Genomic DNA, 69831 nt, shown 5'->3' with positions numbered 1-69831 from the left:
GCCGGAACCTGAGGATTCCTCTCCAGTGCTGACATGGATCTTGGGGTTCTTCTGGAGTCTCCCCAGGGGAGTCAGTCCTCGTCTCGAATGCGGGCATGCACTTGCGCTTTCCTTCAGAGCGGTAGCAGCAGTGTCACGCAGTCCGCCGCGTGGATCAAAGGATATATGGTTTTCCCTCGAGTCTTTCCCACGTGGCTTTCCCACGTGGCTTTCCCACAGGGCTGTCCCACGTGCACACATGGTGGGAGTCGATCCTCGGCTTGAACGTCAAGGCAGTGCAGGGAAAACAGGTTCCTCTGGAATGGACTGACACATCTGGGGGACTCTTGGAATGGTGGCACGACCCTGGAGTTCCTCTCGCCTTTCCTGTGGAGAGCGCCTCCTCTTGAGATGCGACGGGAACGCCGGGAATTCTTTCCCTACGAAACAGGGAAAGGATCCCTCATCTCGAGCTAGGAGGCGGAAACGGGGCTCCCCTGGATGTGTGCGGGACCCCACGTGCTTCCTCTCGAGTGGAGACGGGCATGTCGGGGAACTTCTTGAGTTGCAGCAATGGTGTGAAGGACCCTTTGGAAGTTCCAGTGGTTAGATGTGATTGGCCTCGAGAAGCCTCAGCGGAAATGGGCCTCTTCTCGCCTGGAGGGCAAAACCTCCTGGATTTTCTCGAGTTGCGGCAGGTGCTATCGACTTACGACGGGGACCTCAGGGAACCGCTCTGGTGGCCTCAGGAAAGGCCAGTCCCCATGCGAGTTCCACGGGGGCCTCTCGGGATTCCTCTCCCGTCGATGCCGGGGCCTAAGACCTTGTGTGGAGTCGGGGCCGGAACCTGAGGATTCCTCTCCAGTGCTGACATGGATCTTGGGGTACTTCTGGAGTCTCCCCAGGGGAGTCAGTCCTCGTCTCGAATGCGGGCATGCACTTGCGCTTTCCTCCAGAGCGGTAGCAGCAGTGTCACGCAGTCCGCCGCGTGGATCAAAGGATCTATGGTTTTCCCTCGAGTCTTTCCCACGAGGCTTTCCCACGAGGCTTTCCCACAGGGCTGTCCCACGTGCACACGTGGTGGGAGTCGATCCTCGGCTTGAACGTCAAGGCAGTGCAGGGAAAACAGGTTCCTCTGGAATGGACTGACACATCTGGGGGACTCTTGGAATGGTGGCACGACCCTGGAGTTCCTCTCGCCTTTCCTGTGGAGAGCGCCTCCTCTTGAGATGCGACGGGAACGCCAGGAATTCTTTCCCTACGAAACAGGGAAAGGATCCCTCATCTCGAGCTAGGAGGCGGAAACGGGACTCCTTTGGATGTGTGCGGGACACCACGTGCTTCCTCTCGAGTGCAGACGGGTATGTCGGGGAAGTTCTTAAGTTGCAGCAAGGGTGTGAAGGACCCTTTGGAAGTTCCAGTGGTTAGATGTGATTGGCCTCGAGAAGCCTCAGCGGAAATGGGCCTCATCTCGCCTGGAGGGCAAAACCTCCTGGATTTTCTCGAGTTGCGGCAGGTGCTCTCGACTTACGACGGGGACCTCAGGGACCCGCTCTGGTGGACTCAGGAAAGGCCAGTCCCCATGCGAGTTCCTCGGGGGCCTCTCGGGATTCCTCTCCCGTCGATGCCGGGGCCTAAGACCTTGTGTGGAGTCGGGGCCGGAACCTGAGGATTCCTCTCCAGTGCTGACATGGATCTTGGGGTACTTCTGGAGTCTCCCCAGGGGAGTCAGTCCTCGTCTCGAATGCGGGCATGCACTTGCGCTTTCCTCCAGAGCGGTAGCAGCGGTGTCACGCAGTCCGCCACGTGGATCAAAGGATCTATGTTTTTCCCTCGAGTCTTTCCCACGAGGCTTTCCAACAGGGCTGTCCCACGTGCACACGTGGTGGGATTCGATGCTCGGCTTGAACGTCAAGGCAGTGCAGGGAAAACAGTTTCCTCTGGAATGGACTGACACATCTGGGGGACTCTTGGAATGGTGGCACGACCCTGGAGTTCCTCTCCCCTTTCCTGTGGAGAGCGCCTCCTCTTGAGATGCGACGGGAACGCCGGGAATTCTTTCCCTACGAAACAGGGAAAGGATCCCTCATCTCGAGCTAGGAGGCGGAAACGGGGCTCCCCTGGATGTGTGCGGGACCCCGCGTGCTTCCTCTCGAGTGGAGACGGGTATGTGGGGAACTTCTTGAGTTGAGGCAAGGGTGTGAAGGACCCTTTGGAAGTTCCAGGGGTTAGATGTGATTGGCCTCGAGAAGCCTCAGCGGAAATGGGCCTCATCTCGCCTGGAGGGCAAAACCTCCTGGATTTTCTCGAGTTGCGGCAGGTGCTCTCGACTTACGACGGGGACCTCAGGGACCCGCTCTGGTGGCCTCAGGAAAGGCCAGTCCCCATGCGAGTTCCTCGGGGGCGTCTCGGGATACCTCTCCCGTCGATGCCGGGGCCTAAGACCTTGTGTGGAGTCGGGGCCGGAACCTGAGGATTCCTCTCCAGTGCTGACATGGATCTTGGGGTACTTCTGGAGTCTCCCCAGGGGAGTCAGTCCTCGTCTCGAATGCGGGCATGCACTTGCGCTTTCCTCCAGAGCGGTAGCAGCGGTGTCACGCAGTCCGCCGCGTGGATCAAAGGATCTATGGTTTTCCCTCGAGTCTTTCCCACGAGGCTTTCCCACAGGGCTGTCCCACGTGCACACGTGGTGGGAGTCGATGCTCGGCTTGAACGTCAAGGCAGTGCAGGGAAAACAGGTTCCTCTGGAATGGACTGACACATCTGGGGGACTCTTGGAATGGTGGCACGACCCTGGAGTTCCTCTCGCCTTTCCTGTGGAGAGCGCCTCCTCTTGAGATGCGACGGGAACGCCGGGAATTCTTTCCCTACGAAACAGGGAAAGGATCCCTCATCTCGAGCTAGGAGGCGGAAACGGGGCGCCCCTGGATGTGTGCGGGACACCACGTGCTTCCTCTCGAGTGGAGACGGGTATGTCGGGGAACTTCTTGAGTTGCAGCAAGGGTGTGAAGGACCCTTTGGAAGTTCCAGTGGTTAGATGTGATTGGCCTCGAGAAGCCTCAGCGGAAATGGGCCTCATCTCGCCTGGAGGGCAAAACCTCCTGGATTTTCCCGAGTTGCGGCAGGTGCTCTCGACTTACGACGGGGACCTCAGGGAACCGCTCTGGTGGCCTCAGGAAAGGCCAGTCCCCATGCGAGTTCCTCAGGGGCGTCTCGGGATTTCTCTCCCGTCGATGCCGGGGCCTAAGACCTTGTGTGGAGTCGGGGCCGGAACCTGAGGATTCCTCTCCAGTGCTGACATGGATCTTGGGGTACTTCTGGAGTCTCCCCAGGGGAGTCAGTCCTCGTCTCGAATGCGGGCATGCACTTGCGCTTTCCTCCAGAGCGGTAGCAGCGGTGTCACGCAGTCCGCCGCGTGGATCAAAGGATCTATGGTTTTCCCTCGAGTCTTTCCCACGAGGCTTTCCCACAGGGCTGTCCCACGTGCACACGTGGTGGGAGTCGATGCTCGGCTTGAACGTCAAGGCAGTGCAGGGAAAACAGGTTCCTCTGGAATGGACTGACACATCTGGGGGACTCTTGGAATGGTGGCACGACCCTGGAGTTCCTCTCGCCTTTCCTGTGGAGAGCGCCTCCTCTTGAGATGCGACGGGAACGCCGGGAATTCTTTCCCTACGAAACAGGGAAAGGATCCCTCATCTCGAGCTAGGAGGCGGAAACGGGGCTCCCCTGGATGTGTGCGGGACACCACATGCTTCCTCTCGAGTGGAGACGGGTATGTCGGGGAACTTCTTGAGTTGCAGCAAGGGTGTGAAGGGCCCTTTGGAAGTTCCAGTGGTTAGACGTGATTGGCCTCGAGAAGCCTCAGCGGAAATGGGCCTCATCTCGCCTGGAGGGCAAAACCTCCTGGATTTTCTCGAGTTGCGGCAGGTGCTCTCGACTTACGACGGGGACCTCAGGGACCCGCTCTGGTGGCCTCAGGAAAGGCCAGTCCCCATGCGAGTTCCTCGGGGGCCTCTGGGGATTCCTCTCCCGTCTATGCCGGGGCCTAAGACCTTGTGTGGAGTCGGGGCCGGAACCTGAGGATTCCTCTCCAGTGATGACATGGATCTTGGGGTATTTCTGGAGTCTCCCCAGGGGAGTCAGTCCTCGTCTCGAATGCGGGCATGCACTTGCGCTTTCCTCCAGAGCGGTAGCAGCAGTGTCACGCAGTCCGCCGCGTGGATCAAAGGATCTATGGTTTTCCCTCGAGTCTTTCCCACGAGGCTTTCCCACGAGGCTTTCCCACAGGGCTGTCCCACGTGCACACGTGGTGGGAGTCGATCCTCGGCTTGAACGTCAAGGCAGTGCAGGGAAAACAGGTTCCTCTGGAATGGACTGACACATCTGGGGGACTCTTGGAATGGTGGCACGACCCTGGAGTTCCTCTCGCCTTTCCTGTGGAGAGCGCCTCCTCTTGAGATGCGACGGGAACGCCGGGAATTCTTTCCCTACGAAACAGGGAAAGGATCCCTCATCTTGAGCTAGGAGGCGGAAACGGGGCTCCCCTGGATGTGTGCGGGACACCACGTGCTTCCTCTCGAGTGGAGACGGGTATGTCGGGGAACTTCTTGAGTTGCAGCAAGGGTGTGAAGGACCCTTTGGAAGTTCCAGTGGTTAGATGTGATTGGCCTCGAGAAGCCTCAGCGGAAATGGGCCTCATCTCGCCTGGAGGGCAAAACCTCCTGGATTTTCTCGAGTTGCGGCAGGTGCTCTCGACTTACGACGGGGACCTCAGGGACCCGCTCTGGTGGCCTCAGGAAAGGCCAGTCCCCATGCGAGTTCCTCGGGGGCCTCTCGGGATTCCTCTCCCGTCTATGCCGGGGCCTAAGACCTTGTGTGGAGTCGGGGCCGGAACCTGAGGATTCCTCTCCAGTGCTGACATGGATCTTGGGGTACTTCTGGAGTCTCCCCAGGGGAGTCAGTCCTCGTCTCGAATGCGGGCATGCACTTGCGCTTTCCTCCAGAGCGGTAGCAGCAGTGTCACGCAGTCCGCCGCGTGGATCAAAGGATCTATGGTTTTCCCTCGAGTCTTTCCCACGAGGCTTTCCCACGAGGCTTTCCCACAGGGCTGTCCCACGTGCACACGTGTTGGGAGTCGATCCTCGGCTTGAACGTCAAGGCAGTGCAGGGAAAACAGGTTCCTCTGGAATGGACTGACACATCTGGGGGACTCTTGGAATGGTGTCACGACCCTGGAGTTCCTCTCGCCTTTCCTGTGGAGAGTGCCTCCTCTTGAGATGCGACGGGAACGCCGGGAATTCTTTCCCTACGAAACAGGGAAAGGATCCCTCAACTCGAGCTAGGAGGCGGAAACGGGGCTCCCCTGGATGTGTGCGGGACACCACGTGCTTCCTCTCGAGTGCAGACGGGTATGTCGGGGAACTTCTTGAGTTGCAGCAATGGTGTGAAGGACCCTTTGGAAGTTCCAGTGGTTAGATGTGATTGGCCTCGAGAAGCCTCAGCGGAAATGGGCCTCATCTCGCCTGGAGGGCAAAACCTCCTGGATTTTCTCGAGTTGCGGCAGGTGCTATCGACTTACGACGGGGACCTCAGGGAACCGCTCTGGTGGCCTCAGGAAAGGCCAGTCCCCATGCGAGTTCCTCGGGGGCCTCTCGGGATTCATCTCCCGTCGATACCAGGGCCTAAGACCTTGTGTGGAGTCGGGGCCGGAACCTGAGGATTCCTCTCCAGTGCTGACATGGATCTTGGGGTACTTCTGGAGTCTCCCCAGGGGAGTCAGTCCTCGTCTCGAATGCGGGCATGCACTTGCGCTTTCCTCCAGAGCGGTAGCAGCAGTGTCACGCAGTCCGCCGCGTGGATCAAAGGATCTATGGTTTTCCCTCGAGTCTTTCCCACGAGGCTTTCCCACGAGGCTTTCCCACAGGGCTGTCCCACGTGCACACGTGGTGTGAGTCGATACTCGGCTTGAACGTCATGGCAGTTCAGGGAAAACAGGTTCCTCTGGAATGGACTGACACATCTGGGGGACTCTTGGAATGGTGGCACGACCCTGGAGTTCCTCTCGCCTTTCCTGTGGAGAGCGCCTCCTCTTGAGATGCGACGGGAACGCCGGGAATTCTTTCCCTACGAAACAGGGAAAGGATCCCTCATCTCGAGCTAGGAGGCGGAAACGGGGCTCCCCTGGATGTGTGCGGGACCCACGTGCTTCCTCTCGAGTGGAGACGTGTATGTCGGGGAACTTCTTGAGTTGCAGCAATGGTGTGAAGGACCCTTTGGAAGTTCCAGTGGTTAGACGTGATTAGCCTCGAGAAGCCTCAGCGGAAATGGGCCTCATCTCGCCTGGAGGGCAAAACCTCCTGGATTTTCTCGAGTTGCGGCAGGTGCTCTCGACTTACGACGGGGACCTCAGGGCACCGCTCTGGTGGCCTCAGGAAAGGCCAGTCCCCATGCGAGTTCCTCTGGGGATTCCTCTCCCGTCAATGCCGGGGCTTAAGACCTTGTGTGGAGTCGGGGCCGGAACCTGAGGATTCCTCTCCAGTGCTGACATGGATCTTGGGGTACTTCTGGAGTCTCCCCAGGGGAGTCAGTCCTCGTCTCGAATGCGGGCATGCACTTGCGCTTTCCTCCAGAGCGGTAGCAGCAGTGTCACGCATTCCACCGCGTGGATCAAAGGATCTATGGTTTTCCCTCGAGTCTTTCCCACGAGGCTTTCCCACGAGGCTTTCCCACAGGGCTGTCCCACGTGCACACGTGGTGGGAGTCGATCTTCGGTTTGAACGTCAAGGCAGTGCAGGGAAAACAGGTTCCTCTTTCATGGACTGACACATCTGGGGTCTCTTGGAATGGTGTCACGACCCTGGAGTTCCTCTCGCCTTTCCTGTGGAGAGCGCCTCCTCTTGAGATGCGACGGGAACGCCGGGAATTCTTTCCCTACGAAACAGGGAAAGGATCCCTCATCTCGAGATAGGAGGCGGAAACGGGGCTCCCCTGGATGTGTGAGGGACACCACGTGCTTCCTCTCGAGTGCAGACGGGTATGTCGGGGAACTTCTTGAGTTGCAGCAAGGGTGTGAAGGACCCTTTGGCAGTTCCTGTGGTTAGATGTGATTGGCCTCGAGAAGCCTCAGCGGAAATGGGCCTCATCTCTCCTGGACGGCAAAACCTCCTGGATTTTCTCGAGTTGCGGCAGGTGCTCTCGACTTACGACGGGGACCTCAGGGACCCGCTCTGGTGGCCTCAGGAAAGGCCAGTCCCCATGCGAGTTCCTCGGGGGCCTCTCGGGATTCCTCTCCCGTCGATGCCGGGGCCTAAGACCTTGTGTGGAGTCAGGGCCGGAACCTGAGGATTCCTCTCCAGTGCTGACATGGATCTTGGGGTACTTCTGGAGTCTCCTCAGGGGAGTCAGTCCTCGTCTCGAATGCGGGCATGCACTTGCGCTTTCCTCCAGAGCGGTAGCAGCGGTGTCACGCAGTCCGCCGCGTGGATCAAAGGATCTATGGTTTTCCCTCGAGTCTTTCCCACGAGGCTTTCCCACAGGGCTGTCCCACGTGCACACGTGGTGGGAGTCGATGCTCGGCTTGAACGTCAAGGCAGTGCAGGGAAAACAGGTTCCTCTGGAATGGACTGACACATCTGGGGGACTCTTGGAATGGTGGCACGACCCTGGAGTTCCTCTCGCCTTTTCTGTGGAGAGCGCCTCCTCTTGAGATGCGACGGGAACGCCGGGAATTCTTTCCCTACGAAACAGGGAAAGGATCCCTCATCTCGAGCTAGGAGGCGGAAACGGGGCTCCCCTGGATGTGTGCGGGACACCACGTGCTTCCTCTCGAGTGGAGACGGGTATGTCGGGGAACTTCTTGAGTTGCAGCAAGGGTGTGAAGGACCCTTTGGAAGTTCCCGTGGTTAGATGTGATTGGCCTCGAGAAGCCTCAGCGGAAATGGGCCTCATCTCGCCTGGAGGGCAAAACCTCCTGGATTTTCCCGAGTTGCGGCAGGTGCTCTCGACTTACGACGGGGACCTCAGGGAACCGCTCTGGTGGCCTCAGGAAAGGCCAGTCCCCATGCGAGTTCCTCATGGGCGTCTCTGGATTCCTCTCCCATCGATGCCGGGGCCTAAGACCTTGTGTGGAGTCGGGGCCGGAACCTGAGGATTCCTCTCCAGTGCTGACATGGATCTTGGGGTACTTCTGGATCTCCCCAGGGGAGTCAGTCCTCGTCTCGAATGCGGGCATGCACTTGCGCTTTCCTCCAGAGCGGTAGCAGCAGTGTCACGCAGTCCGCCGCGTGGATCAAAGGATCTATGGTTTTCCCTCGAGTCTTTCCCACGAGGCTTTCCCACGAGGCTTTCCCACAGGGCTGCCCCACGTTCACACGTGGTGGGAGTCGATCCTCGGCTTGAACGTCAAGGCAGTGCAGGGAAAATAGGTTCCTCTGGAATGGACTGACACATCTGGGGGACTCTTGGAATGGTGGCACGACCCTGGAGTTCCTCTCGCCTTTCCTGTGGAGAGCGCCTCCTCTTGAGATGCGACGGGAACGCCGGGAATTCTTTCCCTACGAAACAGGGAAAGGTTCCCTCATCTCGAGCTAGGAGGCGGAAACGGGGCTCCCCTGGATGTGTGCGGGACACCACGTGCTTCCTCTCGAGTGGATACGGGTATGTCGGGGAACTTCTTGAGTTGCAGCAAGGGTGTGAAGGACCCTTTGGAAGTTCCAGTGGTTAGATGTGATTGGCCTCGAGAAGCCTCAGCGGAAATGGGCCTCATCTCGCCTGGAGGGCAAAACCTCCTGGATTTTCTCGAGTTGCGGCAGGTGCTCTCGACTTACGACGGGGACCTCAGGGACCCGCTCTGGTGGCCTCAGGAAAGGCCAGTCCCCATGCGAGTTCCTCGGGGGCCTCTCGGGATTCCTCTCCCGTCGATACCGGGGCCTAAGACCTTGTGTGGAGTCGGGGCGGGAACCTGAGGATTCCTCTCCAGTGCTGACATGGACCTTGGGGTACTTCTGGAGTCTCCCCAGGGGAGTCAGTCCTGGTCTCGAATGCGGGCATGCACTTGCGCTTTCCTCCAGAGCGGTAGCAGCAGTGTCACGCATTCCGCCGCGTGGATCAAAGGATCTATGGTTTTCCCTCGAGTCTTTCCCACGAGGCTTTCCCACGAGGCTTTCCCACAGGGCTGTCCCACGTGCACACGTGGTGGGAGTCGATCCTCGGCTTGAACGTCAAGGCAGTGCAGGGAAAACAGGTTCCTCTGGAATGGACTGACACATCTGGGGGACTCTTGGAATGGTGGCACGACCCTGGAGTTCCTCTCGCCTTTCCTGTGGAGAGCGCCTCCTCTTGAGATGCGACGGGAACGCCGGGAATTCTTTCCCTACGAAACAGGGAAAGGATCCCTCATCTCGAGCTAGGAGGCGGAAACGGGGCTCCCCTGGATGTGTGCGGGACACCACCTGCTTCCTCTCGAGTGGATACGGGTATGTCGGGGAACTTCTTGAGTTTCAGCAAGGGTGTGAAGGACCCTTTGGAAGTTCCAGTGGTTAGATGTGATTGGCCTCCAGAAGCCTCAGCGGAAATGGGCCTCATCTCGCCTGGAGGGCAAAACCTCCTGGATTTTCTCGAGTTGCGGCAGGTGCTCTCGACTTACGACGGGGACCTCAGGGACCCGCTCTGGTGGCCTCAGGAAAGGCCAGTCCCCATGCGAGTTCCTCAGGGTCCTCTCGGGATTCCTCTCCCGTCGATACCGGGGCCTAAGACCTTGTGTGGAGTCGGGGCCGGAACCTGAGGATTCCTCTCCAGTGCTGACATGGACCTTGGGGTACTTCTGGAGTCTCCCCAGGGGAGTCAGTCCTCGTCTCGAATGCGGGCATGCACTTGCGCTTTCCTCCAGAGCGGTAGCAGCAGTGTCACGCAGTCCGCCGCGTGGATCAAAGGATCTATGGTTTTCCCTCGAGTCTTTCCCACGAGGCTTTCCCACGAGGCTTTCCCACACGGCTGTCCCACGTGCACACGTGGTGGGAGTCGATCCTCGGCTTGAACGTCAAGGCAGTGCAGGGAAAACAGGTTCCTCTGGAATGGACTGACACATCTGGGGGACTCTTGGAATGGTGGCACGACCCTTCAGTTCCTCTCGCCTTTCCTGTGGAGAGCGCCTCCTCTTGAGATGCGACGGGAACGCCGGGAATTCTTTCCCTACGAAACAGGGAAAGGATCCCTCATCTCGAGCTAGGAGGCGGAAACGGGGCTCCCCTGGATGTGTGCGGGACCCCACGTGCTTCCTCTCGAGTGGAGACGGGTATGTGGGGAACTTCTTGAGTTGAGGCAAGGGTGTGAAGGACCCTTTGGAAGTTCCAGGGGTTAGATGTGATTGGCCTCTAGAAGCCTCAGCGGAAATGGGCCTCATCTCGCCTGGAGGGCAAAACCTCCTGGATTTTCTCGAGTTGCGGCAGGTGCTCTCGACTTACGACGGGGACCTCAGGGACCCGCTCTGTTGGCCTCAGGAAAGGCCAGTCCCCATGCGAGTTCCTCGGGGGCGTCACGGGATTCCTCTCCCGTCAATGCCGGGGCCTAAGACCTTGTGTGGAGTCGGGGCCGGAACCTGAGGATTCCTCTCCAGTGCTGACATGGATCTTGGGGTACTTCTGGAGTCTCCCCAGGGGAGTCAGTCCTCGTCTCGAATGCGGGCATGCACTTGCGCTTTCCTCCAGAGCGGTAGCAGCGGTGTCACGCAGTCCGCCGCGTGGATCAAAGGATCTATGGTTTTCCCTCGAGTCTTTCCCACGAGGCTTTCCCACAGGGCTGTCCCACGTGCACACGTGGTGGGAGTCGATGCTCGGCTTGAACGTCAAGGCAGTGCAGGGAAAACAGGTTCCTCTGGAATGGACTGACACATCTGGGGGACTCTTGGAATGGTGGCACGACCCTGGAGTTCCTCTCGCCTTTCCTGTGGAGAGCTCCTCCTCTTGAGATGCGACGGGAACGCCGGGAATTCTTTCCCTACGAAACAGGGAAAGGATCCCTCATCTCGAGCTAGGAGGCGGAAACGGGGCTCCCCTGGATGTGTGCGGGACCCCACGTGCTTCCTCTCGAGTGGAGACGGGTATGTGGGGAACTTCTTGAGTTGAGGCAAGGGTGTGAAGGACCCTTTGGAAGTTCCAGTGGTTAGATGTGATTGGCCTCGAGAAGCCTCAGTGGAAATGGGCCTCATCTCGCCTGGAGGGCAAAACCTCCTTGATTTTCTCGAGTTGCGGCAGGTGCTCTCGACTTACGACGGGGACCTCAGGGACCCGCTCTGGTGGCCTCAGGAAAGGCCAGTCCCCATGCGAGTTCCTCGGGGGCATCTCGGGATTCCTCTCCTGTCGATGCCGGGGCCTAAGACCTTGTGTGGAGTCGCGGCCGGAACCTGAGGATTCCTCTCCAGTGCTGACATGGATCTTGGGGTACTTCTGGAGTCTCCCCAGGGGAGTCAGTCCTCGTCTCGAATGCGGGCATGCACTTGCGCTTTCCTCCAGAGCGGTAGCAGCAGTGTCACGCAGTCCGCCGCGTGGATCAAAGGATCTATGGTTTTCCCTCGAGTCTTTCCCACGAGGCTTTCCCACGAGGCTTTCCCACAGGGCTGTCCCACGTGCACACGTGGTGGGAGTCGATCCTCGGCTTGAACGTCAAGGCAGTGCAGGGAAAACAGGTTCCTCTGGAATGGACTGACACATCTGGGGGACTCTTGGAATGGTGTCACGACCCTGGAGTTCCTCTCGCCTTTCCTGTGGAGAGCGCCTCCTCTTGAGATGCGACGGGAACGCCGGGAATTCTTTCCCTACGAAACAGGGAAAGGATCCCTCATCTCGAGCTAGGAGGCGGAAACGGGGCTCCCCTGGATGTGTGCGGGACACCACGTGCTTCCTCTCGAGTGGAGACGGGTATGTCGGGGAACTTCTTGAGTTGCAGCAATGGTGTGAAGGACCCTTTGGAAGTTCCAGTGGTTAGATGTGATTGGCCTCGAGAAGCCTCAGCGGAAATGGGCCTCATTTCGCCTGGAGGGCAAAACCTCCTGGATTTTCTCGAGTTGCGGCAGGTGCTCTCGACTTACGACGGGGATCTCAGGGAACCGCTCTGGTGGCCTCAGGAAAGGCCAGTCCCCATGCGAGTTCCTCGGGGGCCTCTCGGGATTCCTCTCCCGTCGATGCCGGGGCCTAAGACCTTGTGAGGAGTCGGGGCCGGAACCTGAGGATTCCTCTCCAGTGCTGACATGGATCTTGGGGTACTTCTGTAGTCTCCCCAGGGGAGTCAGTCCTCGTCTCGAATGCGGGCATGCACTTGCGCTTTCCTCCAGATCGGTAGCAGAAGTGTCACGCAGTCCGCCGCGTGGATCAAAGGATCTATGGTTTTCCCTCGAGTCTTTCCCACGAGGCTTTCCCACGAGGCTTTCCCACAGGGCTGTCCCACGTGCACACGTGGTGGGAGTCGATCCTCGGCTTGAACGTCAAGGCAGTGCAGGGAAAACAGTTTCCTCTGGAATGGACTGACACATCTGGGGGACTCTTGGAATGGTGGCACGACCCTGGAGTTCCTCTCGCCTTTCCTGTGGAGAGCGCCTCCTCTTGAGATGCGACGGGAACGCCGGGAATTCTTTCCCTACGAAACAGGGAAAGGATCCCTCATCTCGAGCTAGGAGGCGGAAACGGGGCTCCCCTGGATGTGTGCGGGACCCCACGTGCTTCCTCTCGAGTGGAGACGGGTATGTCGGGGAACTTCTTGAGTTGCAGCAAGGGTGTGAAGGACCCTTTGGAAGTTCCAGTGGTTAGACGTGATTGGCCTCGAGAAGCCTCAGCGGAAATGGGCCTCATCTCGCCTGGAGGGCAAAACCTCCTGGATTTTCTCGAGTTGCGGCAGGTGCTCTCGACTTACGACGGGGACCTCAGGGAACCGCTCTGGTGGCCTCAGGAAAGGCCAGTCCCCATGCGAGTTCCTCGGGGGCCTCTCGGGATTCCTCTCCCGTCGATTCCGGGGCCTAAGACCTTGTGTGGAGTCGGGGCCGGAACCTGAGGATTCCTCTCCAGTGCTGACATGGATCTTGGGGTACTTCTGGAGTCTCCCCAGGGGAGTCAGTCCTCGTCTCGAATGCGGGCATGCACTTGCGCTTTCCTCCAGAGCGGTAGCACAAGTGTCACGCATTCCGCCGCGTGGATCAAAGGATCTATGGTTTTCCCTCGAGTCTTTCCCACGAGGCTTTCCCACGAGGCTTTCCCACAGGGCTGTCCCACGTGCACACGTGGTGGGAGTCGATCCTCGGCTTGAACGTCAAGGCAGTGCAGGGAAAACAGGTTCCTCTGGAATGGACTGACACATCTGGGGGACTCTTGGAATGGTGGCACGACCCTTCAGTTCCTCTCGCCTTTCCTGTGGAGAGCGCCTCCTCTTGAGATGCGACAGGAACGCCGGGAATTCTTTCCCTACGAAACAGGGAAAGGATCCCTCATCTCGAGCTAGGAGGAGGAAACGGGGCTCCCCTGGATGTGTGCGGGACACCACATGCTTCCTCTCGAGTGGAGACGGGTATGTCGGGGAACTTCTTGAGTTGCAGCAAGGGTGTGAAGGACCCTTTGGAAGTTCCAGTGGTTAGATGTGATTGGCCTCGAGAAGCCTCATCGGAAATGGGCCTCATCTCGCCTGGAGGGCAAAACCTCCTGGATTTTCTCGAGTTGCGGCAAGTGCTCTCGACTTACGACGGGGACCTCAGGGACCCGCTCTGGTGGCCTCAGGACAGGCCAGTCCCCATGCGAGTTCCTCGGGGGCCTCTCGGGATTCCTCTCCCGTCGATGCCGGGGCCTAAGACCTTGTGTGGAGTCGGGGCCGGAACTTGAGGATTCCTCTCCAGTGCTGACATGGATCTTGGGGTACTTCTGGAGTCTCCCCAGGGGAGTCAGTCCTCGTCTCGAATGCGGGGATGCACTTGCGCTTTCCTCCAGAGCGGTAGCAGCAGTGTCACGCAGTCCGCCGCGTGGATCAAAGGATCTATGGTTTTCCCTCGAGTCTTTCCCACGAGGCTTTCCCACCAGGCTTTCCCACAGGGCTGTCCCACGTGCACACGTGGTGGGACTCGATCCTCGGCTTGAACGTCAAGGCAGTGCAGGGAAAACAGGTTCCTCTGGAATGGACTGACACATCTGGGGGACTCTTGGAATGGTGGCACGACCCTGGAGTTCCTCTCGCCTTTCCTGTGGAGAGCGCCTCCTCTTGTGATGCGACGGGAACGCCGGGAATTCTTTCCCTACGAAACAGGGAAAGGATCCCTCATCTCGAGCTAGGAGGCGGAAACGGGGCTCCCCTGGATGTGTGCGGGACCCCACGTGCTTCCTCTCGAGTGGAGCCGGGTATGTCGGGGAACTTCTTGAGTTGCAGCAATGGTGTGAAGGACCCTTTGGAAGTTCTAGTGGTTAGATGTGATGGGCCTCGAGAAGCCTCAGCGGAAATGGGCCTCATCTCGCCTGGAGGGCAAAACCGCCTGGATTTTCTCGAGTTGCGGCAGGTGCTCTCGACTTACGACGGGGACCTCAGGGACCCGCTCTGGTGGCCTCAGGAAAGGCCAGTCCCCATGCGAGTTCCTCGTGGGCCTCTCGGGGTTCCTCTCCCGTCGATGCCGGCGCCTAAGACCTTGTGTGGAGTCGGGGCCGGAACCTGAGGATTCCTCTCCAGTGCTGACATGGATCTTGGGGTACTTCTGGAGTCTCCCCAGGGGAGTCAGTCCTCGTCTCGAATGCGGGCATGCACTTGCGCTTTCCTCCAGAGCGGTAGCAGCAGTGTCACGCAGTCCGCCGCGTGGATCAAAGGATCTATGGTTTTCCCTCGAGTCTTTCCCACGAGGCTTTCCCACGAGGCTTTTCCACAGGGCTGTCCCACGTGCACACGTGGTGGGAGTCGATCCTCGGCTTGAACGTCAAGGCAGTGCAGGGAAAACAGGTTCCTCTGGAATGGACTGACACATCTGGGGGACTCTTGGAATGGTGGCACGACCCTGGAGTTCCTCTCGCCTTTCCTGTGGAGAGCGCCTCCTCTTGAGATGCGACGGGAACGCCGGGAATTCTTTCCCTATGAAACAGGGAAAGGATCCCTCATCTCGAGCTAGGAGGCGGAAACCGGGCTCCCCTGGATGTGTGCGGGACACCACGTGCTTCCTCTCGAGTGGAGACGGGTATGTCGGGGAACTTCTTGAGTTGCAGCAAGGGTGTGAAGGACCCTTTGGAAGTTCCAGTGGTTAGACGTGATTGTCCTCGAGAAGCCTCAGCGGAAATGGGCCTCATATCGCCTGGAGGGCAAAACCTCCTGGATTTTCTCGAGTTGCGGCAGGTGCTCTCGACTTACGACGGGGACCTCAGGGACCCGCTCTGGTGGCCTCAGGAAAGGCCAGTCCCCATGCGAGTTCCTCGGGGGCGTCGCGGGATTCCTCTCCCGTCGATGCCGGGGCCTAAGACCTTGTGTGGAGTCGGGGCCGGAACCTGAGGATTCCTCTCCAGTGCTGACATGGATCTTGGGGTACTTCTGGAGTCTCCCCAGGGGAGTCAGTCCTCGTCTCGAATGCGGGCATGCACTTGCGCTTTCCTCCAGAGCGGTAGCAGCAGTGTCACGCAGTCCGCCGCGTGGATCAAAGGATCTATGGTTTTCCCTCGAGTCTTTCCCACGAGGCTTTCCCACGAGGCTTTCCCACAGGGCTGTCCCACGTGCACACGTGGTGGGAGTCGATCCTCGGCTTGAACGTCAAGGCAGTGCAGGGAAAACAGGTTCCTCTGGAATGGACTGACACATCTGGGGGTCTCTTGGAATGGTGGCACGACCCTGGAGTTCCTCTCGCCTTTCCTGTGGAGAGCGCCTCCTCTTGAGATGCGACGGGAACGCCGGGAATTCCTTCCCTACGAAACAGGGAAAGGATCCCTCATCTCGAGCTAGGAGGCGGAAACGGGGCTCCCCTGGATGTGTGCGGGACCCCACGTGCTTCCTCTCGAGTGGAGACGGGTATGTCGGGGAAGTTCTTGAGTTGCAGCAAGGGTGTGAAGGACCCTTTGGAAGTTCCAGTGGTTAGACGTGATTAGCCTCGAGAAGCCTCAGCGGAAATGGGCCTCATCTCGCCTGGAGGGCAAAACCTCCTGGATTTTCTCGAGTTGCAGCAGGTGCTCTCGACTTACGACGGGGACCTCAGGGACCCGCTCTGGTGGCCTCAGGAAAGGCCAGTCCCCATGCGAGTTCCTCGGGGGCCTCTGGGGATTCCTCTCCCGTCGATGCCGGGGCCTAAGTCCTAGTGTGGAGTCGGGGCCGGAACCTGAGGATTCCTCTCCAGTGCTGACATGGATCTTGGGGTACTTCTGGAGTCTCCCCAGGGGAGTCAGTCTTCGTCTCGAATGCGGGCATGCACTTGCGCTTTCCTCCAGAGCGGTAGCAGCAGTGTCACGCAGTCCGCCTCGTGGATCAAAGGATCTATGGTTTTCCCTCGAGTCTTTCCCACGAGGCTTTCCCACGAGGCTTTCCCACAGGGCTGTCCCACGTGCACACGTGGTGGGACTCGATCCTCGGCTTGAACGTCAAGGCAGTGCAGGGAAAACAGGTTCCTCTGGAATGGACTGACACATCTGGGGGACTCTTGGAATGGTGGCACGACCCTGGAGTTCCTCTCGCCTTTCCTGTGGAGAGCGCCTCCTCTTGTGATGCGACGGGAACGCCGGGAATTCTTTCCCTACGAAACAGGGAAAGGATCCCTCATCTCGAGCTAGGAGGCGGAAACGGGGCTCCCCTGGATGTGTGCGGGACCCCACGTGCTTCCTCTCGAGTGGAGCCGGGTATGTCGGGGAACCTCTTGAGTTGCAGCAATGGTGTGAAGGACCCTTTGGAAGTTCTAGTGGTTAGATGTGATGGGCCTCGAGAAGCCTCAGCGGAAATGGGCCTCATCTCGCCTGGAGGGCAAAACCGCCTGGATTTTCTCGAGTTGCGGCAGGTGCTCTCGACTTACGACGGGGACCTCAGGGACCCGCTCTGGTGGCCTCAGGAAAGGCCAGTCCCCATGCGAGTTCCTCGTGGGCCTCTCGGGGTTCCTCTCCCGTAGATGCCGGCGCCTAAGACCTTGTGTGGAGTCGGGGCCGGAACCTGAGGATTCCTCTCCAGTGCTGACATGGATCTTGGGGTACTTCTGGAGTCTCCCCAGGGGAGTCAGTCCTCGTCTCTAATGCGGGCATGCACTTGCGCTTTCCTCCAGAGGGGTAGCAGCAGTGTCACGCAGTCCACAGCGTGGATCAAAGGATCTATGGTTTTCCCTCGAGTCTTTCCCACGAGTCTTTCCCACGAGGCTTTCCCACAGGGCTGTCCCACGTGCACACGTGGTGGGAGTCGATCCTCGGCTTGAACGTCAAGGCAGTGCAGGGAAAACAGGTTCCTCTGGAATGGACTGACACATCTGGGGGACTCTTGGAATGGTGGCACGACCCTGGAGTTCCTCTCGCCTTTCCTGTGGAGAGCGCCTCCTCTTGAGATGCGACGGGAACGCCTGGAATTCTTTCCCTACGAAACAGGGAAAGGATCCCTCATCTCGAGCTAGGAGGCGCAAACGGGGCTCCCCTGGATGTGTGCGGGACCCCACGTGCTTCCTCTCGAGTTGAGACGGGTATGTTGGGGAAGTTCTTGAGTTGCAGCAAGGGTGTGAAAGACCCTTTGGAAGTTCCAGTGGTTAGACGTGATTAGCCTCGAGAAGCCTCAGCGGAAATGGGCCTCATCTCGCTTGGAGGGCAAAACCGCCTGGATTTTCTCGAGTTGCGGCAGGTGCTCTCGACTTACGACGGGGACCTCAGGGACCCGCTCTGGTGGCCTCAGGAAAGGCCAGTCCCCATGCGAGTTCCTCGTGGGCCTCTCGGGGTTCCTCTCCCGTCGATGCCGGCGCCTAAGACCTTGTGTGGAGTCGGGGCCGGAACCTGAGGATTCCTCTCCAGTGCTGACATGGATCTTGGGGTACTTCTGGAGTCTCCCCAGGGGAGTCAGTCCTCGTCTCTAATGCGGGCATGCACTTGCGCTTTCCTCCAGAGGGGTAGCAGCAGTGTCACGCAGTCCACAGCGTGGATCAAAGGATCTATGGTTTTCCCTCGAGTCTTTCCCACGAGGCTTTCCCACGAGGCTTTCCCACAGGGCTGTCCCACGTGCACACGTGGTGGGAGTCGATCCTCGGCTTGAACGTCAAGGCAGTGCAGGGAAAACAGGTTCCTCTGGAATGGACTGACACATCTGGGGGACTCTTGGAATGGTGGCACGACCCTGGAGTTCCTCTCGCCTTTCCTGTGGAGAGCGCCTCCTCTTGAGATGCGACGGGAACGCCTGGAATTCTTTCCCTACGAAACAGGGAAAGGATCCCTCATCTCGAGCTAGGAGGCGCAAACGGGGCTCCCCTGGATGTGTGCGGGACCCCACGTGCTTCCTCTCGAGTTGAGACGGGTATGTTGGGGAAGTTCTTGAGTTGCAGCAAGGGTGTGAAAGACCCTTTGGAAGTTCCAGTGGTTAGACGTGATTAGCCTCGAGAAGCCTCAGCGGAAATGGGCCTCATCTCGCTTGGAGGGCAAAACCTCCTGGATTTTCTCGAGTTCCGGCAGGTACTCTCGCCTTACGACGGGGACCTCAGGGACCCGCTCTGGTGGCCTCAGGAAAGGCCAGTCCCCATGCGAGTTCCTCGGGGACCTCTGGGGATTCCTCTCCCGTCGATGCCAGGGCCTAAGTCCTTGTGTGGAGTCGGGACCGGAACCTGAGGATTCCTCTCCAGTGCTGACATGGATCTTGGGGTACTTCTGGAGTCTCCCCAGGGGAGTCAGTCCTCGTCTCGAATGCGGGCATGCACTTGCGCTTTCCTCCAGAGCGGTAGCAGCAGTGTCACGCAGTCCGCAGCGTGGATCAAAGGATCTATGGTTTTCCCTCGAGTCTTTCCCACGAGGCTTTCCCACGAGGCTTTCCCACAGGGCTGTCCCACGTGCACACGTGGTGGGAGTCGATCCTCAGCTTGAACGTCAAGGCAGTGCAGGGAAAACAGGTTCCTCTGGAATGGACTGACACATCTGGGGGTCTCTTGGAATGGTGGCACGACCCTGGAGTTCCTCTCCCCTTTCCTGTGGAGAGCGCCTCCTCTTGAGATGCGACGGGAACGCCGGGAATTCTTTCCCTACGAAACAGGGAAAGGATCCCTCATCTCGAGCTAGGAGGCGGAAATGGGGCTCCCCTGGATGTGTGCGGGACCCCACGTGCTTCCTCTCGAGTGGAGACGGGTATGTCGGGGAAGTTCTTGAGTTGCAGCAAGGGTGTGAAGGACCCTTTGGAAGTTCCAGTGGTTAGACGTGATTAGCCTCGAGAAGCCTCAGCGGAAATGGGCCTCATCTCGCCTGGAGGGCAAAACCTCCTGGATTTTCTCGAGTTGCAGCAGGTGCTCTCGACTTACGACGGGGACCTCAGGGACCAGCTCTGGTGGCCTCAGGAAAGGCCAGTCCCCATGCGAGTTCCTCGGGGGCCTCTGGGGATTCCTCTCCCGTCGATTCCGGGGCCTAAGTCCTAGTGTGGAGACGGGGCCGGAATCTGAGGATTCCTCTCCAGTGCTGACATGGATCTTGGGGTAATTCTGGAGTCTCCCAAGGGGAGTCAGTCTTCGTCTCGAATGCGGGCATGCACTTGCGCTTTCCTCCAGAGCGGTAGCAGCAGTGTCACGCAGTCCGCCTCGTGGATCAAAGGATCTATGGTTTTCCCTCGAGTCTTTCCCACGAGGCTTTCCCACGAGGCTTTCCCACAGGGATGTCCCACGTGCACACGTGGTGGGAGTCGATCCTTGGCTTGAACGTCAAGGCAGTGCAGGGAAAATAGGTTCCTCTGAAATGGACTGACACATCTGGGGGACTCTTGGAATGGTGTCATGACCCTTGAGTTCCTCTCGCCTTTCCTGTGGAGAGCGCCTCCTCTTGAGATGCGACGGGAACGCCGGGAATTCTTTCCCTACGAAACAGGGAAAGGATCCCTCATCTCGAGCAAGGTGTCGGTAATGGAGCTCCCTTGGATGTGGGCGGGACACCACGTGCTTCCTCTCGAGTGGAGACGGGTATGTCGGGGAACTTCTTGAGTTGCAGCAAGGGTGTGAAGGACCCTTTGGAAGTTCCAGTGGTTAGACGTGATTAGCCTCGAGAAGCCTCAGCGGAAATGGGCCTCATCTCGCCTGGAGGGCAAAACCTCCTGGATTTTCTCGAGTTGCGGCAGGTGCTCTCGACTTACGACGGGGACCTCAGGGACCCGCTCTGGTGGCCTCAGGAAAGGCCAGTATCCATGCGAGTTCCTCGGGGGCCTCTGGGGATTCCTCTCCCGTCGATGCCGGGGCCTAAGACCTTGTGTGGAGTCGGGGCCGGAACCTGAGGATTCCTCTCCAGTGCTGACATGGATCTTGGGGTACTTCTGGAGTCTCCCCAGGGGAGTCAGTCTTCGTCTCGAATGCGGGCATGCACTTGCGCTTTCCTCCAGAGCGGTAGCAGCAGTGTCACGCAGTCCGCCGCGTGGATCAAAGGATCTATGGTTTTCCCTCGAGTCTTTCCCACGAGGCTTTCCCACGAAACTTTCCCACAGGGCTGTCCCACGTGCACACGTGGTGGGACTCGATCCTCGGCTTGAACGTCAAGGCAGTGCAGGGAAAACAGGTTCCTCTGGAATGGACTGACACATCTGGGGGACTCTTGGAATGGTGGCACGACCCTGGAGTTCCTCTCGCCTTTCCTGTGGAGAGCGTCTCCTCTTGAGATGCGACGGGAACGCCGGGAATTCTTTCCCTACGAAACAGGGAAAGGATCCCTCATCTCGAGCTAGGAGGCGGAAACGGGGCTCCCCTGGATGTGTGCGGGACACCACGTGCTTCCTCTCGAGTGGAGACGGGTATGTCGGGGAACTTCTTGAGTTGCAGCAAGGGTGTGAAGGACCCTTTGGAAGTTCCAGTGGTTAGACGTGATTGGCCTCGAGAAGCCTCAGCGGAAATGGGCCTCATCTCGCCTGGAGGGCAAAACCTCCTGGATTTTCTCGAGTTGCGGCAGGTGCTCTCGACTTACGACGGGGACCTCAGGGACCCGCTCTGGTGGCCTCAGGAAAGGCCAGTCCCCATGCGAGTTCCTTGGGGGCGTCTCGGGATTTCTCTCCCGTCGATGCCGGGGCCTAAGACCTTGTGTGGAGTCGGGGCCGGAACCTGAGGATTCCTCTCCAGTGCTGACATGGATCTTGGGGTACTTCTGGAGTCTCCCCAGGGGAGTCAGTCCTCGTCTCGAATGCGGGCATGCACTTGCGCTTTCCTCCAGAGCGGTAGCAGCAGTGTCACGCAGTCCGCCGCGTGGATCAAAGGATCTATGGTTTTCCCTCGAGTCTTTCCCACGAGGCTTTCCCACGAGGCTTTCCCACAGGGCTGTCCCACGTGCACACGTGGTGGGAGTCGATCCTCGGCTTGAACGTCAAGGCAGTGCAGGGAAAACAGGTTCCTCTGGAATGGACTGACACACCTGGGGGTCTCTTGGAATGGTGGCACGACCCTGGAGTTCCTCTCGCCTTTCCTGTGGAGAGCGCCTCCTCTTGAGATGCGACGGGAACGCCGGGAATTCCTTCCCTACGAAACAGGGAAAGGATCCCTCATCTCGAGCTAGGAGGCGGAAACGGGGCTCCCCTGGATGTGTGCGGGACCCCACGTGCTTCCTCTCGAGTGGAGACGGGTATGTCGGGGAAGTTCTTGAGTTGCAGCAAGGGTGTGAAGGACCCTTTGGAAGTTCCAGTGGTTAGACGTGATTAGCCTCGAGAAGCCTCAGCGGAAATGGGCCTCATCTCGCCTGGAGGGCAAAACCTCCTGGATTTTCTCGAGTTGCAGCAGGTGCTCTCGACTTACGACGGGGACCTCAGGGACCCGCTCTGGTGGCCTCAGGAAAGGCCAGTCCCCATGCGACTTCCTCGGGGGCCTCTGGGGATTCCTCTCCCGTCGATGCCGGGGCCTAAGTCCTAGTGTGGAGTCGGGGCCGGAACCTGAGGATTCCTCTCCAGTGCTGACATGGATCTTGGGGTACTTCTGGAGTCTCCCCAGGGGAGTCAGTCTTCGTCTCGAATGCGGGCATGCACTTGCGCTTTCCTCCAGAGCGGTAGCAGCAGTGTCACGCAGTCCGCCTCGTGGATCAAAGGATCTATGGTTTTCCCTCGAGTCTTTCCCACGAGGCTTTCCCACGTGGCTTTCCCACGGGAATGTCCCACGTGCACACGTGGTGGGAGTCGATCCTTGGCTTGAACGTCAAGGCAGTGCAGGGAAAATAGGTTCCTCTGAAATGGACTGACACATCTGGGGGACTCCTGGAATGGTGTCATGACCCTTGAGTTCCTCTCGCCTTTCCTGTGGAGAGCGCCTCCTCTTGAGATGCGACGGGAACGCCGGGAATTCTTTCCCTACGAAACAGTGAAAGGATCCCTCATCTCGAGCTAGGTGTCGGTAATGGAGCTCCCCTGGATGTGGGCGGGACCCCACGTGCTTCCTCTCGAGTGGAGACGGGTATGTCGGGGAACTTCTTGAGTTGCAGCAAGGGTGTGTAGGACCCTTTGGAAGTTCCAGTGGTTAGACGTGATTAGCCTCGAGAAGCCTCAGCGGAAATGGGCCTCATCTCGCCTGGAGGGCAAAACCTCCTGGATTTTCTCGAGTTGTGGCAGGTGCTCTCGACTTACGACGGGGACCTCAGGGACCCGCTCTGGTGGCCTCAGGAAAGGCCAGTATCCATGCGAGTTCTTCGGGGGCCTCTGGGGATTCCTCTCCCGTCGATGCCGGGGCCTAAGACCTTGTGTGGAGTCGGGGCCGGAACCTGAGGATTCCTCTCCAGTGCTGACATGGATCTTGGGGTACTTCTGGAGTCTCCCCAGGGGAGTCAGTCCTCGTCTCGAATGCGGGCATGCACTTGCGCTTTCCTCCAGAGCGGTAGCAGCAGTGTCACGCAGTCCGCCGCGTGGATCAAAGGATCTATGTTTTTCCCTCGAGTCTTTCCCACGAGGCTTTCCCACGAGGCATTCCCACAGGGCTGTCCCACGTGCACACGTGGTGGGAGTCGATCCTCGGCTTGAACGTCAAGGCAGTGCAGGGAAAACAGGTTCCTCTGGAATGGACTGACACATCTGGGGGACTCTTGGAATGGTGGCACGACCCTGGAGTTCCTCTCGCCTTTCCTGTGGAGAGCGCCTCCTCTTGAGATGCGACGGGAACGCCGGGAATTCTTTCCCTACGAAACAGGGAAAGGATCCCTCATCTCGAGCTAGGAGTCGGAAACGGAGCTCCCCTGGATGTGGGCGGGACCCCACGTGCTTCCTCTCGAGTGCAGACGGGTATGTCGGGGAACTTCTTGAGTTGCAGCAAGGGTGTGAAGGACCCTTTGGAAGTTCCAGTGGTTAGATGTGAGTGGCCTCGAGAAGCCTCAGCGGAAATGGGCCTCATCTCGCCTGGAGGGCAAAACCTCCTGGATTTTCTCGAGTTGCGGCAGGTGCTCTCGACTTACGACGGGGACCTCAGGGACCCGCTCTGGTTGCCTCAGGAAAGGCCAGTTCCCATGCGAGTTCCACGGGGGCCTCTGGGGATTCCTATCCCGTCGATGCCGGGGCCTAAGTCCTTGTGTGGAGTCGGGGCCGGAACCTGAGGATTCCTCTCCAGTGCTGACATGGATCTTGGGGTACTTCTGGATTCTCCCCAGGGGAGTCAGTCTTCGTCTCGAATGCGGGCATGCACTTGCGCTTTCCTCCAGAGCGGTAGCAGCAGTGTCACACAGTCCGCCGCGTGGATCAAAGGATCTATGGTTTTCCCTCGAGTCTTTCCCACGAGGCTTTCCCACGAGGCTTTCCCACAGGGCTGTCCCAAGTGCACACGTGGTGGGAGTCGATCCATGGCTTGAACGTCAAGGCAGTGCAGGGAAAATAGGTTCCTCTGAAATGGACTGACACATCTGGGGGACTCTTGGAATGGTGTCATGACCCTTGAGTTCCTCTCGCCTTTCCTGTGGAGAGCGCCTCCTCTTGAGATGCGACTGGAACGCCGGGAATTCTTTCCCTACGAAACAGGGAAAGGATCCCTCATCTCGAGCTAGGTGTCGGTAATGGAGCTCCCCTGGATGTGGGCGGGACACCACGTGCTTCCTCTCGAGTGGAGACGGGTATGTCGGGGAAGTTCTTGAGTTGCAGCAAGGGTGTGAAGGACCCTTTGGAAGTTCCAGTGGTTAGACGTGATTAGCCTCGAGAAGCCTCAGCGGAAATGGGCCTCATCTCGCCTGGAGGGCAAAACCTCCTGGATTTTCTCGAGTTGCGGCAGGTGCTCTCGACTTACGACGGGGACCTCAGGGACCCGCTCTGGTGGCCTCAGGAAAGGCCAGTATCCATGCGAGTTCCTCGGGGGCCTCTGGGGATTCCTCTCCCGTCGATGCCGGGGCCTAAGACCTTGTGTGGAGTCGGGGCCGGAACATGAGGATTCCTCTCCAGTGCTGACATGGATCTTGGGGTACTTCTGGAGTCTCCCCAGGGGAGTCAGTCCTCGTCTCGAATGCGGGCATGCACTTGCGCTTTCCTCCAGAGCGGTAGCAGCAGTGTCACGCAGTCCGCCGCGTGGATCAAAGGATCTATGGTTTTCCCTCGAGTCTTTCCCATGAGGCTTTCCCACGAGGCTTTCCCACAGGGCTGTCCCACGTGCACACGTGGTGGGAGTCGATCCTCGGCTTGAACGTCAAGGCAGTGCATTGAAAACAGGTTCCTCTGGAATGGACTGACACATCTGGGGGACTCTTGGAATGGTGGCACGACCCTGGAGTTCCTCTCGCCTTTCCTGTGGAGAGCGCCTCCTCTTGAGATGCGACGGGAACGCCGGGAATTCTTTCCCTACGAAACAGGGAAAGGATCCCTCATCTCGAGCTAGGAGGCGGAAACGGGGCTCCCCTGGATGTGTGCGGGACACCACGTGCTTCCTCTCGAGTGCAGACGGGTATGTCGGGGAACTTCTTTAGTTGCAGCAAGGGTGTGAAGGACCCTTTGGAAGTTCCAGTGGTTAGACGTGATTGGCCTCGAGAAGCCGCAGCGGAAATGGGCCTCATCTCGCCTGGAGGGCAAAACCTCCTGGATTTTCTCGAGTTGCGGCAGGTGCTCTCGACTTACGACGGGGACCTCAGGGACCCGCTCTGGTGGCCTCAGGAAAGGCCAGTCCCCATGCGAGTTCCTCGGGGGCGTCTCGGGATTCCTCTCCCGTCGATGCCGGGGCCTAAGACCTTGTGTGGAGTCGGGGCCGGAACCTGAGGATTCCTCTCCAGTGCTGACATGGATCTTGGGGTACTTCTGGAGTGTCCCCAGGGGAGTCAGTCCTCGTCTCGAATGCGGGCATGCACTTGCGCTTTCCTCCAGAGCGGTAGCAGCAGTGTCACGCAGTCCGCCGCGTGGATCAAAGGATCTATGGTTTTCCCTCGAGTCTTTCCCACGAGGCATTCCCACGAAACTTTCCCACAGGGCTGTCCCACGTGCACACGTGGTGGGAGTCGATCCTCGGCTTGAACGTCAAGGCAGTGCAGGGAAAACAGGTTCCTCTGGAATGGACTGACACACCTGGGGGTCTCTTGGAATGGTGGCACGACCCTGGAGTTCCTCTCGCCTTTCCTGTGGAGAGCGCCTCCTCTTGAGATGCGACGGGAACGCCGGGAATTCCTTCCCTACGAAACAGGGAAAGGATCCCTCATCTCGAGCTAGGAGGCGGAAACGGGGCTCCCCTGGATGTGTGCGGGACCCCACGTGCTTCCTCTCGAGTGGAGACGGGTATGTCGGGGAAGTTCTTGAGTTGCAGCAAGGGTGTGAAGGACCCTTTGGAAGTTCCAGTGGTTAGACGTGATTAGCCTCGAGAAGCCTCAGCGGAAATGGGCCTCATCTCGCCTGGAGGGCAAAACCTCCTGGATTTTCTCGAGTTGCAGCAGGTGCTCTCGACTTACGACGGGGACCTCAGGGACCCGCTCTGGTGGCCTCAGGAAAGGCCAGTCCCCATGCGAGTTCCTCGGGGGCCTCTGGGGATTCCTCTCCCGTTGATGCCGGGGCCTAAGTCCTAGTGTGGAGTCGGGGCCGGAACCTGAGGATTCCTCTCCAGTGCTGACATGGATCTTGGGGTACTTCTGGAGTCTCCCCAGGGGAGTCAGTCTTCGTCTCGAATGCGGGCATGCACTTGCGCTTTCCTCCAGAGCGGTAGCAGCAGTGTCACGCAGTCCGCAGCGTGGATCAAAGGATCTATGGTTTTCCCTCGAGTCTTTCCAACGAGGCTTTCCCACGAGGCTTTCCCACGGGGATGTCCCACGTGCACACGTGGTGGGAGTCGATCCTTGGCTTGAAAGTCAAGGCAGTGCAGGGAAAATAGGTTCCTCTGAAATGGACTGACACATCTGGGGGACTCCTGGAATGGTGTCATGACCCTTGAGTTCCTCTCGCCTTTCCTGTGGAGAGCGCCTCCTCTTGAGATGCGACGGGAACGCCGGGAATTCTTTCCCTACGAAACAGGGAAAGGATCCCTCATCTCGAGGTAGGTGTAGGTAATGGAGCTCCCCTGGATGTGGGCGGGACCCCACGTGCTTCCTCTCGAGTGGAGACGGGTATGTCGGGGAACTTCTTGAGTTGCAGCAAGGGTGTGAAGGACCCTTTGGAAGTTCCAGTGGTTAGACGTGATTAGCCTCGAGAAGCCTCAGCGGAAATGGGACTCATCTCGCCTGGAGGGCAAAACCTCCTTGATTTTCTCGAGTTGTGGCAGGTGCTCTCGACTTACGACGGGGACCTCAGGGACCCGCTCTGGTGGCCTCAGGAAAGGCCAGTATCCATGCGAGTTCTTCGGGGGCCTCTGGGGATTCCTCCCCCGTCGATGCCGGGGCCTAAGACCTTGTGTGGATTCGGGGCCGGAACCTGAGGATTCCTCTCCAGTGCTGACATGGATCTTGGGGTACTTCTGGAGTCTCCCCAGGGGAGTCAGTCCTCGTCTCGAATGCTGGCATGCACTTGCGCTTTCCTCCAGAGCGGTAGCAGCAGTGTCACGCAGTCCGCCGCGTGGATCAAAGGATCTATGTTTTTCCCTCGAGTCTTTCCCACGAGGCTTTCCCACGAGGCATTCCCTCAGGGCTGTCCCACGTGCACACGTGGTGGGATTCGATCCTCGGCTTGAACGTCAAGGCAGTGCAGGGAAAACAGGTTCCTCTGGAATGGACTGACACATCTGGGGGACTCTTGGAATGGTGGCACGACCCTGGAGTTCCTCTCGCCTTTCCTGTGGAGAGCGCCTCCTCTTGAGATGCGACGGGAACGCCGGGAATTCTTTCCCTACGAAACAGGGAAAGGATCCCTCATCTCGAGCTAGGAGTCGGAAACGGAGCTCCCCTGGATGTGGGCGGGACCCCACGTGCTTCCTCTCGAGTGCAGACGGGTATGTCGGGGAACTTCTTGAGTTGCAGCAAGGGTGTGAAGGACCCTTTGGAAGTTCCAGTGGTTAGATGTGATTGGCCTCGAGAAGCCTCAGCGGAAATGGGCCTCATCTCGCCTGGAGGGCAAAACCGCCTGGATTTTCTCGAGTTGCGGCAGGTGCTCTCGACTTACGACGGGGACCTCAGGGACCCGCTCTAGTGGCCTCAGGAAAGGCCAGTCCCCATGCGAGTTCCTCGGGGACATCTGGGGATTCCTCTCCCGTCGATGCCAGGGCCTAAGTCCTTGTGTGGAGTCGGGGCCGGAACCTGAGGATTCCTCTCCAGTGCTGACATGGATCTTGGGGTGCTTCTGGAGTCTCCCCAGGGGAGTCAGTCCTCGTCTCGAATGCGGGCATGCACTTGCGCTTTCCTCCAGAGCGGTAGCAGCAGTGTCACGCAGTCCGCAGCGTGGATCAAAGGATCTATGGTTTTCCCTCGAGTCTTTCCCACGAGGCTTTCCCACGAGGCTTTCCCACAGGGCTGTCCCACGTGCACACGTGGTGGGACTCGATCCTCGGCTTGAACGTCAAGGCAGTGCAGGGAAAACAGGTTCCTCTGGAATGGACTGACACATCTGGGGGTCTCTTGGAATGGTGGCACGACCCTGGAGTTCCTCTCCCCTTTCCTGTGGAGAGCGCCTCTTCTTGAGATGCGACGGGAACGCCGGGAATTCTTTCCCTACGAAACAGGGAAAGGATCCCTCATCTCGAGCTAGGAGGCGGAAATGGGGCTCCCCTTGATGTGTGCGGGACCCCACGTGCTTCCTCTCGAGTGGAGACGGGTATGTCGGGGAAGTTCTTGAGTTGCAGCAAGGGTGTGAAGGACCCTTTGGAAGTTCCAGTGGTTAGACGTGATTAGCCTCGAGAAGCCTCAGCGGAAATGGGCCTCATCTCGCCTGGAGGGCAAAACCTCCTGGATTTTCTCGAGTTGCAGCAGGTGCTCTCGACTTACGACGGGGACCTCAGGGACCCGCTCTGGTGGCCTCAGGAAAGGCCAGTCCCCATGCGAGTTCCTCGTGGGCCTCTCGGGGTTCCTCTCCCGTCGATGCCGGCGCCTAAGACCTTGTGTGGAGTCGGGGCCGGAACCTGAGGATTCCTCTCCAGTGCTGACATGGATCTTGGGGTACTTCTGGAGTCTCCCCAGGGGAGTCAGTCCTCGTCTCGAATGCGGGCATGCACTTGCGCTTTCCTCCAGAGCGGTAGCAGCAGTGTCACGCAGTCCGCCGCGTGGATCAAAGGATCTATGTTTTTCCCTCGAGTCTTTCCCACGAGGCTTTCCCACGAGGCTTTCCCACAGGGCTGTCCCACGTGCACACGTGGTGGGAGTCGATCCTCGGCTTGAACGTCAAGGCAGTGCAGGGAAAACAGGTTCCTCTGGAATGGACTGACACATCTGGGGGACTCTTGGAATGGTGGCACGACCCTGGAGTTCCTCTCGCCTTTCCTGTGGAGAGCGCCTCCTCTTGAGATGCGACGGTAATGCCGGGAATTCTTTCCCTACGAAACAGGGAAAGGATCCCTCATCTCGAGCTAGGAGTCGGAAACGGAGCTCCCCTGGATGTGGGCGGGACCCCACGTGCTTCCTCTCGAGTGCAGACGGGTATGTCGGGGAACTTCTTGATTTGCAGCAAGGGTGTGAAGGACCCTTTGGAAGTTCCAGTGGTTAGATGTGATTGGCCTCGAGAAGCCTCAGCGAAAATGGGCCTCATCTCGCCTGGAGGGCAAAACCTCCTGGATTTTCTCGAGTTGCGGCAGGTGCTCTCGACTTACGACGGGGACCTCAGGGACCCGCTCTGGTGGCCTCAGGAAAGGCCAGTCCCCATGCGAGTTCCACGGGGGCCTCTGGGGATTCCTCTCCCGTCGATGCCGGGGCCTAAGACCTTGTGTGGAGTCGGGGCCGGAACCTGAGGACTCCTCTCCAGTGCTGACATGGATTTTGGGGTACTTCTGGAGTCTCCCCAGGGGAGTCAGTCCTCGTCTCGAATGCGGGCATGCACTTGCGCTTTCCTCCAGAGGGGTAGCAGCAGTGTCACGCAGTCCGCCGGGTGGATCAACGGATATATGGTTTTCCCTCGAGTCTTTCCCACGAGGCTTTCCCACGAGGCTTTCCCACAGGGCTGTCCCACGTGCACACGTGGTGGGACTCGATCCTCGGCTTGAACGTCAAGGCAGTGCAGGGAAAACAGGTTCCTCTGGAATGGACTGACACATCTGGGGGACTCTTGGAATGGTGTCACGACCCTGGAGTTCCTCTCGCCTTTCCTGTGGAGAGCGCCTCCTCTTGAGATGCGACGGGAACGCCGGGAATTCTTTCCCTAAGAAACAGGGAAAGGATCACTCATCTCGAGCTAGGAGGCGGAAACGGGGCTCCCCGGGATGTGTGCGGGACCCCACGTGCTTCCTCTCGAGTGGAGAGGGGTATGTCGGGGAACTTCTTGAGTTGCAGCAATGGTGTGAAGGACCCTTTGGAAGTTCCAGTGGTTAGATGTGATTGGCCTCGAGAAGCCTCAGCGGAAATGGTCCTCATCTCGCCTGGAGGGCAAAACCTCCTGGATTTTCTCGAGTTGCGGCAGGTGCTCTCGACTTACGACGGGGACCTCAGGGACCCGCTCTGGTGGCCTCAGGAAAGGCCAGTCCCCATGCGAGTTCCTCGGGGACCTCTCGGGATTCCTCTCCCGTCGATGCCGGGGCCTAAGACCTTGTGTGGAGTCGGGGCCGGAACCTGAGGATTCCTCTCCAGTGCTGACATGGATCTTGGGGTACTTCTGGAGTCTCCCCAGGGGAGTCAGTCCTCGTCTCGAATGCGGGCATGCACTTGCGCTTTCCTCCAGAGCGGTAGCAGCAATGTCACGCAGTCCGCCGCGTGGATCAAAGGATCTATGTTTTTCCCTCGAGTCTTTCCCACGAGGCTTTCCCTCGAGGCTTTCCCACAGGGCTGTCCCACGTGCACACGTGGTGGGAGTCGATCCTCGGCTTGAACGTCAAGGCAGTGCAGGGAAAACAGATTCCTCTGGAATGGACTGACACATCTGGGGTACTCTTGGAATGGTGTCACGACCCTGGAGTTCCTCTCGCCTTTCCTGTGGAGAGTGCCTCCTCTTGAGATGCGACGGGAACGCCGGGAATTCTTTCCCTACGAAACAGGGAAAGGATCCCTCATCTCGAGATAGGAGGCGGAAACGGGGCTCCCCTGGATGTGTGCGGGACCCCACGTGCTTCCTCTCGAGTGGAGACGGGTATGTCGGGGAACTTCTTGAGTTGCAGCAATGGTGTGAAGGACCCTTTGGAAGTTCCAGTGGTTAGATGTGATTGGCCTCGAGAAGCCTCAGCAGAAATGGGCCTCATCTCGCCTGGAGGGCAAAACCTCCTGGATTTTCTCGAGTTGCGGCAGGTGCTCTCGACTTACGACGGGGACCTCAGGGAACCGCTCTGGTGGCCTCAGGAAAGGCCAGTCCCCATGCGAGTTCCTCGGGGGCGTCTCGGGATTCCTCTCCCGTCGATGCCGGGTCCTAAGACCTTGTGTGGAGTCGGGGCCGGAACCTGAGGATTCCTCTCCAGTGCTGACATGGATCTTGGGGTACTTCTGGAGTCTCCCTAGGGGAGTCAGTCCTCGTCTCGAATGCAGGCATGCACTTGCGCTTTCCTCCAGAGCGGTAGCAGCAGTGTCACGCAGTCCGCCGCGTGGATCAAAGGATCTATGGTTTCCCTCGAGTCTTTCCCACGAGGCTTTCCCACGAGGCTTTCCCACAGGGCTGTCCCACGTGCACACGTGGTGGGAGTCGATCCTCGGCTTGAACGTCAAGGCAGTGCAGGGAAAACAGGTTCCTCTGGAATGGACTGACACATCTGGGGGACTCTTGGAATGGTGGCATGACCCTGGAGTTCCTCTCGCCTTTCCTGTGGAGAGCGCCTCCTCTTGAGATGCGACGGGAACGCCGGGAATTCTTTCCCTACCAAACAGGGAAAGGATCCCTCATCTCGAGCTAGGAGGCGGAAACGGGGCTCCCCTGGATGTGTGTGGGACACCACGTGCTTCCTCTCGAGTGGAGACGGGTATGTCGGGGAACTTCTTGAGTTGCAGCAAGGGTGTGAAGGACCCTTTGGAAGTTCCAGTAGTTAGATGTGATTGGCCTCGAGAAGCCTCAGCGGAAATGGGCCTCATCTCGCCTGGAGGGCAAAACCTCCTGGATTTTCTCGAGTTGCCGCAGGTGCTCTCGACTTACAACGGGGACCTCAGGGAACCGCTCTGGTGGCCTCAGGAAAGGCCAGTCCCCATGCGAGTTCCTCAGGGGCCTCTCGGGATTCCTCTCCCGTCGATGCCGGGGCCTAAGACCTTGTGTGGAGTCGGGGCCGGAACCTGAGGATTCCTCTCCAGTGCTGACATGAATCTTGGGGTACTTCTGGAGTCTCCCCAGGGGAGTCAGTCCTCGTCTCGAATGCGGGCATGCACTTGCGCTTTCCTCCAGAGCGGTAGCAGCAGTGTCACGTAGTCCGCCGCGTGGATAAAAGGATCTATGGTTTTCCCTCGAGTCTTTCCCACGAGGCTTTCCCACGCGGCTTTCCCACAGGTCTGTCCCACGTGCACACGTGGTGGGAGTCGATCCTCGGCTTGAACGTCAAGTCGGTGCAGGGAAAACAGGTTCCTCTGTAATGGACTGACACATCTGCGGGACTCTTGGAATGGTGTCACGACCCTGGAGTTCCTCTCGCCTTTCCTGTGGAGAGCGCCTCCTCTTGAGATGCGACGGGAATGCCTGGAATTCTTTCCCTACGAAACAGGGAAAGGATCCCTCATCTCGAGCTAGGAGGCGGAAACGGGGCTCCCCTGGATGTGTGCGGGACCCCACGTGCTTCCTCTCGAGTGGAGACGGGTATGTCGGGGAACTTCTTCAGTTGCAGCAATGGTGTGAAGGACCCTTTTGAAGTTCCAGTGGTTAGATGTGATTGGCCTCGAGAAGCCTCAGCGGAAATGGGCCTCATCTCGCCTGGAGGGCAAAATCTCCTGGATTTTCTAGAGTTGCGGCAGGTGCTCTCGACTTACGACGGGGACCTCAGGGAACCGCTCTGGTGGCCTCAGGCAAGGCCAGTCCCCATGCGAGGTCCTCGGGGGCGTCTCAGGATTCCTCTCCCGTCGATGCCGGGGCCTAAGACCTTGTGTGGAGTCGGGGCCGGAACCTGAGGATTCCTCTCCAGTGCTTACATGGATCTGGGGTACTTCTGGAGTCTCCCCTGGGGAGTCAGTCCTCGTCTCGAATGCGGGCATGCATTGCGCTTTCCTCCAGAGCGGTAGCAGCAGTGTCACGCAGTCCGCCGCGTGGATCAAAGGATCTATGGTTTTCCCTCGAGTCATTCCCACGAGGTTTTCCCACGAGGCTTTCCCACAGGGCTGTCCCAAGTGCACACGTGGTGGTAGTCGATCCTTGGCTTGAACGCCAAGGCAGTGCAGGGAAAACAGTTTCCTCTGGAATGGACTGACACATCTGGGGGACTCTTGGAATGGTGGCACGACCCTGGAGTTCCTCTCGCCTTTCCTGTGGAGAGCGCCTCCTCTTGAGATGCGACGGGAACGCCGGGAATTCTTTCCCTACGAAACAGGGAAGGGATCCCTCATCTCGAGCTAGGAGGCGGAAACGGGGCTCCCCTGGATGTGTGCGGGACCCCACGTGCTTCCATTCGAGTGGAGACGGGTATGTCAGGGAACTTCTTGAGTTGCAGCAAGGGTGTGAAGGACCGTTTGGAATTTCCAGTGTTTAGACGTGATTAGCCTAGAGAAGCCTCAGCGGAAATGAGCCTCATCTCGCCTGGAGGGCAAAACCTCCTGGATTTTCTCGAGTTGCGGCAGGTGACCTCGACTTACGACGTGGACCTCAGGGACCCGCTCTGGTGGCCTCAGGAAAAGGCAGTCCCCATGCGAGTTCCTCGGGGGCCTCTCGGGATCCCTCTCCCGTCGATGCCGGGGCCTAAGTCCTTCTGTGGAGTCGGGACGGAACCTGAGGATTCCTCTCCAGTGCTGACATGGATCTTGGGGTACTTCTGGAGTCTCCCCAGGGGAGTCAGTCCTCGTCTCGAATGCGGGCATGCACTTGCGCTTTCCTCCAGAGCGGTAGCAGCAGTGTCACGCAGCCCGCCGCGTGGATCAAAGGATCGATGGTTTTCCCTCGAGTCTTTCCCACGAGGCTTTCCCACGAGGCTTTCCCACAGGGCTGTCCCACGTGCACACGTGGTGGGAGTCGATCCTCGGCTTGAACGTCAAGGCAGTGCAGGGAAAACAGGTTCCTCTGGAATGGACTGACACATCTGGGGGACTCTTGGAATGGTGGCACGACCCTGGAGTTCCTCTCGCCTTTCCTGTGGAGAGCGCCTCCTCTTGAGATGCGACGGGAACGCCGGGAATTCTTTCCCTACGAAACAGGGAAAGGATCCCTCATCTCGAGCTAGGAGGCCGAAACGGGGCTCCCCTGGATGTGTGCGGGACCCCACGTGATTCCTCTCGAGTGGAGACGGGTATGTCGGGGATCTTCTTGAGTTGCAGCAAGGGTGTGAAGGACCCTTTGGAAGTTCCAGTGGTTAGATGTGATTGGCCTCGAGAAGCCTCAGCGTAAATGGGCCTCATCTCGCCTGGAGGGCAAAAATTCCTGGATATTCTCGAGTTGCGGCAGGTGCTCTTGACTTACGACAAGGACCTCAGGGACCCGCTCTGGTGGCCTCAGGAAAGGCCAGTCCCCATGCGAGTTCCTCTGGGGATTACTCTCCCGTCGATGCCGGGGCCTAAGACCTTGTGTGGAGTCGGGGCCGGAACCTGAGGATTCCTCTCCAGTGCTGACATGGATCTTGGGGTACTTATGGAGTCTCCCCAGGGGAGTCAGTCCTCGTCTCGAATGCGGGCATGCACTTGCGCTTTCCTCCAGAGCGGTAGCAGCAGTGTCACGCAGTCCGCCGCGTGGATCAAAGGATCTATGGTTTTCCCTCGAGTCTTTCCCACGAGGCTTTCCCACGAGGCTTTCCCACAGGGCTGTCCCACGTGCACACGTGCTGGTAGTTGATCCTCGGCTTGAACGTCAAGGCAGTGCAGGGAAAACAGGTTCCTCTGGAATGGACTGACACATCTGGGGGACTGTTGGAATGGTGGCATGACCCTGGAGTTCCTCTCGCCTTTCCTGTGGAGAGCGCCTCCTCTTGAGATGCGACGGGAACGCCGGGAATTCTTTCCCTACGAAACAGGAAAAGGATCCCTCATCTCGAGCTAGGAGGCGTAAACGGGGCTCCCCTGGATGTGTGCGGGACACCACGTGCTTCCTCTCGAGTGCAGACGGGTATGTCGGGGAACTTCTTGAGTTGCAGCAAGGGTGTGAAGGACCCTTTGGAAGTTCCAGTGGTTAGATGTGATTGGCCTCGAGAAGCCTCAGCGGAAATGGGCCTCATCTGGCCTGGAGGGCAAACCTCCTGGATTTTCTCGAGTTGCGGCAGGTGCTCTCGACTTACGACGGGGACCTCAGGGACCCGCTCTGGTGGCCTCAGGACAGGCCAGTCCATATGCGAATTCCTCGGGGGCCTCTCGGGATTCCTCTCCCGTCGATGCCGGGGCCTAAGACCTTGTGTGGAGTCGGGGCCGGAACCTGAGGATTCCTCTCCAGTGCTGACATGGATCTTGGGGTACTTCTGGAGTCTCCCCAGGGGAGTCAGTCCTCGTCTCGAATGCGGGCATGCACTTGCGCTTTCCTACAGAGCGGTAGCAGCAGTGTCACGCAGTCCGCCGCATGGATCAAAGGATCTATGGTTTTCCCTCGAGGCTTTCCCACGAGGCTTTCCCACAGGGCTGTCCCACGTACACACGTGGTGGGAGTCGATCCTCGGCTTGAACGTCAAGGCAGTGCAGGGAAAACAGGTTCCTCTGGAATGGACTGACACATCTGGGGGACTCTTGGAATGGTGTCACGACCCTGGAGTTCCTCTCGCGTTTCCTGTGGAGAGCGCCTCCTCTTGAGATGCGACGGGAACGCCGGGAATTCTTTCCCTACGAAACAGGAAAAGGATCCCTCATCTCGAGCTAGGAGGCGTAAACGGGGCTCCCCTGGATGTGTGCGGGACACCACGTGCTTCCTCTCGAGTGCAGACGGGTATGTCGGGGAACTTCTTGAGTTGCAGCAATGGTGTGAAGAACCCTTTGGAAGTTCCAGTGGTTAGATGTGATTGGCCTCGAGAAGCCTCAGCGGAAATGGGCCTCATCTCGCCTGGAGGGCAAAACCTCCTGGATTTTCTCGAGTTGCGGCAGGTGCTCTCGACTTACCACGGGGACCTCAGGGACCCCCTCTGTTGGCCTCAGGAAAGGCCAGTCCCCATGCGAGTTCCTCGGGGGCCTCTCGGGATTCCTCTCCCGACGATGCCGGGGCCTAAGACCTTTTGTGGAGTCGGGGCCGGAACCTGAGGATTCCTCTCCAGTGCTGACATGGATCTTGGGGTACTTCTGGAGTCTCCCCAGGGGAGTCAGTCCTCGTCTGGAATGCGGGCATGCACTTGTGCTTTCCTCCAGAGCGGTAGCAGCAGTGTCACGCAGTCCGCCGCGTGGATCAAAGGATCTATGGTTTTCCCTCGAGTCTTTCCCACGAGGCTTTCCCACGAGGCTTTCCCACAGGGCTGTCCCACGTGCACACGTGGTGGGAGTCGATCCTCGGCTTGAACGTCAAGGCAGTGCAGGGAAAACAGGTTCCTCTGGAATGGACTGACACATCTGGGGGACTCTTGGAATGGTGGCATGACCCTGGAGTTCCTCTCGCCTTTCCTGTGGAGAGCGCCTCCTCTTGAGATGCGACGGGAACGCCGGGAATTCTTTCCCTACGAAACAGGGAAAGGATCCCTCATCTCGAGCTAGGAGGCGGAAACGGGGCTCCCCTGGATGTGTGCGGGACACCACGTGCTTCCTCTCGAGTGCAGACGGGTATGTCGGGGAACTTCTTGAGTTGCAGCAAGGGTGTGAAGGACCCTTTGGAAGTTCCAGTGGTTAGATGTGATTGGCCTCGAGAAGCCTCAGCGGAAATGGGCCTCATCTCGCCTGGAGGGCAAAACCTCCTGGATTTTCTCGAGTTGCGGAAGGTGCTCTCGACTTACGACGGGGACCTCAGGGACCCGCTCTGGTGGCCTCAGGAAAGGCCCGTCCCCATGCGAGTTCCTCGGGGGCCTCTCGGGATTCCTCTCCCGTCGATGCCGGGGCCTAAGACCTTGTGTGGAGTCGGGGCCGGAACCTGAGGATTCCTCTCCAGTGCTGACATGGATCTTGGGGTACTTCTGGAGTCTCCCCAGGGGAGTCAGTCCTCGTCTCGAATGCGGGCATGCACTTGCGCTTTCCTCCAGAGCGGTAGCAGCAGTGTCACGCAATCCGCCACGTGGATCCAAGGATCTATGGTTTTCCCTCGAGGCTTTCCCACGAGGCTTTCCCACAGGGCTGTCCCACGTGCACACGTGGTGGGAGTCGATCCTCGGCTTGAACGTCAAGGCAGTGCAGGGAAAACAGGTTCCTCTGGAATGGACTGACACATCTGGGGGACTCTTGGAATGGTGTCACAACCCTGGAGTTCCTCTCGCCTTTCCTGTGGAGAGCGCCTCCTCTTGAGATGCGACTGGAACGCCGGGAATTCTTTCCCTACGAAACAGGGAAAGGATCCCTTATCTCGAGCTAGGAGGCGGAAATGGGGCTCCCCTGGATGTGTGCGGGACACCACGTGCTTCCTCTCGAGTGCAGACGGGTATGTCGGGGAACTTCTTGAGTTGCAGCAAGGGTGTGAAGGACCCTTTGGAAGTTCCAGTGGTTAGATGTGATTGGCCTCGAGAAGCCTCAGCGGAAATGGGCCTCATCTCGCCTGGAGGGCAAAACCTCCTGGATTTTCTCGAGTTGCGGCAGGTGCTCTCGACATACGACGGGGACCTCAGGGACCAGCTCTGGTGGCCTCAGGAAAGGCCAGTCCCCATGCGAGTTCCTCGGGGCCCTCTCGTGATTCCTCTCCCGTCGATGCCGGGGCCTAAGACCTTGTGTGGAGTCGGGGCCGGAACCTGAGGATTCCTCTCCAGTTCTCACATGGATCTTGGGGTACTTCTGGAGTCTCCCCAGGGGAGTCAGTCCTCGTCTCGAATGCGGGCATGCACTTGCGCTTTCCTCCAGAGCGGTAGCAGCAGTGTCACGCAGTCCGCCGCGTGGATCAAAGGATCTATGGTTTTCCCTCGAGTCTTTCCCACGAGGCTTTCCCACGAGGCTTTCCCACAGGGCTGTCCCACGTGCACACGTGGTGGGAGTCGATCCTCGGCTTGAACGTCAAGGCAGTGCAGGGAAAACAGGTTCCTCTGGAATGGCCTGACACATCTGGGGGACTCTTGGAATGGTGGCATGACCCTGGAGTTCCTCTCGCCTTTCCTGTGGAGAGCGCCTCCTCTTGAGATGCGACGAGAACGCCGGGAATTCTTTCCCTACGAAACAGGGAAAGGATCCCTCATCTCGAGCTAGGAGGCGGAAACGGGGCTCCCCTGGATGTGTGCGGGACACCATGTGCTTCCTCTCGAGTGGAGACGGGTAAGTCGGGGAACTTCTTGAGTTGCAGCAAGGGTGTGAAGGACCCTTTGGAAGTTCCAGTGGTTAGACGTGATTGGCCTCGAGAAGCCTCAGCGGAAATGGGCCTCATCTCGCCTGGAGGGCAAAACCTCCTGGATTTTCTCGAGTTGTGGCAGGTGCTCTCGACTTACGACGGGGACCTCAGGGACCCGCTCTGGTGGCCTCAGGAAAGGCCCGTCCCATGCGAGTTTCTCGGGGGCCTCTCGGGATTCCTCTCCCGTCGATGCCGGGGCCTAAGACCTTGTGTGGAGTCGGGGCCGGAACCTGAGGATTCCTCTCCAGTGCTGACATGGATCTTGGGGTAATTCTGGAGTCTTCCCAGGGGAGTCAGTCCTCGTCTCGAATGTGGGCATGCACTTGCGCTTTCCTCCAGAGCGGTAGCAGCAGTGTCACGCAGTCCGCCGCGTGGATCAAAGGATCTATGGTTTTCCCTCGAGTCTTTCCCACGAGGCTTTCCCACGAGGCTTTCCCACAGGGCTGTCCCACGTGCACACGTGGTGGGAGTCGATCCACGGCTTGAACGTCAAGGCAGTGCAGGGAAAACAGGTTCCTCTGTAATGGACTGACACATCTGGGGGACTCTTGGAATGGTGTCTCGACCCTGGAGTTCCTCTCGCCTTTCCTGTGGAGAGCGCCTCCTCTTGAGATCCGACGGGAACGCCGGGAATTCTTTCCCTACGAAACACGGAAAGGATCCCTCATTTCGAACTAGGAGGCGGAAACGGGGCTCCCCTGGATGTGTGCGGGACCCACGTGCTTCCTCTCGAGTGGAGACGGGTATGTCGGGGAACTTCTTGAGTTGCAGCAAGGGTGTGAAGGACCCTTTGGAAGTTCCAGTGGTTAGACGTGATTAGCCTCGAGAAGCCTCAGTGGAAATGGGCCTCATCTCGCCTGGAGGGCAAAACCTCCTGGATTTTCTCGAGTTGCGGCAGGTGCTCTCGACTTACGACGGGGACATCAGGGACCCGCTCTGGTGGCCTCAGGAAAGGCCAGTCCCCATGCGAGTTCCTCGGGGGCCTCTCGGGATTCCTCTCCCGTCGATGCCGGGGCCTAAGACCTTGTGTGGAGTCGGGGCCGGAACCTGAGGATTCCTATCCAGTGCTGACATGGATCTTGGGGTACTTCTGGAGTCTCCCCAGGGGAGTCAGTCCACGTCTGGAATGTGGGCATGCACTTGCGCTTTCCTCCAGAGCGGTAGCAGCAGTGTCACGCAGTCCGCCGCGTGGATCAAAGGATCTATGGTTTTCCCTCGAGTCTTTCCCACGAGGCTTTCCCACGAGGCTTTCCCACAGGGCTGTCCCACGTGCACACGTGGTGGGAGTCGATCCACGGCTTGAACGTCAAGGCAGTGCAGGGAAAACAGGTTCCTCTGGAATGGACTGACACATCTGGGGGACTCTTGGAATGGTGTCTCGACCCTGGAGTTCCTCTCGCCTTTCCTGTGGAGAGCGCCTCCTCTTGAGATCCGACGGGAACGCCGGGAATTCTTTCCCTACGAAACACGGAAAGGATCCCTCATTTCGAACTAGGAGGCGGAAACGGGGCTCCCCTGGATGTGTGCGGGACCCACGTGCTTCCTCTCGAGTGGAGACGGGTATGTCGGGGAACTTCTTGAGTTGCAGCAAGGGTGTGAAGGACCCTTTGGAAGTTCCAGTGGTTAGACGTGATTAGCCTCGAGAAGCCTCAGCGGAAATGGGCCTCATCTCGCCTGGAGGGCAAAACCTCCTGGATTTTCTCGAGTTGCGGCAGGTGCTCTCGACTTACGACGGGGACCTCAGGGACCCGCTCTGGTGGCCTCAGGAAAGGCCAGTCCCCATGCGAGTTCCTCGGGGGCCTCTCGGGATTCCTCTCCCGTCGATGCCGGGGCCTAAGACCTTGTGTGGAGTCGGGGCCGGAACCTGAGGATTCCTCTCCAGTGCTGACATGGATCTTGGGGTACTTCTGGAGTCTCCCCAGGGGAGTCAGTCCTCGTCTCGAATGCGGGCATGCACTTGCGCTTTCCTCCAGAGCGGTAGCAGCAGTGTCACGCAGTCCGCCGCGTGGATCAAAGGATCTATGGTTTTCCCTCGAGTCTTTCCCACGAGGCTTTCCCACGAGGCTTTCCCACAGGGCTGTCCCACGTGCACACGTGGTGGGAGTCGATCCTCGGCTTGAACGTCAAGGCAGTGCAGGGAAAACAGGTTCCTCTGGAATGGACTGACACATCTGGGGGACTCTTGGAATGGTGGCACGACCCTGGAGTTCCTCTCGCCTTTCCTGTGGAGAGCGCCTCCTCTTGAGATGCGACGGGAACGCCGGGAATTCTTTCCCTACGAAACAGGGAAAGGATCCCTCATCTCGAGCTAGGAGGCGGAAACGGGGCTCCCCTGGATGTGTGCGTGACCCACGTGCTTCCTCTCGAGTGGAGACGGGTATGTCGGGGAACTTCTTGAGTTGCAGCAAGGGTGTGAAGGACCCTTTGGAAGTTCCAGTGGTTAAACGTGATTAGCCTCGAGAAGCCTCAGCGGAAATGGGCCTCATCTCGCCTGGAGGGCAAAACCTCCTGGATTTTCTCGAGTTGCGGCAGGTGCTCTCGACTTACGACGGGGACCTCAGGGACCCGCTCTGGTGGCCTCAGGAAAGGCCAGTCCCCATGCGAGTTCCTCGGGGCCTCTCGGGATTCCTCTCCCGTCGATGCCGGGGCCTAAGACCTTGTGTGGAGTCGGGGCCGGAACCTGAGGATTCCTCTCCAGTGCTGACATGGATCTTGGGGTACTTCTGGAGTCTTCCCAGGGGAGTCAGTCCTCGTCTCGAATGTGGGCATGCACTTGCGCTTTCCTCCAGAGCGGTAGCAGCAGAGTCACGCAGTCCGCCGCGTGGATCAAAGGATCTATGGTTTTCCCTCGAGTCTTTCCCAGGAGGCTTTCCCACGAGGCTTTCCCACAGGGCTGTCCCACGTGCACACGTGGTGGGATTCGATCCTCGGCTTGAACGTCAAGGCAGTGCAGGGAAAACAGGTTCCTCTGGAATGGACTGACACATCTGGGGGACTCTTGGAATGGTGTCTCGACCCTGGAGTTCCTCTCGCCTTTCCTGTGGAGAGCGCCTCCTCTTGAGATGCGACGGGAACGCCGGGAATTCTTTCCCTACGAAACAGGGAAAGGATCCCTCATCTCGAGCTAGGAGGCGGAAACGCGGCTCCCCTGGATGTGTGCGGGACGCACGTGCTTCCTCTTGAGTGGAGACGGGTATGTCGGGGAACTTCTTGAGTTGCAGCAAGGGTGTGAAGGACCCTTTGGAAGTTCCAGTGGTTAGACGTGATTAGACTCGAGAAGCCTCAGCGGAAATGCGCCTCATCTCGCCTGGAGGGCAAAACCTCCTGGATTTTCTCGAGTTGCGGCAGGTGCTCTCGACTTACGACGGGGACCTCAGGGACCCGCTCTGGTGGCCTCAGGAAAGGCCAGTCACCATGCGAGTTCCTCGGGGTCCTCTCGGGATTCCTCTCCCGTCGATGCCGGGGCCTAAGACCTTGTGTGGAGTCGGGGTCGGAACCTGAGGATTCCTCTCCAGTGCTGACATGGATCTTGGGGTCCTTCTGGAGTCTCCCCAGGGGAGTCAGTCCTCGTCTCGAATGCGGGCATGCACTTGCGCTTTCCTCCAGAGCGGTAGCAGCAGTGTCACGCAGTCCGCCACGTGGATCAAAGGATCTATGGTTTTCCCTCGAGTCTTTCCCACGAGGCTTTCCCACGAGGCTTTCCCACAGGGCTGTCCCACGTGCACACGTGGTGGGAGTCGATCCTCGGCTTGAACGTCAAGGCAGTGCAGGGAAAACAGGTTCCTCTGGAATGGACTGACACATCTGGGGGACTCTTGGAATGGTGGCATGACCCTGGAGTTCCTCTCGCCTTTCCTGTGGAGAGCGCCTCCTCTTGAGATGCGACGGGAACGCCGGGAATTCTTTCCCTATGAAACAGGGAAAGGATCCCTCATCTCGAGCTAGGAGGCGGAAACGGGGCTCCCCTGGATGTGTTCGGGACGCATGTGCTTCCTCTCGAGTGGAGACGGGTATGTCGGGGAACTTCTTGAGTTGCAGCAAGGGTGTGAAGGACCCTTTGGAAGTTCCAGTGGTTAGACGTGATTAGACTCGAGAAGCCTCAGCGGAAATGCGCCTCATCTCGCCTGGAGGGCAAAACCTCCTGGATTTTCTCGAGTTGCGGCAGGTGCTCTCGACTTAAGACGGGGACCTCAGGGACCCGCTCTGGTGGCCTCAGGAAAGGCCAGTCCCCATGCGAGTTCCTCGGGGGCCTCTCGGGATTCCTCTCCCGTCGATGCCGGGGCCTAAGACCTTTGTGGAGTCGTGGCCGGAACCTGAGGATTCCTCTCCAGTGCTGACATGGACCTTGGGGTACTTCTGGAGTCTCCCCAGGGGAGTCAGTCCTCGTCTCGAATGCGGGCATGCACTTGCGCTTTCCTCCAGAGCGGTAGCAGCAGTGTCACGCAGTCCGCCGCGTGGATCAAAGGATCTATGGTTTTCCCTCGAGTCTTTCCCACGAGGCTTTCCCACGAGGCTTTCCCACAGGGCTGTCCCACGTGCACACGTGGTGGGAGTCGATCCTCGGCTTGAACGTCAAGGCAGTGCAGGGAAAACAGGTTCCTCTGGAATGGACTGACACATCTGGGGGACTCTTGGAATGGTGGCACGACCCTTCAGTTCCTCTCGCCTTTCCTGTGGAGAGCGCCTCCTCTTGAGATGCGACGGGAACGCTGGGAATTCTTTCCCTACGAAACAGGGAAAGGATCCCTCATCTCGAGCTAGGAGGCGGAAACGGGGCTCCCCTGGATGTGTGCGGGACCCCACGTGCTTCCTCTCGAGGGCAGACGGGTATGTCGGGGAACTTCTTGAGTTGCAGCAAGGGTGTGAAGGACCCTTTGGAAGTTCCAGTGGTTAGACGTAATTAGCCTCGAGAAGCCTCAGCGGAAATGGGCCTCATCTCGCCTGGAGGGCAAAACCTCCTGGATTTTCTCGAGTTGCGGCAGGTGCTCTCGACTTACGACGGGGACCTCAGGGACCCGCTCTGGTGGCCTCAGGAAAGGCCAGTCCCCATGCGAGTTCCTCGGGGGCCTCTGGGGATTCCTCTCCCGTCGATGCCGGGGCCTAAGTCCTTGTGTGGAGTCGGGGTCGGAACCTGAGGATTCCTCTCCACTGCTGACATGGATCTTGGGGTACTTCTGGAGTCTCCCCAGGGGAGTCAGTCCTCGTCTCGAATGCGGGCATGCACTTGCGCTTTCCTCCAGAGCGGTAGCAGCAGTGTCACGCAGTCCGCCGCGTGGATCAAAGGATATATGGTTTTCCCTCGAGTCTTTCCCACGAGGCTTTCCCACGAGGCTTTCCCACAGGGCTGTTCCACGTGCACACGCGGTGGGAGTCGATTATCGGCTTGAACGTCAAGGCAGTGCAGGGAAAACATGTTCTCTGGAATGGACTGACACATCTGGGGGACTCTTGGAATGGTGTCTCGACCCTGGAGTTCCTCTCGCCTTTCCTGTGGAGAGCGCCTCCTCTTGAGATGCGACAGGAACGCCGGGAATTCTTTCCCTACGAAACAGGGAAAGGATCCCTCATCTCGAGCTAGGAGGCGGAAACGGGGCTCCCCTGGATGTGTGCGGGACCCCACGTGCTTCCATTCGAGTGGAGACGGGTATGTCGGGGAACTTCTTGAGTTGCAGCAAGGGTGTGAAGGACCCTTTGGAAGTTCCAGTGGTTAGACGTGATTAGCCTCGAGAAGCCTCAGCGGAAATGAGCCTCATCTCGCCTGCAGGGCAAAACCTCCTGGATTTTCTCGAGTTGCGGCAGGTGCTCTCGACTTACGACGGGGACCTCAGGGACCCGCTCTGGTGGCCTCAGGAAAGGCCAGTCCCCATGCGAGTTCCTCGGGGGCCTCTCGGGATTCCTCTGCCTTCGATGCCGGGGCCTAAGACCTTGTGTGGAGTCGGGGCCGGAACCTGAGGATTCCTCTCCAGTGCTGACATGGATCTTGGGGTACTTCTGGAGTCTCCCCAGGGGAGTCAGTCCTCGTCTCGAATGCGGGCATGCACTTGCGCTTTCCTCCAGAGCGGTAGCAGCAGTGTCACGCAGTCCGCCGCGTGGATCAAAGGATCTATGGTTTTCCCTCGAGTCTTTCCCACGAGGCTTTCCCACGAGGCTTTCCCACAGGGCTGTCCCACGTGCACACGTGCTGGTAGTTGATCCTCGGCTTGAACGTCAAGGCAGTGCAGGGAAAACAGGTTCCTCTGGAATGGACTGACACATCTGGGGGACTCTTGGAATGGTGGCATGACCCTGGAGTTCCTCTCGCCTTTCCTGTGGAGAGCGCCTCCTCTTGAGATGCGACGGGAACGCCGGGAATTCTTTCCCTACGAAACAGGAAAAGGATCCCTCATCTCGAGCTAGGAGGCGGAAACGCGGCTCCCCTGGATGTGTGCGGGACGCACGTGCTTCCTCTCGAGTGGAGACGGGTATGTCGGGGAACTTCTTGAGTTGCAGCAAGGGTGTGAAGGACCCTTTGGAAGTTCCAGTGGTTAGACGTGATTAGACTCGAGAAGCCTCAGCGGAAATGCGCCTCATCTCGCCTGGAGGGCAAAACCTCCTGGATTTTCTCGAGTTGCGGCAGGTGCTCTCGACTTACGACGGGGACCTCAGGGACCCGCTCTGGTGGCCTCAGGAAAGGCCAGTCCCCATGCGAGTTCCTCGGGGTCCTCTCGGGATTCCTCTCCCGTCGATGCCGGGGCCTAAGACCTTGTGTGGAGTCGGGGTCGGAACCTGAGGATTCCTCTCCAGTGCTGACATGGATCTTGGGGTCCTTCTGGAGTCTCCCCAGGGGAGTCAGTCCTCGTCTCGAATGCGGGCATGCACTTGCGCTTTCCTCCAGAGCGGTAGCAGCAGTGTCACACAGTCCGCCGCGTGGATCAAAGGATCTATGATTTTCCCTCGAGTCTTTCCCACGAGGCTTTCCCACGAGGCTTTCCCACAGGGCTGTCCCACGTGCACACGTGGTGGGAGTCGATCCTCGGCTTGAACGTCAAGGCAGTGCAGGGAAAACAGGTTCCTCTGGAATGGACTGACACATCTGGGGGACTGTTGGAATGGTGGCATGACCCTGGAGTTCCTCTCGCCTTTCCTGTGGAGAGCGCCTCCTCTTGAGATGCGACGGGAACGCCGGGAATTCTTTCCCTATGAAACAGGGAAAGGATCCCTCATCTCAAGCTAGGAGGCGGAAACGGGGCTCCCCTGGATGTGTGCGGGACGCATGTGCTTCCTCTCGAGTGGAGACGGGTATGTCGGGGAACTTCTTGAGTTGCAGCAAGGGTGTGAAGGACCCTTTGGAAGTTCCAGTGGTTAGACGTGATTAGACTCGAGAAGCCTCAGCGGAAATGCGCCTCATCTCGCCTGGAGGGCAAAACCTCCTGGATTTTCTCGAGTTGCGGCAGGTGCTCTCGACTTAAGACGGGGACCTCAGGGACCCGCTCTGGTGGCCTCAGGAAAGGCCAGTCCCCATGCGAGTTCCTCGGGGGCCTCTCGGGATTCCTCTCCCGTCGATGCCGGGGCCTAAGACCTTTGTGGAGTCGTGGCCGGAACCTGAGGATTCCTCTCCAGTGCTGACATGGACCTTGGGGTACTTCTGGAGTCTCCCCAGGGGAGTCAGTCCTCGTCTCGAATGCGGGCATGCACTTGCGCTTTCCTCCAGAGCGGTAGCAGCAGTGTCACGCAGTCCGCCGCGTGGATCAAAGGATCTATGGTTTTCCCTCGAGTCTTTCCCACGAGGCTTTCCCACGAGGCTTTCCCACAGGGCTGTCCCACGTGCACACGTGGTGGGAGTCGATCCTCGGCTTGAACGTCAAGGCAGTGCAGGGAAAACAGGTACCTCTGGAATGGACTGACACATCTGGGGGACTCTTGGAATGGTGGCACGACCCTTCAGTTCCTCTCGCCTTTCCTGTGGAGAGCGCCTCCTCTTGAGATGCGACGGGAACGCCGGGAATTCTTTCCCTACGAAACAGGGAAAGGATCCCTCATCTCGAGCTAGGAGGCGGAAACGGGGCTCCCCTGGATGTGTGCGGGACCCCACGTGCTTCCTCTCGAGTGCAGACGGGTATGTCGGGGAACTTCTTGAGTTGCAGCAAGGGTGTGAAGGACCCTTTGGAAGTTCCAGTGGTTAGACGTGATTAGCCTCGAGAAGCCTCAACGGAAATGGGCCTCATCTCGCCTGGAGGGCAAAACCTCCTGGATTTTCTCGAGTTGCGGCAGGTGCTCTCGACTTACGACGGGGACCTCAGGGACCCGCTCTGGTGGCCTCAGGAAAGGCCAGTCCCCATGCGAGTTCCTCGGGGGCCTCTGGGGATTCCTCTCCCGTCGATGCCGGGGCCTAAGTCCTTGTGTGGAGTCGGGGTCGGAACCTGAGGATTCCTCTCCACTGCTGACATGGATCTTGGGGTACTTCTGGAGTCTCCCCAGGGGAGTCAGTCCTCGTCTCGAATGCGGGCATGCACTTGCGCTTTCCTCCAGAGCGGTAGCAGCAGTGTCACGCAGTCCGCCGCGTGGATCAAAGGATATATGGTTTTCCCTCGAGTCTTTCCCACGAGGCTTTCCCACGAGGCTTTCCCACAGGGCTGTTCCACGTGCACACGCGGTGGGAGTCGATTATCGGCTTGAACGTCAAGGCAGTGCAGGGAAAACATGTTCTCTGGAATGGACTGACACATCTGGGGGACTCTTGGAATGGTGGCATGACCCTGGAGTTCCTCTCGCCTTTCCTGTGGAGAGCGCCTCCTCTTGAGATGCGACAGGAACGCCGGGAATTCTTTCCCTACGAAACAGGGAAAGGATCCCTCATCTCGAGCTAGGAGGCGGAAACGGGGCTCCCCTGGATGTGTGCGGGACCCCACGTGCTTCCATTCGAGTGGAGACGGGTATGTCGGGGAACTTCTTGAGTTGCAGCAAGGTTGTGAAGGACCCTTTGGAAGTTCCAGTGGTTAGACGTGATTAGCCTCGAGAAGCCTCAGCGGAAATGAGCCTCATCTCGCCTGCAGGGCAAAACCTCCTGGATTTTCTCGAGTTGCGGCAGGTGCTCTCGACTTACGACGGGGACCTCAGGGACCCGCTCTGGTGGCCTCAGGAAAGGCCAGTCCCCATGCGAGTTCCTCGGGGGCCTCTCGGGATTCCTCTGCCTTCGATGCCGGGGCCAAAGACCTTGTGTGGAGTCGGGGCCGGAACCTGAGGATTCCTCTCCAGTGCTGACATGGATCTTGGGGTCCTTCTGGAGTCTCCCCAGGGGAGTCAGTCCTCGTCTCGAATGCGGGCATGCACTTGCGCTTTCCTCCAGAGCGGTAGCAGCAGTGTCACGCAGTCCGCCGCGTGGATCAAAGGATCTATGGTTTTCCCTCGAGTCTTTCCCACGAGGCTTTCCCACGAGGCTTTCCCACAGGGCTGTCCCACGTGCACACGTGGTGGGAGTCGATCCTCGGCTTGAACGTCAAGGCAGTGCAGGGAAAACAGGTTCCTCTGGAATGGACTGACACATCTGGGGGACTCTTGGAATGGTGGCATGACCCTGGAGTTCCTCTCGCCTTTCCTGTGGAGAGCGCCTCCTCTTGAGATGCGACGGGAACGCCGGGAATTCTTTCCCTATGAAACAGGGAAAGGATCCCTCATCTCGAGCTAGGAGGCGGAAACGGGGCTCCCCTGGATGTGTGCGGGACGCATGTGCTTCCTCTCGAGTGGAGACGGGTATGTCGGGGAACTTCTTGAGTTGCAGCAAGGGTGTGAAGGACCCTTTGGAAGTTCCAGTGGTTAGACGTGATTAGACTCGAGAAGCCTCAGCGGAAATGCGCCTCATCTCGCCTGGAGGGCAAAACCTCCTGGATTTTCTCGAGTTGCGGCAGGTGCTCTCGACTTAAGACGGGGACCTCAGGGACCCGCTCTGGTGGCCTCAGGAAAGGCCAGTCCCCATGCGAGTTCCTCGGGGGCCTCTCGGGATTCCTCTCCCGTCGATGCCAGGGCCTAAGACCTTTGTGGAGTCGTGGCCGGAACCTGAGGATTCCTCTCCAGTGCTGACATGGACCTTGGGGTACTTCTGGAGTCTCCCCAGGGGAGTCAGTCCTCGTCTCGAATGCGGGCATGCACTTGCGCTTTCCTCCAGCGCGGTAGCAGCAGTGTCACGCAGTCCGCCGCGTGGATCAAAGGATCTATGGTTTTCCCTCGAGTCTTTCCCAGGAGGCTTTCCCACGAGGCTTTCCCACAGGGCTGTCCCACGTGCACACGTGGTGGGAGTCGATCCTCGGCTTGAACGTCAAGGCAGTGCAGGGAAAACAGGTTCCTCTGGAATGGACTGACACATCTGGGGGACTCTTGGAATGGTGGCACGACCCTTCAGTTCCTCTCGCCTTTCCTGTGGAGAGCGCCTCCTCTTGAGATGCGACGGGAACGCCGGGAATTCTTTCCCTACGAAACAGGGAAAGGATCCCTCATCTCGAGCTAGGAGGCGGAAACGGGGCTCCCCTGGATGTGTGCGGGACCCCACGTGCTTCCTCTCGAGTGCAGACGGGTATGTCGGGGAACTTCTTGAGTTGCAGCAAGGGTGTGAAGGACCCTTTGGAAGTTCCAGTGGTTAGACGTGATTAGCCTCGAGAAGCCTCAGCGGAAATGGGCCTCATCTCGCCTGGAGGGCAAAACCTCCTGGATTTTCTCGAGTTGCGGCAGGTGCTCTCGACTTACGACGGGGACCTCAGGGACCCGCTCTGGTGGCCTCAGGAAAGGCCAGTCCCCATGCGAGTTCCTCGGGGGCCTCTGGGGATTCCTCTCCCGTCGATGCCGGGGCCTAAGACCTTGTGTGTAGTCGGGGCCGGAACCAGAGGATTCCTCTCCAGTGCTGACATGGATCTTGGGGTACTTCTGGAGTCTCCCCAGGGGAGTCAGTCCTCGTCTCGAATGCGGGCATGCACTTGCGCTTTCCTCCAGAGCGGTAGCAGCAGTGTCACGCAGTCCGCCGCGTGGATCAAAGGATCTATGGTTTTCCCTCGAGTCTTTCCCACGAGGCTTTCCCACGAGGCTTTCCCACAGGGCTATCCCACGTGCACACGTGCTGGTAGTCGATCCTCGGCTTGAACGTCAAGGCAGTGCAGGGAAAACAGGTTCCTCTGTAATGGACTGACACATCTGGGGGACTCTTGGAATGGTGGCATGACCCTGGAGTTCCTCTCGCCTTTCCTGTGGAGAGCGCCTCCTCTTGAGATGCGACGGGAACGCCGGGAATTCTTTCCCTACGAAACAGGAAAAGGATCCCTCATCTCGAGCTAGGAGGCGGAAACGCGGCTCCCCTGGATGTGTGCGGGACGCACGTGCTTCCTCTCGAGTGGAGACGGGTATGTCGGGGAACTTCTTGAGTTGCAGCAAGGGTGTGAAGGACCCTTTGGAAGTTCCAGTGGTTAGACGTGATTAGCCTCAAGAAGCCTCAGCGGAAATGGGCCTCATCTCGCCTGGAGGGCAAAACCTCCTGGATTTTCTCGAGTTGCGGCAGGTGCTCTCGACTTACGACGGGGACCTCAGGGACCCGCTCTGGTGGCCTCAGGAAAGGCCAGTCCCCATGCGAGTTCCTCGGGGGCCTCTGGGGATTCCTCTCCCGTCGATGCCGGGGCCTAAGTCCTTGTGTGGAGTCGGGGTCGGAACCTGAGGATTCCTCTCCACTGCTGACATGGATCTTGGGGTACTTCTGGAGTCTCCCCAGGGGAGTCAGTCCTCGTCTCGAATGCGGGCATGCACTTGCGCTTTCCTCCAGAGCGGTAGCAGCAGTGTCACGCAGTCCGCCGCGTGGATCAAAGGATATATGGTTTTCCCTCGAGTCTTTCCCACGAGGCTTTCCCACGAGGCTTTCCCACAGGGCTGTTCCACGTGCACACGCGGTGGGAGTCGATTATCGGCTTGAACGTCAAGGCAGTGCAGGGAAAACATGTTCTCTGGAATGGACTGACACATCTGGGGGACTCTTGGAATGGTGGCATGACCCTGGAGTTCCTCTCGCCTTTCCTGTGGAGAGCGCCTCCTCTTGAGATGCGACAGGAACGCCGGGAATTCTTTCCCTACGAAACAGGGAAAGGATCCCTCATCTCGAGCTAGGAGGCGGAAACGGGGCTCCCCTGGATGTGTGCGGGACCCCACGTGCTTCCATTCGAGTGGAGACGGGTATGTCGGGGAACTTCTTGAGTTGCAGCAAGGTTGTGAAGGACCCTTTGGAAGTTCCAGTGGTTAGACGTGATTAGCCTCGAGAAGCCTCAGCGGAAATGAGCCTCATCTCGCCTGCAGGGCAAAACCTCCTGGATTTTCTCGAGTTGCGGCAGGTGCTCTCGACTTACGACGGGGACCTCAGGGACCCGCTCTGGTGGCCTCAGGAAAGGCCAGTCCCCATGCGAGTTCCTCGGGGGCCTCTCGGGATTCCTCTGCCTTCGATGCCGGGGCCTAAGACCTTGTGTGGAGTCGGGGCCGGAACCTGAGGATTCCTCTCCAGTGCTGACATGGATCTTGGGGTCCTTCTGGAGTCTCCCCAGGGGAGTCAGTCCTCGTCTCGAATGCGGGCATGCACTTGCGCTTTCCTCCAGAGCGGTAGCAGCAGTGTCACGCAGTCCGCCGCGTGGATCAAAGGATCTATGGTTTTCCCTCGAGTCTTTCCCACGAGGCTTTCCCACGAGGCTTTCCCACAGGGCTGTCCCACGTGCACACGTGGTGGGAGTCGATCCTCGGCTTGAACGTCAAGGCAGTGCAGGGAAAACAGGTTCCTCTGGAATGGACTGACACATCTGGGGGACTCTTGGAATGGTGGCATGACCCTGGAGTTCCTCTCGCCTTTCCTGTGGAGAGCGCCTCCTCTTGAGATGCGACGGGAACGCCGGGAATTCTTTCCCTATGAAACAGGGAAAGGATCCCTCATCTCGAGCTAGGAGGCGGAAACGGGGCTCCCCTGGATGTGTGCGGGACGCATGTGCTTCCTCTCGAGTGGAGACGGGTATGTCGGGGAACTTCTTGAGTTGCAGCAAGGGTGTGAAGGACCCTTTGGAAGTTCCAGTGGTTAGACGTGATTAGACTCGAGAAGCCTCAGCGGAAATGCGCCTCATCTCGCCTGGAGGGCAAAACCTCCTGGATTTTCTCGAGTTGCGGCAGGTGCTCTCGACTTAAGACGGGGACCTCAGGGACCCGCTCTGGTGGCCTCAGGAAAGGCCAGTCCCCATGCGAGTTCCTCGGGGGCCTCTCGGGATTCCTCTCCCGTCGATGCCGGGGCCTAAGACCTTTGTGGAGTCGTGGCCGGAACCTGAGGATTCCTCTCCAGTGCTGACATGGACCTTGGGGTACTTCTGGAGTCTCCCCAGGGGAGTCAGTCCTCGTCTCGAATGCGGGCATGCACTTGCGCTTTCCTCCAGCGCGGTAGCAGCAGTGTCACGCAGTCCGCCGCGTGGATCAAAGGATCTATGGTTTTCCCTCGAGTCTTTCCCACGAGGCTTTCCCACGAGGCTTTCCCACAGGGCTGTCCCACGTGCACACGTGGTGGGAGTCGATCCTCGGCTTGAACGTCAAGGCAGTGCAGGGAAAACAGGTTCCTCTGGAATGGACTGACACATCTGGGGGACTCTTGGAATGGTGGCACGACCCTTCAGTTCCTCTCGCCTTTCCTGTGGAGAGCGCCTCCTCTTGAGATGCGACGGGAACGCCGGGAATTCTTTCCCTACGAAACAGGGAAAGGATCCCTCATCTCGAGCTAGGAGGCGGAAACGGGGCTCCCCTGGATGTGTGCGGGACCCCACGTGCTTCCTCTCGAGTGCAGACGGGTATGTCGGGGAACTTCTTGAGTTGCAGCAAGGGTGTGAAGGACCCTTTGGAAGTTCCAGTGGTTAGACGTGATTAGCCTCGAGAAGCCTCAGCGGAAATGCGCCTCATCTCGCCTGGAGGGCAAAACCTCCTGGATTTTCTCGAGTTGCGGCAGGTGCTCTCGACTTACGACGGGGACCTCAGGGACCCGCTCTGGTGGCCTCAGGAAAGGCCAGTCCCCATGCGAGTTCCTCGGGGGCCTCTGGGGATTCCTCTCCCGTCGATGCCGGGGCCTAAGACCTTGTGTGGAGTAGGGGCCGGAACCAGAGGATTCCTCTCCAGTGCTGACATGGATCTTGGGGTACTTCTGGAGTCTCCCCAGGGGAGTCAGTCCTCGTCTCGAATGCGGGCATGCACTTGCGCTTTCCTCCAGAGCGGTAGCAGCAGTGTCACGCAGTCCGCCGCGTGGATCAAAGGATCTATGGTTTTCCCTCGAGTCTTTCCCACGAGGCTTTCCCACGAGGCTTTCCCACAGGGCTATCCCACGTGCACACGTGCTGGTAGTCGATCCACGGCTTGAACGTCAAGGCAGTGCAGGGAAAACAGGTTCCTCTGGAATGGACTGACACATCTGGGGGACTCTTGGAATGGTGTCTCGACCCTGGAGTTCCTCTCGCCTTTCCTGTGGAGAGCGCCTCCTCTTGAGATCCGACGGGAACGCCGGGAATTCTTTCCCTACGAAACACGGAAAGGATCCCTCATTTCGAACTAGGAGGCGGAAACGGGGCTCCCCTGGATGTGTGCGGGACCCACGTGCTTCCTCTCGAGTGGAGACGGGTATGTCGGGGAACTTCTTGAGTTGCAGCAAGGGTGTGAAGGACCCTTTGGAAGTTCCAGTGGTTAGACGTGATTAGCCTCGAGAAGCCTCAGCGGAAATGGGCCTCATCTCGCCTGGAGGGCAAAACCTCCTGGATTTTCTCGAGTTGCGGCAGGTGCTCTCGACTTACGACGGGGACCTCAGGGACCCGCTCTGGTGGCCTCAGGAAAGGCCAGTCCCCATGCGAGTTCCTCGGGGGCCTCTCGGGATTCCTCTCCCGTCGATGCCGGGGCCTAAGACCTTGTGTGGAGTCGGGGCCGGAACCTGAGGATTCCTCTCCAGTGCTGACATGGATCTTGGGGTACTTCTGGAGTCTCCCCAGGGGAGTCAGTCCTCGTCTCGAATGCGGGCATGCACTTGCGCTTTCCTCCAGAGCGGTAGCAGCAGTGTCACGCAGTCCGCCGCGTGGATCAAAGGATCTATGGTTTTCCTTCGAGTCTTTCCCACGAGGCTTTCCCACGAGGCTTTCCCACAGGGCTGTCCCACGTGCACACGTGGTGGGAGTCGATCCTCGGCTTGAACGTCAAGGCAGTGCAGGGAAAACAGGTTCCTCTGGAATGGACTGACACATCTGGGGGACTCTTGGAATGGTGGCACGACCCTGGAGTTCCTCTCGCCTTTCCTGTGGAGAGCGCCTCCTCTTGAGATGCGACGGGAACGCCGGGAATTCTTTCCCTACGAAACAGGGAAAGGATCCCTCATCTCGAGCTAGGAGGCGGAAACGGGGCTCCCCTGGATGTGTGCGTGACCCACGTGCTTCCTCTCGAGTGGAGACGGGTATGTCGGGGAACTTCTTGAGTTGCAGCAAGGGTGTGAAGGACCCTTTGGAAGTTCCAGTGGTTAAACGTGATTAGCCTCGAGAAGCCTCAGCGGAAATGGGCCTCATCTCGCCTGGAGGGCAAAACCTCCTGGATTTTCTCGAGTTGCGGCAGGTGCTCTCGACTTACGACGGGGACCTCAGGGACCCGCTCTGGTGGCCTCAGGAAAGGCCAGTCCCCATGCGAGTTCCTCGGGGCCTCTCGGGATTCCTCTCCCGTCGATGCCGGGGCCTAAGACCTTGTGTGGAGTCGGGGCCGGAACCTGAGGATTCCTCTCCACTGCTGACATGGATCTTGGGGTACTTCTGGAGTCTCCCCAGGGGAGTCAGTCCTCGTCTCGAATGCGGGCATGCACTTGCGCTTTCCTCCAGAGCGGTAGCAGCAGTGTCACGCAGTCCGCCGCGTGGATCAAAGGATATATGGTTTTCCCTCGAGTCTTTCCCACGAGGCTTTCCCCCGAGGCTTTCCCACAGGGCTGTTCCACGTGCACACGCGGTGGGAGTCGATTATCGGCTTGAACGTCAAGGAAGTGCAGGGAAAACATGTTCTCTGGAATGGACTGACACATCTGGGGGACTCTTGGAATGGTGGCATGACCCTGGAGTTCCTCTCGCCTTTCCTGTGGAGAGCGCCTCCTCTTGAGATGCGACGGGAACGCCGGGAATTCTTTCCCTACGAAACAGGAAAAGGATCCCTCATCTCGAGCTAGGAGGCGGAAACGCGGCTCCCCTGGATGTGTGCGGGACGCACGTGCTTCCTCTCGAGTGGAGACGGGTATGTCGGGGAACTTCTTGAGTTGCAGCAAGGGTGTGAAGGACCCTTTGGAAGTTCCAGTGGTTAGACGTGATTAGACTCGAGAAGCCTCAGCGGAAATGCGCCTCATCTCGCCTGGAGGGCAAAACCTCCTGGATTTTCTCGAGTTGCGGCAGGTGCTCTCGACTTACGACGGGGACCTCAGGGACCCGCTCTGGTGGCCTCAGGAAAGGCCAGTCCCCATGCGAGTTCCTCGGGGTCCTCTCGGGATTCCTCTCCCGTCGATGCCGGGGCCTAAGACCTTGTGTGGAGTCGGGGTCGGAACCTGAGGATTCCTCTCCAGTGCTGACATGGATCTTGGGGTCCTTCTGGAGTCTCCCCAGGGGAGTCAGTCCTCGTCTCGAATGCGGGCATGCACTTGCGCTTTCCTCCAGAGCGGTAGCAGCAGTGTCACGCAGTCCGCCGCGTGGATCAAAGGATCTATGGTTTTCCCTCGAGTCTTTCCCACGAGGCTTTCCCACGAGGCTTTCCCACAGGGCTGTCCCACGTGCACACGTGGTGGGAGTCGATCCTCGGCTTGAACGTCAAGGCAGTGCAGGGAAAACAGGTTCCTCTGGAATGGACTGACACATCTGGGGGACTCTTGGAATGGTGGCATGACCCTGGAGTTCCTCTAGCCTTTCCTGTGGAGAGCGCCTCCTCTTGAGATGCGACGGGAACGCCGGGAATTCTTTCCCTATGAAACAGGGAAAGGATCCCTCATCTCGAGCTAGGAGGCGGAAACGGGGCTCCCCTGGATGTGTGCGGGACGCATGTGCTTCCTCTCGAGTGGAGACGGGTATGTCGGGGAACTTCTTGAGTTGCAGCAAGGGTGTGAAGGACCCTTTGGAAGTTCCAGTGGTTAGACGTGATTAGACTCGAGAAGCCTCAGCGGAAATGCGCCTCATCTCGCCTGGAGGGCAAAACCTCCTGGATTTTCTCGAGTTGCGGCAGGTGCTCTCGACTTAAGACGGGGACCTCAGGGACCCGCTCTGGTGGCCTCAGGAAAGGCCAGTCCCCATGCGAGTTCCTCGGGGGCCTCTGGGGATTCCTCTCCCGTCGATGCCGGGGCCTAAGTCCTTGTGTGGAGTCGGGGTCGGAACCTGAGGATTCCTCTCCACTGCTGACATGGATCTTGGGGTCCTTTTGGAGTCTCCCCAGGGGAGTCAGTCCTCGTCTCGAATGCGGGCATGCACTTGCGCTTTCCTCCAGAGCGGTAGCAGCAGTGTCACGCAGTCCGCCGCGTGGATCAAAGGATATATGGTTTTCCCTCGAGTCTTTCCCACGAGGCTTTCCCCCGAGGCTTTCCCACAGGGCTGTTCCACGTGCACACGCGGTGGGAGTCGATTATCGGCTTGAACGTCAAGGCAGTGCAGGGAAAACATGTTCTCTGGAATGGACTGACACATCTGGGGGACTCTTGGAATGGTGGCATGACCCTGGAGTTCCTCTCGCCTTTCCTGTGGAGAGCGCCTCCTCTTGAGATGCGACAGGAACGCCGGGAATTCTTTCCCTACGAAACAGGGAAAGGATCCCTCATCTCGAGCTAGGAGGCGGAAACGGGGCTCCCCTGGATGTGTGCGGGACCCCACGTGCTTCCATTCGAGTGGAGACGGGTATGTCGGGGAACTTCTTGAGTTGCAGCAAGGTTGTGAAGGACCCGTTGGAAGTTCCAGTGGTTAGACGTGATTAGCCTCGAGAAGCCTCAGCGGAAATGAGCCTCATCTCGCCTGCAGGGCAAAACCTCCTGGATTTTCTCGAGTTGCGGCAGGTGCTCTCGACTTACGACGGGGACCTCAGGGACCCGCTCTGGTGGCCTCAGGAAAGGCCAGTCCCCATGCGAGTTCCTCGGGGGCCTCTCGGGATTCCTCTGCCTTCGATGCTGGGGCCTAAGACCTTGTGTGGAGTCGGGGCCGGAACCTGAGGATTCCTCTCCAGTGCTGACATGGATCTTGGGGTCCTTCTGGAGTCTCCCCAGGGGAGTCAGTCCTCGTCTCGAATGCGGGCATGCACTTGCGCTTTCCTCCAGAGCGGTAGCAGCAGTGTCACCCAGTCCGCCGCGTGGATCAAAGGATCTATGGTTTTCCCTCGAGTCTTTCCCACGAGGCTTTCCCACGAGGCTTTCCCACAGGGCTGTCCCACGTGCACACGTGGTGGGAGTCGATCCTCGGCTTGAACGTCAAGGCAGTGCAGGGAAAACAGGTTCCTCTGGAATGGACTGACACATCTGGGGGACTCTTGGAATGGTGGCATGACCCTGGAGTTCCTCTCGCCTTTCCTGTGGAGAGCGCCTCCTCTTGAGATGCGACGGGAACGCCGGGAATTCTTTCCCTATGAAACAGGGAAAGGATCCCTCATCTCGAGCTAGGAGGCGGAAACGGGGCTCCCCTGGATGTGTGCGGGACGCATGTGCTTCCTCTCGAGTGGAGACGGGTATGTCGGGGAACTTCTTGAGTTGCAGCAAGGGTGTGAAGGACCCTTTGGAAGTTCCAGTGGTTAGACGTGATTAGACTCGAGACGCCTCAGCGGAAATGCGCCTCATCTCGCCTGGAGGGCAAAACCTCCTGGATTTTCTCGAGTTGCGGCAGGTGCTCTCGACTTAAGACGGGGACCTCAGGGACCCGCTCTGGTGGCCTCAGGAAAGGCCAGTCCCCATGCGAGTTCCTCGGGGGCCTCTCGGGATTCCTCTCCCGTCGATGCCGGGGCCTAAGACCTTTGTGGAGTCGTGGCCGGAACCTGAGGATTCCTCTCCAGTGCTGACATGGACCTTGGGGTACTTCTGGAGTCTCCCCAGGGGAGTCAGTCCTCGTCTCGAATGCGGGCATGCACTTGCGCTTTCCTCCAGCGCGGTAGCAGCAGTGTCACGCAGTCCGCCGCGTGGATCAAAGGATCTATGGTTTTCCCTCGAGTCTTTCCCACGAGGCTTTCCCACGAGGCTTTCCCACAGGGCTGTCCCACGTGCACACGTGGTGGGAGTCGATCCTCGGCTTGAACGTCAAGGCAGTGCAGGGAAAACAGGTTCCTCTGGAATGGACTGACACATCTGGGGGACTCTTGGAATGGTGGCACGACCCTTCAGTTCCTCTCGCCTTTCCTGTGGAGAGCGCCTCCTCTTGAGATGCGACGGGAACGCCGGGAATTCTTTCCCTACGAAACAGGGAAAGGATCCCTCATCTCGAGCTAGGAGGCGGAAACGGGGCTCCCCTGGATGTGTGCGGGACCCCACGTGCTTCCTCTCGAGTGCAGACGGGGATGTCGGGGAACTTCTTGAGTTGCAGCAAGGGTGTGAAGGACCCTTTGGAAGTTCCAGTGGTTAGACGTGATTAGCCTCGAGAAGCCTCAGCGGAAATGGGCCTCATCTCGCCTGGAGGGCAAAACTTCCTGGATTTTCTCGAGTTGCGGCAGGTGCTCTCGACTTACGACGGGGACCTCAGGGACCCGCTCTGGTGGTCTCAGGAAAGGCCAGTCCCCATGCGAGTTCCTCGGGGGCCTCTGGGGATTCCTCTCCCGTCGATGCCGGGGCCTAAGACCTTGTGTGGAGTCGGGGCCGGAACCAGAGGATTCCTCTCCAGTGCTGACATGGATCTTGGGGTACTTCTGGAGTCTCCCCAAGGGAGTCAGTCCTCGTCTCGAATGCGGGCATGCACTTGCGCTTTCCTCCAGAGCGGTAGCAGCAGTGTCACGCAGTCCGCCGCGTGGATCAAAGGATCTATGGTTTTCCCTCGAGTCTTTCCCACGAGGCTTTCCCACGAGGCTTTCCCACAGGGCTATCCCACGTGCACACGTGCTGGTAGTCGATCCTCGGCTTGAACGTCAAGGCAGTGCAGGGAAAACAGGTTCCTCTGGAATGGACAGACACATCTGGGGGACTCTTGGAATGGTGGCATGACCGTGGAGTTCCTCTCGCCTTTCCTGTGGAGAGCGCCTCCTCTTGAGATGCGACGGGAACGCCGGGAATTCTTTCCCTACGTAACAGGAAAAGGATCCCTCATCTCGAGCTAGGAGGCGGAAACGGGGCTCCCCTGGATGTGTGCGGGACACCACGTGCTTCCTCTCGAGTGCAGACGGGTATGTCGGGGAACTTCTTGAGTTGCAGCAAGGGTGTGAAGGACCCTTTGGAAGTTCCAGGGGTTAGATGTGATTGGCCTCGAGAAGCCTCAGCGGAAATGGGCCTCATCTCGCCTGGAGGGCAAACCTCCTGGATTTTCTCGAGTTGCGGCAGGTGCTCTCGACTTACGACGGGGACCTCAGGGACCCGCTCTGGTGGCCTCAGGACAGGCCAGTCCCCATGCGAATTCCTCGGGGGCCTCTCGGGATTCCTCTCCCGTCGATGCCGTGGCCTAAGACCTTGTGTGGAGTCGGGGCCGGAACCTGAGGATTCCTCTCCAGTGCTGACATGGATCTTGGGGTACTTCTGGAGTCTCCCCAGGGGAGTCAGTCCTCGTCTCGAATGCGGGCATGCACTTGCGCTTTCCTCCAGAGCGGTAGCAGCAGTGTCACGCAGTCCGCCGCGTGGATCAAAGGACCTATGGTTTTCCCTCGAGTCTTTCCCACGAGGCTTTCCCACGAGGCTTTCCCACAGGGCTGTCCCACGTGCACACGTGGTGGGAGTCGATCCTCGGCTTGAACGTCAAGGCAGTGCAGGGAAAACAGGTTCCTCTGGAATGGACTGACACATCTGGGGGACTCTTGGAATGGTGGCACGACCCTGGAGTTCCTCTCGCCTTTCCTGTGGAGAGCGCCTCCTCTTGAGATGCGACGGGAACGCCGGGAATTCTTTCCCTACGAAACAGGGAAAGGATCCCTCATCTCGAGCTAGGAGGCGGAAACGGGGCTCCCCTGGATGTGTGCGTGACCCACGTGCTTCCTCTCGAGTGGAGACGGGTATGTCGGGGAACTTCTTGAGTTGCAGCAAGGGTGTGAAGGACCCTTTGGAAGTTCCAGTGGTTAAACGTGATTAGCCTCGAGAAGCCTCAGTGGAAATGGGCCTCATCTCGCCTGGAGGGCAAAACCTCCTGGATTTTCTCGAGTTGCGGCAGGTGCTCTCGACTTACGACGGGGACCTCAGGGACCCGCTCTGGTGGCCTCAGGAAAGGCCAGTCCCCATGCGAGTTCCTCGGGGGCCTCTGGGGATTCCTCTCCCGTCGATGCCGGGGCCTAAGTCCTTGTGTGGAGTCGGGGTCGGAACCTGAGGATTCCTCTCCAGTGCTGACATGGATCTTGGGGTACTTCTGGAGTCTCCCCAGGGGAGTCAGTCTTCGTCTCGAATGCGTGCATGCACTTGCGCTTTCCTCCAGAGCGGTAGCAGCAGTGTCACGCAGTCCGCCGCGTGGATCAAAGGATCTATGGTTTTCCCTCGAGTCTTTCCCACGAGGCTTTCCCACGAGGCTTGCCCACAGGGCTGTCCCACGTGCACACGTTGTGGGAGTCGATCCTTGGCTTGAACGTCAAGGCAGTGCAGGGAAAACAGGTTCCTCTGGAATGGACTGACACATCTGGGGGACTCTTGGAATGGTGGCACGACCCTGGATTTCCTCTCGCCTTTCCTGTGGAGAGCGCCTCCTCTTGAGATGCGACGGGAACGCCGGGAATTCTTTCCCTACGAAACAGGGAAAGGATCCCTCATCTCGAGCTAGGAGGCGGAAACGGGGCTCCCCTGGATGTGTGCGGAACGCACGTGCTTCCTCTCGAGTGGAGACGGGTATGTCGGGGAACTTCTTGAGTTGCAGCAAGGGTGTGAAGGACCCTTTGGAAGTTCCAGTGGTTAGACGTGATTAGACTCGAGAAGCCTCAGCGGAAATGCGCCTCATCTCGCCTGGAGGGCAAAACCTCCTGGATTTTCTCGAGTTGCGGCAGGTGCTCTCGACTTACGACGGGGACCTCAGGGACCCGCTCTGGTGGCCTCAGGAAAGGCCAGTCCCCATGCGAGTTCCTCGGGGGCCTCTGGGGATTCCTCTCCCGTCGATGCCGGAGTCTAAGTCCTTGTGTGGAGTCGGGGCCGGAACCTGAGGATTCCTCTCCAGTGCTGACATGGATCTTGGGGTACTTCTGGAGTCTCCCCAGGGGAGTCAGTCCTCGTCTCGTTTGCGGGCATGCACTTGCGCTTTCCTCCAGAGCGGTAGCAGCAGTGTCACGCAGTCCGCCGCGTGGATCAAAGGATCTATGGTTTTCCCTCGAGTCTTTCCCACGAGGCTTTCCCACGAGGCTTTACCACAGGGCTGTCCCACGTGCACACGTGGTGGGAGTCGATCCTCGGCTTGAACGTCAAGGCAGTGCAGGGAAAACAGTTTCCTCTGGAATGGACTGACACATCTGGGGGACTCTTGGAATGGTGGCACGACCCTGGAGTTCCTCTCGCCTTTCCTGTGGAGAGCGCCTCCTCTTGAAATGCGACGGGAACGCCGGGAATTCTTCCCCTACGAAACAGGGAAAGGATCCCTCATCTCGAGCTAGGAGGCGGAAACGGGGCTCCCCTGGATGTGTGCGGGACACCACGTGATGCCAATCGAGTGGAGACGGGTATGTCGGGGAACTTCTTGAGTTGCAGCAAGGGTGTGAAGGACCCTTTGGAAGTTCCATTGGTTAGATGTGATTGGCCTCGAGAAGCCTCAGCGGAAATGGGCCTCATCTCGCCTGGAGGGCAAAACCTCCTGGATTTTCTCGAGTTGCGGCAGGTGCTCTCGACTTACGACGGGGACCTCAGGGACCCGCTCTGGTGGCCTCAGGAAAGTCCAGTCCCCATGCGAGTTCCTCGGGGGCCTCTCGGGATTCCTCTCCCGTCGATGCCGTGGCCTAAGACCTTGTGTGGAGTCGGGGCCGGAACCTGAGGATTCCTCTCCAGTGCTGACATGGATCTTGGGGTACTTCTGGAGTCTCCCCAGGGGAGTCAGTCCACGTCTCAAATGCGGGCATGCACTTGCGCTTTACTCCAGAGCGGTAGCAGCAGTGTCACGCAGTCCGCCGCGTGGATCAAAGGATCTATGGTTTTCCCTCGAGTCTTTCCCACGAGGCTTTCCCACGAGGCTTTCCCACAGGGCTGTCCCACGTGCACACGTGGTGGGAGTCGATCCACGGCTTGAACGTCAAGGCAGTGCAGGGAAAACAGGTTCCTCTGGAATGGACTGACACATCTGGGGGACTCTTGGAATGGTGTCTCGACCCTGGAGTTCCTCTCGCCTTTCCTGTGGAGAGCGCCTCCTCTTGAGATGCGACGGGAACGCCGGGAATTCTTTCCCTACGAAACAGGGAAAGGATCCCTCATCTCGAGCTAGGAGGCGGAAACGGGGCTCCCCTGGATGTGTGCGGGACGCTCGTGCTTCCTCTCGAGTGGAGACGGGTATGTCGGGGAACTTCTTGAGTTGCAGCAAGGGTGTGAAGGACCCTTTGGAAGTTCCAGTGGTTAGACGTGATTAGACTCGAGAAGCCTCAGCGGAAATGCGCCTCATCTCGCCTGGAGGGCAAAACCTCCTGGATTTTCTCGAGTTGCGGCAGGTGCTCTCGACTTACGACGGGGACCTCAGGGACCCGCTCTGGTGGCCTCAGGAAAGGCCAGTTCCCATGCGAGTTCCTCGGGGTCCTCTCGGGATTCCTCTCCCGTCGATGCCGGGGCCTAAGACCTTGTGTGGAGTCGTGGCCGGAACCTGAGGATTCCTCTCCAGTGCTGACATGGATCTTGGGGTACTTCTGGAGTCTCCCCAGGGGAGTCAGTCCTCGTCTCGAATGCGGGCATGCACTTGCGCTTTCCTCCACAGCGGTAGCAGCAGTGTCACGCAGTCCGCCGCGTGGATCAAAGGATCTATGGTTTTCCCTCGAGTCTTTCCCACGAGGCTTTCCCACGAGGCTTTCCCACAGGGCTATCCCACGTGCACACGTGGTGGGAGTCGATCCTCGGCTTGAACGTCAAGGCAGTGCAGGGAAAACAGGTTCCTCTGGAATGGACTGACACATCTGGGGGTCTCTTGGAATGGTGGCACGACCCTGGAGTTCCTCTCCCCTTTCCTGTGGAGAGCGCCTCCTCTTGAGATGCGACGGGAACGCCGGGAATTCTTTCCCTACGAAACAGGGAAAGGATCCCTCATCTCGTGCTAGGAGGCGGAAACGGGTCTCCCCTGGATGTGTGCGGGACCCCACGTGCTTCCTCTCGAGTGGAGACGGGTATGTCGGGGAAGTTCTTGAGTTGCAGCAAGGGTGTGAAGGACCCTTTGGAAGTTCCAGTGGTTAGACGTGATTAGCCTGGAGAAGCCTCAGCGGAAATGGGCCTCATCTCGCCTGGAGGGCAAAACCTCCTGGATTTTCTCGAGTTGCGGCAGGTGCTCTCGACTTACGACGGGGACCTCAGGGACCCGCTCTGGTGGCCTCAGGAAAGGCCAGTCCCCATGCGAGTTCCTCGGGGGCCTCTGGGGATTCCTCTCCCGTCGATGCCGGAGCCTAAGTCCTTGTGTGGAGTCGGGGCCGGAACCTGAGGATTCCTCTCCAGTGCTGACATGGATCTTGGGGTACTTCTGGAGTCTCCCCAGGGGAGTCAGTCCTCGTCTCGTTTGCGGGCATGCACTTGCGCTTTACTCCAGAGCGGTAGCAGCAGTGTCACGCAGTCCGCCGCGTGGATCAAAGGATCTATGGTTTTCCCTCGAGTCTTTCCCACGAGGCTTTCCCACGAGGCTTTCCCACAGGGCTGTCCCACGTGCACACGTGCTGGGAGTCGATCCTCGGCTTGAACGTCAAGGCAGTGCAGGGAAAACAGATTCCTCTGGAATGGACTGACACATCTGGGGGACTCTTGGAATGGTGGCACGACCCTGGAGTTCCTCTCGCCTTTCCTGTGGAGAGCGCCTCCTCTTGAAATGCGACGGGAACGCCGGGAATTCTTTCCCTACGAAACAGGGAAAGGATCCCTCATCTCGAGCTAGGAGGCGGAAACGGGGCTCCCCTGGATGTGTGCGGGACACCACGTGATTCCAATCGAGTGGAGACGGGTATGTCGGGGAACTTCTTGAGTTGCAGCAAGGGTGTGAAGGACCCTTTGGAAGTTCCAGTGGTTAGACGTGATTAGCCTCGAGAAGCCTCAGCGGAAATGGGCCTCATCTCGCCTGGAGGGCAAAACCTCCTGGATTTTCTCGTGTTGCGGCAGGTGCTCTCGACTTACGACGGGGACCTCAGGGACCCGCTCTGGTGGCCTCAGGAAAGGCCATTCCCATGCGAGTTCCTCGGGGTCCTCTCGGGATTCCTCTCCCGTCGATGCCGGGGCCTAAGACCTTGTGTGGAGTCGGGGTCGGAACCTGAGGATTCCTCTCCAGTGCTGACATGGATCTTGGGGTACTTCTGGAGTCTCCCCAGGGGAGTCAGTCCTCGTCTCGAATGCGGGCATGCACTTGCGCTTTCCTCCAGAGCGGTAGCAGCAGTGTCACGCAGTCCGCCGCGTGGATCAAAGGATCTATGGTTTTCCCTCGAGTCTTTCCCACGAGGCTTTCCCACGAGGCTTTCCCACAGGGCTGTCCCACGTGCACACGTGGTGGGAGTCGATCCTCGGCTTGAACGTCAAGGCAGTGCAGGGAAAACAGGTTCCTCTGGAATGGACTGACACATCTGGGGGACTCTTGGAATGGTGGCACGACCCTTCAGTTCCTCTCGCCTTTCCTGTGGAGAGCGCCTCCTCTTGAGATGCGACGTGAACGCCGGGAATTCTTTCCCTACGAAACAGGGAAAGGATCCCTCATCTCGAGCTAGGAGGCGGAAACGGGGCTCCACTGGATGTGTGCGGGACGCCACGTGCTTCCTCTCGAGTGCAGAAGGGTATGTCGGGGAACTTCTTGAGTTGCAGCAAGGGTGTGAAGGACCCTTTGGAAGTTCCAGTGGTTAGACGTGATTAGCCTCAAGAAGCCTCAGCGGAAATGGGCCTCATCTCGCCTGGAGGGCAAAACCTCCTGGATTTTCTCGAGTTGCGGCAGGTGCTCTCGACTTACGACGGGGACCTCAGGGACCCGCTCTGGTGGCCTCAGGAAAGGCCAGTCCCCATGCGAGTTCATCGGGGGCCTCTGGGGATTCCTCTCCCGTCGATGCCGGGGCCTAAGTCCTTGTGTGGAGTCGGGGTCGGAACCTGAGGATTCCTCTCCAGTGCAGACATGGATCTTGGGGTACTTCTGGAGTCTCCCCAGGGGAGTCAGTCTTCGTCTCGAATGCGTGCATGCACTTGCGCTTTCCTCCAGAGCGGTAGCAGCAGTGTCACGCAGTCCGCCGCGTGGATCAAAGGATCTATGGCTTTCCCTCGAGTCTTTCCCACGAGGCTTTCCCACGAGGCTTGCCCACAGGGCTGTCCCACGTGCACACGTTGTGGGAGTCGATCCTTGGCTTGAACGTCAAGGCAGTGCAGGGAAAACAGGTTCCTCTGGAATGGACTGACACATCTGGGGGACTCTTGGAATGGTGGCACGACCCTGGAGTTCCTCTCGCCTTTCCTGTGGAGAGCGCCTCCTCTTGAGATGCGACGGGAACGCCGGGAATTCTTTCCCTACGAAACAGGGAAAGGATCCCTCATCTCGAGCTAGGAGGCGGAAACGGGGCTCCCCTGGATGTGTGCGGGACGCACGTGCTTCCTCTCGAGTGGAGACGGGTATGTCGGGGAACTTCTTGAGTTGCAGCAAGGGTGTGAAGGACCCTTTGGAAGTTCCAGTGGTTAGACGTGATTAGACTCGAGAAGCCTCAGCGGAAATGCGCCTCATCTCGCCTGGAGGGCAAAACCTCCTGGATTTTCTCGAGTTGCGGCAGGTGCTCTCGACTTACGACGGGGACCTCAGGGACCCGCTCTGGTGGCCTCAGGAAAGGCCAGTCCCCATGCGAGTTCCTCCGGGGCCTCTCGGGATTCCTCTCCCGTCGATGCCGGGGCCTAAGACCTTGTGTGGAGTCGGGGCCGGAACCTGAGGATTCCTCTCCAGTGCTGACATGGATCTTGGGGTACTTCTGGAGTCTCCCCAGGGGAGTCAGTCCTCGTCTCGAATGCGGGCATGCACTTGCGCTTTCCTCCAGAGCGGTAGCAGCAGTGTCACGCAGTCCGCCGCGTGGATCAAAGGATCTATGGTTTTCCCTCGAGTCTTTCCCACGAGGCTTTCCCACGATTCTTTCCCACAGGGCTGTCCCACGTGCACACGTGGTGGGATTCGATCCTCGGCTTGAACGTCAAGGCAGTGCAGGGAAAACAGGTTCCTCTGGAATGGACTGACACATCTGGGGGACTCTTGGAATGGTGTCACGACCCTGGAGTTCCTCTCGCCTTTCCTGTGGAGAGCGCCTCCTCTTGAGATGCGACGGGAACGTCGGGAATTCTTTCCCTACGAAACAGGGAAAGGATCCCTCATCTCGAGCTAGGAGGCGGAAACGGGGCTCCCCTGGATGTGTGCGGGACGCACGTGCTTCCTCTCGAGTGGAGACGGGTATGTCGGGGAACTTCTTGAGTTGCAGCAAGGGTGTGAAGGACCCTTTGGAAGTTCCAGTGGTTAGACGTGATTAGACTCGAGAAGCCTCAGCGGAAATGCGCCTCATCTCGCCTGGAGGGCAAAACCTCCTGGATTTTCTCGAGTTGCGGCAGGTGCTCTCGACTTACGACGGGGACCTCAGGGACCCGCTCTGGTGGCCTCAGGAAAGGCCAGTCCCCATGCGAGTTCCTCGGGGGCCTCTCGGGATTCCTCTCCCGTCGATGCCGGGGCCTAAGACCTTTGTGGAGTCGTGGCCGGAACCTGAGGATTCCTCTCCAGTGCTGACATGGATCTTGGGGTACTTCTGGAGTCTCCCCAGGGGAGTCAGTCCTCGTCTCGAATGCGGGCATGCACTTGCGCTTTCCTCCAGAGCGGTAGCAGCAGTGTCACGCAGTCCGCCGCGTGGATCAAAGGATCTATGGTTTTCCCTCGAGTCTTTCCCACGAGGCTTTCCCACGAGGCTTTCCCACAGGGCTGTCCCACGTGCACACGTGGTGGGAGTCGATCCTCGGCTTGAACGTCAAGGCAGTGCAGGGAAAACAGGTTCCTCTGGAATGGACTGACACATCTGGGGGACTCTTGGAATGGTGGCACGACCCTGGAGTTCCTCTCGCCTTACCTGTGGAGAGCGCCTCCTCTTGAGATGCGACGGGAACGCCGGGAATTCTTTCCCTACGAAACAGGGAAAGGTTCCCTCATCTCGAGCTAGGAGGCGGAAACGGGGCTCCCCTGGATGTGTGCGGGACCCCACGTGCTTCCTCTAGAGTGCAGACGGGTATGTCGGGGAACTTCTTGAGTTGCAGCAAGGGTGTGAAGGACCCTTTGGAAGTTCCAGTGGTTAGACGTGATTAGCCTCGAGAAGCCTCAGCGGAAATGGGCCTCATCTCGCCTGGAGGGCAAAACCTCCTGGATTTTCTCGAGTTGCGGCAGGTGCTCTCGACTTACGACGGGGACCTCAGGGACCCGCTCTGTTGGCCTCAGGAAAGGCCAGTCCCCATGTGAGTTCCTCGGGGGCCTCTCGGGATTCCTCTCCCGTCGATGCCGGGGCCTAAGTCCTTGTGTGGAGTCGGGGTCGGAACCTGAGGATTCCTTTCCAGTGCTGACATGGATCTTGGGGTACTTCTGGAGTCTCCCCAGGGGAGTCAGTCTTCGTCTCGAATGCGTGCATGCACTTGCGCTTTCCTCCAGAGCGGTAGCAGCAGTGTCACGCAGTCCGCCGCGTGGATCAAAGGATCTATGGTTTTCCCTCGAGTCTTTTCCACGAGGCTTTCCCACGAGGCTTTCCCACAGGGCTGTCCCACGTGCACACGTGGTGGGAGTCGATCCTTGGCTTGAACGTCAAGGCAGTGCAGGGAAAACAGGTTCCTCTGGAATGGACTGACACATCTGGGGGACTCTTGGAATGGTGGCACGACCCTGAAGTTCCTCTCGCCTTTCCTGTGGAGAGCGCCTCCTCTTGAGATGCGACGGGAACGCCGGGAATTCTTTCCCTACGAAACAGGGAAAGGATCCCTCATCTCGAGCTAGGAGTCGGAAACGGAGCTCCCCTGTATGTGGGCGGGACACCACGTGCTTCCTCTCGAGTGGAGACGGGTATGTCGGGGAACTTCTTGAGTTGCAGCAAGGGTGTGAAAGACCCTTTGGAAGTTCCAGTGGTTAGACGTGATTAGCCTCGAGAAGCCTCAGCGGAAATGGGCCTCATCTCGCCTGGAGGGCAGAACCTCCTGGGTTTTCTCGAGTTGCGGCAGGTGCTCTCGACTTACGACGGGGACCTCAGGGACCCGCTCTGGTGGCCTCAGGAAAGGCCAGTCCCCATGCGAGTTCCTCGGGGCCTCTCGGGATTCCTCTCCCGTCGATGCCGGGGCCTAAGACCTTGTGTGGAGTCGGGGCCGGAACCTGAGGATTCCTCTCCAGTGCTGACATGGATCTTGGGGTACGTCTGGAGTCTCCCCAGGGGAGTCAGTCCTCGTCTCGAATGCGGGCATGCACTTGCGCTTTCCTCCAGAGCGGTAGCAGCAGTGTCACGCAGTCCGCCGCGTGGATCAAAGGATCTATGGTTTTCCCTCGAGTCTTTCCCACGAGGCTTTCCCACGAGGCTTTCCCACAGGGCTGTCCCACGTGCACACGTGGTGGGAGTCGATCCTCGGCTTGAACGTCAAGGCAGTGCAGGGAAAACAGGTTCCTCTGGAATGGACTGACACATCTGGGGGACTCTTGGAATGGTGTCTCGACCCTGGAGTTCCTCTCGCCTTTCCTGTGGAGAACGCCTCCTCTTGAGATGCGACTGGAACGCCGGGAATTCTTTCCCTACGAAAAAGGGAAGGATCCCTCATCTCGAGCTAGGAGGCGGAAACGGGGCTTCCCTGGATGTGTGCGGGACCCACGTTCTTCCTCTCGAGTGGAGACGGGTATTTCGGGGAACTTCTTTAGTTGCAGCAAGGGTGTGAAGGACCCTTTGGAAGGTCCAGTGGTTAGATGTGATTGGCCTCGAGAAGCCTCAGCGGAAATGGGCCTCATCTCGCCTGGAGGGCAAAACCTCCTGGATTTTCTCGAGTTGCGGCAGGTGCTCTCGACTTACGACGGGGACCTCAGGGACCCGCTCTGGTGGCCTCAGGAAAGGCCAGTCCCCATGCGAGTTCCTCGGGGGCCTCTCGGGATTCCTCTCCCGTCGATGCCGGGGCCTAAGACCTTGTGTGGAGTCGGGGCCGGAACCTGAGGATTCCTCTCCAGTGCTGACATGGATCTTGGGGTACGTCTGGAGTCTCCCCAGGGGAGTCAGTCCTCGTCTCGAATGCGGGAATGCACCTGCGCTTTCCTCCAGAGCAGTAGCAGCAGTGTCACGCAGTCCGCCGCGTGGATCAAAGGATCTATGGTTTTCCCTCGAGTCTTTCCCACGAGGCTTTCCCACGAGGCTTTCCCACAGGGCTGTCCCACGTGCACAAGTGGTGGGAGTCGATCCTCGGCTTGCACGTCAAGGCAGTGCAGGGAAAACAGGTTCCTCTGGAATGGACTGACACATCTGGGGGACTCTTGGAATGGTGTCACGACCCTGGAGTTCCTCTCGCCTTTCCTGTGGAGAGCGCCTCCTCTTGAGATGCGACTGGAACGCCGGGAATTCTTTCCCTACGAAAAAGGGAAGGATCCCTCATCTCGAGCTAGGAGGCGGAAACGGGGCTCCCCTGGATGTGTGAGGGACCCCACGTGCTTCCTCTCGAGTGGAGACGGGTATGTCGGGGAACTCCTTGAGTTGCAGCAATGGTGTGAAGGACCCTTTGGAAGTTCCAGTGGTTAGATGTGATTGGCCTCGAGAAGCCTCAGCAGAAATGGGCCTCATCTCGCCTGGAGGGCAAAACCTCCTGGATTTTCTCGAGTTGCGGAAGGTGCTCTCGACTTACGACGGGGACCTCAGGGACCCGCTCTGGTGGCCTCAGGAAAGGCCAGTCCCCATGCGAGTTCCTCGGGGGCCTCTCGGGATTCCTCTCCCGTCGATGCCGGGGCCTAAGACCTTGTGTGGAGTCGGGGCTGGAACCTGAGGATTCCTCTCCAGTGCTGACATGGATCTTGGGGTACGTCTGGAGTCTCCCCAGGGGAGTCAGTCCTCGTCTCGAATGCGGGCATGCACTTGCGCTTTCCTCCAGAGCGGTAGCAGCAGTGTCACGCAGTCCGCCGCGTGGATCAAAGGATCTATGGTTTTCCCTCGAGTCTTTCCCACGAGGCTTTCCCACGAGGCTTTCCCACAGGGCTGTCCCACGTGCACACGTGGTGGGAGTCGATCCTTGGCTTGAACGTCAAGGCAGTGCAGGGAAAACAGGTTCCTCTGGAATGGACTGACACATCTGGGGGACTCTTGGAATGATGGCACGACCCTGGAGTTCCTCTCGCCTTTCCTGTGGAGAGCGCCTCCTCTTGAGATGCGACGGGAACGCCGGGAATTCTTTCCCTACGAAACAGGGAAAGGATCCCTCATCTCGAGCTAGGAGTC

This window comes from Ovis canadensis, chromosome 8, assembly GCF_042477335.2.
Source record: "Ovis canadensis isolate MfBH-ARS-UI-01 breed Bighorn chromosome 8, ARS-UI_OviCan_v2, whole genome shotgun sequence".
Taxonomy (NCBI): domain Eukaryota; kingdom Metazoa; phylum Chordata; class Mammalia; order Artiodactyla; family Bovidae; genus Ovis; species Ovis canadensis.
Note: the sequence above shows the minus strand (reverse complement) of the source record.